Source organism: Triticum aestivum, chromosome 1B, assembly GCF_018294505.1.
Source record: "Triticum aestivum cultivar Chinese Spring chromosome 1B, IWGSC CS RefSeq v2.1, whole genome shotgun sequence".
In the NCBI taxonomy this organism is placed as follows: domain Eukaryota; kingdom Viridiplantae; phylum Streptophyta; class Magnoliopsida; order Poales; family Poaceae; genus Triticum; species Triticum aestivum.
Genome location: NC_057795.1, coordinates 565,215,090 through 565,287,178, shown reverse-complemented (window position 1 = coordinate 565,287,178; position 72,089 = coordinate 565,215,090). Strand labels below are relative to the sequence as shown.

The 72,089-nt window shown below is 47.0% G+C and overlaps 3 protein-coding genes across 3 annotated transcripts; 2 read left to right on the top strand and 1 right to left on the bottom strand.

Annotated features, from left to right (window-relative positions):
* The first annotated feature begins 32,877 nt into the window (after window positions 1-32,877).
* Window positions 32,878-34,797, top strand: LOC123079859 (uncharacterized). Its single transcript, XM_044502685.1, has 3 exons — window positions 32,878-32,922; window positions 33,028-34,254; window positions 34,494-34,797. The coding sequence occupies exons 1-2, from the start codon at window positions 32,878-32,880 to the stop codon at window positions 33,835-33,837; spliced, it is 855 nt and encodes a 284-aa protein (XP_044358620.1). The 3' UTR covers window positions 33,838-34,254; window positions 34,494-34,797.
* Window positions 34,798-42,676: 7,879 nt separating this feature from the next.
* LOC123079850 (translation initiation factor IF-2) lies at window positions 42,677-45,934 on the bottom strand. Its single transcript, XM_044502674.1, has 4 exons — window positions 45,907-45,934; window positions 44,839-45,379; window positions 42,903-44,718; window positions 42,677-42,805 (listed from the first exon to the last, which is right to left on the bottom strand). The coding sequence occupies exons 1-3, from the start codon at window positions 45,932-45,934 to the stop codon at window positions 44,583-44,585; spliced, it is 705 nt and encodes a 234-aa protein (XP_044358609.1). The 3' UTR covers window positions 42,677-42,805; window positions 42,903-44,582.
* Window positions 45,935-54,537: 8,603 nt separating this feature from the next.
* LOC123138580 (probable indole-3-acetic acid-amido synthetase GH3.4) lies at window positions 54,538-57,101 on the top strand. The gene is made up of 2 exons (XM_044558551.1): window positions 54,538-55,024; window positions 55,169-57,101. Exons 1-2 carry the CDS (start codon window positions 54,681-54,683, stop codon window positions 56,685-56,687), a joined length of 1,863 nt encoding a protein of 620 aa, XP_044414486.1. The 5' UTR covers window positions 54,538-54,680; the 3' UTR covers window positions 56,688-57,101.
* The last annotated feature ends 14,988 nt before the right edge of the window (window positions 57,102-72,089 follow it).

The following is a 72,089-nucleotide window of genomic DNA, read 5'->3' as shown; positions in this document are numbered from 1 at the left end:
TAGTGTGCGTGCATGTGGTACTCAGAGTGATTGCAACATAAACTTACTGGGTACCCCATGCAGACGGGGTCTTTGGACCCCCGTAAGACCCCGTGTGCGCAGGGTACTGCGTAATTCTCTAGGTACCCCATGCGCACGGGGTACTGCATAAACTCTCTAAGTACCCCGTGCGCATGGGGTCTTTTGACCCCCCCCCCCCCCCGTGCGCATGGGGTGGTGTGGAAGTCTCTGAGTACCCCATGCGCACGGGGCTGACTTAGCCCGTGCGCACGGGGTTCAATGGGCAGAAACGGCCACCCCATGACAAACACTATAAAAGCTCCCCTTCTTCTTCCTCCATCCCTAACCTTAATGTCTTGTTGAGCTCCACCATTGCTACACCTCATTTTGCTCAATACTCTCAATCCCTCCACCCAAACTTGTTGAAACTTTGGGGATTGGGAGAGCAAGACCCAATCTACAACTTGACCAAACCAAATCGCGTTCCCCACAACATTTCTTACCCATTGACTCGTTACTCTTGGAGCTTGGGCTCCTAGGCGGCTAGAGGTTCCTCCGGAAGCTTCCTTGCTTGTGGTGTGCTCCAGAGAAGTTTGTAAAGGTGTGGTGGTCGCCTTCAAGACCAACCCCAAGTGATTCGAGGCTCATCTGTTGGTGGTGACTCGAAAGAGACTACGGTGAGCCTTTGTGGCGTTCTGCAAGCCTTGGCTCTAGCACAGCTCTAAACAAAGAGTAGCTCTTCCCCAAGGAAGAGTGAACTTCGGGATAAAATCCGCATCCTCACCTCACTTGTGGTTAATCCTTTCGCGCACTTTACTTTGCCTTGTATGCTTGTTGGCTTGCTAATTAGATTGTTGCCTAGCATACTTTGCTTTAAGTTTGCTTGTCATTTAGGTTGTGTTCACCTAGTTGCATATCTAGTGAACCCTATTTATCCACTAAACCTTAAAATTGACAAGAAAGATTAAAATTTGTAGTCTCCTATTAACCCCCCCCCCCTCTAGTCGACCGTATCGATCCTTTCACCTTGTTAAACCTATATCATCAGAGTTGGGGTCCTTTGTGTTGTCAGAATGTGCATATTTAGTGAGAGCACTCATGAGGTCACCCATGTCCTAGCACTTATGCTTCAGCCGCCCGAGCTTCAGCTTAAGGGGTAGGAAGTGACAATTCTTCTCCAGAATCAGAACAGCCTGGGCCGCTGCAATGTTGTCTGATGAGTGGAGACCCGCCAAGCCCATTGATGCGCGGACTCATCCTCACGCTGCACACAGTGATCTAAATTAACAATCGCCAGCGGCTGCTTGCATGTCCCTTGAAAGTTCTTGATAAAACATGCCTTGCTGATAGAATTAGGAGGCATGCCTATTAACCATGTGCGAGCCAGCCCTTCCAACATCATAGTGAAATATTTGGCGCAAACTACATCGCTAACTTCCAACATGTCCATGGCGAACTCATAGCTTTGAACCCAACCTGCCGGCTCAAGATCTTCCATGTAATTGGGCACCTTTCGAGGACCTTTGAAATCCTTAGGCATATGCTCGTTACGCAAAGCCGACACTAAACACGACACTCCAATGGTTCTTGCACTTAACCCGGCTCCTACTGAAGCTGATGGAACCATATGGGGCGGCTCATAAGCCCCCTGGTTTACTGTCTCCCCCTCTCGGCGGGCTCTCACACTATCCACAATTGCTTGATCCTCGGTCCGTGGATTAAGTGTCGGGTTAACTGGGCGGGTTACGGCGTTGCTCGCTGCTAGAGACCGCGGGCGACTCGATGCACCGGCTGTAACTGCGACTCGCGAGGGGAGTTGAGTGCACCCGATCACGACTGTATGAATAGGTGACTTGTTGCGCGATGGTTGTTTGCAGGAGCTCAACTACATTCCAGGTTTCCACTTCGGCTAGTGAGTTGCCAGCAATGAAAATTGCCACAAGCCAGGTTGCCTCCGCTACCATGTTATCTACAGGGTTAGAGAAGTGAACGGGTGGTGTCAGGAAACGCTATGGTGGCATGTAATTAGGGGCGGGTTAGGCGCCGGCTCTTCCCTCCATACCGGCTCAGTGTGACGGGGTTGAGCCGTTGCCCGGTTTCCTGGCATGTCAGGGTTTAATTGGGGGTTAACCTGTGCTCGAACAGTACTCAGCCCTGCTCCAAGTGTGTCAAACAGGTGCCTCGGGTCATACACTGACGGCAAGCGACTCTTGTGCCTTCTCCAGAACACCGCATTAGATGCGTTCTGGTCCAGATTCAGACGCCAAGCCTCCGCCTTCAAGCGCTTTGCCTCTGTATCAACATGTGCTTTCAGCGCAACCATCTGGACATTCTCCACATTGATATCCTCCTGGGCCTTGTTCATCTGATCGTGAATCTTTGCAATCTCTGTGTAGCACTCCGCCTGATTTGTGGCAGTGACTTTCGTTGCTAGCAGGGTTTTTAAGTGCCTAGGAGGTCATGCAGCACCTGAGTTGGTAGTCTAACTGCGCCGCTCGTACCATCTGTCGCGGCTGCCAAGTCATATGTCACGGCCGCAACTATCACACAATTAAGAGCCGGCGTCATTCCAGCCATAAAGATGGCGACTCGGCTCGGCTGCTCGTAGGGGTCGAGAATCATGTCGCCAGCAGAACATCCCCCAAGCCCGTCATCTTGAAGTTGATATATTGACTTCATCTCACTGGTGGAGGACTCATCGCTCGAGTACACGAGAGTCTCCCCTCCAGATGCAGAGTTTTTCACAAGTTCCGTGTCTTGCGTGAAACCAACAAAGGCGCGCTTCCGGCCGACTTGAATCCAGGTAGGTTGCTTGCGTCGAGACGGCATGATAAGGTAGGTGCATGTGTCTGGCTCAGCCTCACAACCGCCGATCTTGCCGAAGAAGACATGAATTCCGCCGAAGGGGACCCAATATCTGTACTTGATTGAGTCGGCCTCGAGACCCCAGCCAGCATTGTTTATGTAGAGCTTGTCGCGACGACTCTTGGTCATCCTGCCAACGGTGTATCCCTCGATCCCTAGAAAAGAGCCCTTCAAGAACTCGAAATCACCATGCGCTGGCCCCATGGTGGGCGCCAACTGCCATGGTTTTGTCACGACAGATGTCCTCGTGAAAGGACTTAGACGTGAGGCCATCGCGACGGTGATTAACTTGTCGGGGTTGAGCGGGACAAGAGACGCGAGTTTACCCAGGTTTGGCCCCTCATGTTAGAGGTAAAAGCCTACTCCTACTCTTGTCGCTTATTGCTTGAATATCGATTACAAGGGAGATGATTCACCTTACCTGGCTATCGATTGATTGTAACATGGCTATCCTATGCCGGGGACTCGTCTATATACAGGTCAAGGTCGCCAGCTTACAAGAGCCCGGTCGGGTTATGATCCGTAACCGAGCCCTACTCTAAGTCGCATTGCCTTACAAGAAGAGTCATCACATGGAGGTTTATACCTCCGAGCCGCCTTCTGACTTTTGGGCCTAAGCCGACCCATCTCGTGAGCCGACCTTCTTGGTCCCACACCTTGGTCACTTAGCCATGTCTGAGGCTTTAACTACATTAGTCCCCAACGGCCTATACTGGCCCCTACTGTGCGGGTCATACCATGGGGTTATATCCCCAATAGCCGGCCCATGGTCATTGTGCGATAAAGAATTCTGCCACGGAAAAAAAATTGATTCTTGCAGTCTCGAACCCTAGACCTGAACCACCATTTAGAAGGTTGCAACCAATTAAGATGGGCTATGTATCAATCTACAAAAATGAAGGCTCGGTACGCGACCGTGATGTGCAACAAAAATAACACAACCGGGAGGTGAGAGGCGCTATGTAAACATCGAGTTGCATGCAAAGAACTAGGGTTCTTTCACTCAGACGCAGACATTTTCTTTATTGATCTTCAAGTGTAGGAAGTGATGGCCTAAAACATGTTTAACAGAACCCTTTAATTGATTTCTTTGGCACGACTTGGTGCAAACATCAAATGTTGCTTCAATTTAAAAATAATGCCTTGGTATGAAAGATTTAAAAATTAGGTTGTTTAATATCATAATTGTCGTACAAAAACCATACCAAAAGTATTGTATGTGTAGCTTGCCTCTTAATGTACTACTTGTATGAATTTCTGTTAGACCTAAGTGTGCGCTTCTCTGCCGTGGCCGGGTGGCACCACACTATAAGAAATATGTCAACTAGTGACCTTCTGTCAGTGACCCTGGAAGAATTGGTCATAGATCTATGACCATTTCAGACCAATTGGCCAAAAGCTATTCGGGGGGCTCCAAACCCTAAACCATTGCGAATATTTTGGTCAGAAAGGTCATAATTTCCTTACACGAAATGGTCATAAAGCAAACAGCACTGGTCCGCTGCCTTATTTCTAGTTGTTAACGACCAATATAGATGGTCATAGCCTTGTAAATTGTGGTGGGTTGTGATGACTAGGCGCCATCTCATCAGTTTTGCCTATGTGTCATGTCCATGTGTCAATTTTTGCCCTAGGTTGTGAAGCAACCTATATTTCTGTTATTTCAAAAATTCCCAAAAAATTCACATAAATTGTTTGGAGCATATCTTCATCCTATATGTCAAAAACCTTCCTTGCCTAGTTCAAAAATAATACAACAATATTCATTTTCCTATTATGTTCAGAGCAGCACTTTGTGAAGGAAGTGTTATTTATATATTCTTGATTTCCCTAAAAATTTGTGAAGACATTCTTCTTAGTATATGATCATCCTCAGCCAAAACTCACGCCCATTGGCCATGTGCAGTTCCCGTACCGCCAATCAAACACTTGGCTGCTAATTCATGTTTGAGCATAGTTCGGTCTCCTCATGAGAATCTTATGTTATAATTTTCTTCCTAGAACCTACCTGGGGAGTGCCCAACCCACTAGACATTCCTAGTCCGCCCGTAACGCATGGCAATACCACAGTCACGCGGTGACCACGCGATGGGCATGCAAGCTTACGCGCTCTACAATTGGATCCCTCGGCCACCGTCCAAACCTCGATGTATTGCCACCAAACCATGTATTTCTGATTAAATAGGTACTTATGTACCTAGAAATGATTTTTGGAAAAAATAAAGAGCAAACTATGAGGCAGCTGCAGTTCAAATTTGACCCGCTTCCTACTAAATCGACGGGAATTTGTCTTTTTCACCAGAGGTGGATCAAAACTTTTGACACCCAACAATTTTGTCAATTGTGCATTAAATATGGCCTAGTATTGTAGAAAATTGATTTGGTCCAATTTTGCAACAAATATATGGTAGGTCCTTCACACAAAAACTCATTTCGAGCACTCGGAAAATGGAAAATGAATTTTCCGTGCAAAGAAAATGAAAACTCCCTTAGGCAACATTGTTTGGAATTCCATGATGCACCCCTATGCACAATATGAGATCATTTGAACAAACTATGCCATGAATGTGGCCATAAGATTGATCATTTGGCTTGAAAGCCATGAATGTTCACGCATGATAGCTCATTTCTGAGAACACTTTTTAAAAATAATGGTTGTATTACTAGTTTATTATTTTTCCTGGAAACTTGGTCACATATAATGACATAATGCGAAGGTTTTCCATTTTTTTGATTTTTTTTGAATTTTTATGCCCGTTTCAAAATGCGGTCAAAACGGCGGGCTTGACAGTTCCTAGCTAGTGGTTGAATCTTGGAAAAAATTTGATGTTTCTATGATTAAATAGATACTTATGTACCTAGAAAAGATTTTTGGAAAAAATAAAGAGCAAACTATGAGGCAGCTGCAGTTCAAATTTAACCTGCTTCCTACTAAATCGGCGGGAATTTGTCTTTTTCACCAGAGGTAGATCAAAACTTTTGACACCCAACCATTTTGTCAATTTTTCATTAAATATGGCCTAGTATTTTAGAAAATTGATTTGGCCCAATTTTGCAACAAATATATAGTAGGTCTTTCACAAAAAAAACTCATTTCGGGCACTTGGAAAATGGAAAATGAATTTTTCGTGCAAATAAAATGAAAAATCCCTTGGGAAAAAATGTTTGGAATTCCTAGATGCACCCATATGCAAAATATAAGATCATTTGAACAAACTATGCCATGAATGTGGCCATAAGATTGATCATTTGGCTTGAAAGCCATGAATCTTCACGCATGATAGCTCATTTCTGATAACACTTTTTCAAATTAATTGTCGTATTACAAGTTTATTATTTTTGCTGGAAACTTGGTCACATATAATGACACAATGTGAAGTTTTTCCAATTTTTTGATTTTTTTTCAATTTTTTATGTCCGTTTCAAAATGCGGTGAAAACGGCGGGAATGGCCGTTCCTAGCTAGTGGTTGAAGCTTGAAATTTTTTTGGTGTTTCTCTGATTAAATAGATACTTATGTACCTAGAAATGATTTTTGGAAAAAATAAAGAGCAAACTACGAGATAGCTACAGTTCAAAGTTGACCTGCTTCCTACTGAATCAGCGGGAATTTGCCTTTTTCACCAGAGGTAGATCAAAACTTTTGACACCCAACCATTTTGTCAATTTTACATTAAATATGGCCTAGTATTTTAGAAAATTGATTTGGTCCAATTTTGCAACAAATATATGGTAGGTCCTTCACAAAAAAACTCATTCCGGGCACCCGGAAAATGGAAAATGAATTTTTCGTGGAAAGAAAATGAAAACACCCTTAGGAAACATTGTTTCGAATTCCAAGATGCACCCATATGCACAATATGAGATCATTTGAACAAACTATGCCATGAATGTGGCCATAAGATTGATCATTTGGCTTGAAAACCATGAATCTTCACGCATGATAGCTCATTTCTGAGAACACTTTTTTAAAATAATTGTCGTATTACAAGTTTATTATTTTTGCTGGAAACTTGATCACATATAATGACACAATGTGAAGTTTTTCCAATTTTTTGATTTTTTTTAATTTTGTATGCCCGTTTCAAGATGCGGTGAAAACGGCGGGAATGACCATTCCTAGCTAGTTGTTGAATCTTTGAATTTTTTGCGATTTCTCTAATTAAATAGATACTTATGTACCTAGAAATGATTTTTGGAAAAAATAAAGAGCAAACTACGAGGTAGCTACAGTTCAAATTTGACACGTTTCCTACTGAATCGACGGGAATTTGTCTTTTTCACCAGAGGTGGATCAAAACTTTTTACACCCAACCATTTGATAAATTGTGCATGAAATATGTCCTAGTATTTTAGAAAATTGATTTGGTACAATTTTGCAACAAATATATGGTAGGTCCTTCACAAAAAAACTCATTTTGGGCACTAGAAAAAATGGAAAATTAATTTTTCGTCCAAAGAAAATGAAAACTTCCTTAGGAAACATTGTTTAACATTCCAATATGCACCCTTGTGCACAATATGAGATAATTTGAACAAACTATGCCATGAATGTGGCCATAAGATTGAGCATTTGGGTTGAAAGCCATGCATCTTCACACTTGATAGCTCGTTTCTGAGAACACTTTTTTAAAATAATTGGCGTATTACAAGTTTATAATTTGTGCTGGTAACTTGGCCACATATAATGACACAATGCGAAGGTTTTGCAATTTTTTGATATTTTTGAATTTTTTATGCCCGTTTCAAAATGCTGTCAAAATGGCAGGAATGAACGTTCCTAGCTATTGATTGAATCTTGGAATTTTTTTGGTGTTTCTGTGATTAAATAGATACTTATGTGCCTAGAAATGATTTTTGGAAAAAACAAAGAGCAAACTACGAGGTAGCTACAGTTCAAATTTGACCCGCTTCCCACTAAATCGGCAGAAATTTGTCTTTTTCACGAGAGGTGGATCAAAACTTTTTACACCCAACCATTTGGTCAATTATGCATTAAATATGTCCTAGTATTTTCGAAAATTGATTTGGTACAATTTTGCAAAAAATATATGGTAGGTCCTTCACAAAAAAAACTCATTTTGGGCACTAGAAAAAATGGAAAATGAATTTTTCGTCCAAAGAAAATGAAAACTTCCTTAGGAAACATTATTTTCCATTCCAATATGCACCCTTGTGCACAATATGAGATAATTTGAACAAACTAGCCATGAATGTGGCCATAAGATTGAGCATTTAGGTTGAAAGCCATGCATCTTCACACTTGATAGCTCGTTTCTGAGAACACTTTTTTAAAATAATTATCGTATTACAAGTTTATACTTTTTGCTGGTAACTTGGCCACATATAATGACACAATGTGAAGGTTTTGCAATTTTTTGATTTTTTTTAATTTTTTATGCCTGTTTCAAAATGCGGTTAAAACGGCGGGAATGACCGTTCCTAGCTAGTGGTTGAAACTTGGAAAACTTTTTGTGTTGATATGATTAAATATATACTTATGTACCTAGAAATGATTTTTGGAAAAAATAAAGAGCAAACTACGAGGCAGCTGCAGTTCAGATTTGACCCGCTTCCAACTGAATCGGCGAAAATTTATATTTTTCACTAGAGGTGGATCAAAACTTTTTACACCCAACCATTTGGTCAATTGTGCATTAAATATGTCCTAGTATTTTAGAAAATTGATTTGGTAAAATTTTGAAACAAATATTTGTAGGTCCTTCACAAAAAAACTCATTTTGGGCACTCAAAAAATAGAAAATGTATTTTTTTTGCCAAAAAACTCATTTCTCATGACATATTTTTAAAGATATTTATCTTATTTCATGTTTGTTACTTTTCCTGAAAACTTATTCACATTTGGTGACACAATGAGAAGATTTTTTATTTTCTTTTTGAATTTTCTCTGGTCATAAAATAGCTGATATGATTTTAACACGCTGTTTTTAGTCAACTGCGACCAATTTAAATGGTCATAACATGGGACTGCATTCTGATTGGTCCATGGACGTCTCACGCGGATCATCCATGGAACACCGTTGGATGCTTGCGGATCCAACGGTAGTCCTCGGCCCATCAAACCAACCCAAGCCCACCTAAGCCGAAACCCTAGCTCTACTCGTGGACGTATTCCATCCACCCCCCGCCTCCTTTCTTTCTCTGCCCCTCGCTCCCTCACGCACCCACAATCCCTCCCTCGAAACCCTTGCCACCTCCACCTACGCCTCTTGTTCCGGCGTGTTCCGGCGGGCCTCGCCGGTGCGCATCCCAGATCCGAGCTCCCCTGCCTCCGCTCTTCCCTCACCTCAGGCCAAATCCGCCTCTCACGGCCCCGGTAGCTCATCCCCAACCCTTTCCCACGGCTAGGGTTTCGAGGATGGTGTTCCCACCAATTCCGGCGTGGCGGCGGCGACTGTGCTCCGCCCTCTTCGACGCCCACCGCAAGTCCTACGGGCGGTTTTGCCTCGTGGATGGTGCTTCTACACCTGATGGCTGCGAGCGGATGCAGCCGGAGCCGGCCCCCTAGGGGGACGCGTCGGCCTCGTCCTCCTCCTCGCTGTCGGTGCCGGCGCAGCGGGCGGAGGTCCTGGCGGCGTCCCACCGATCTCGTGGCCGGCGGGCATCGATCTCCATGGACCCGACCGTCGCCTCCCTAGCCGCGGGCGTCGTCGCCTCACCGATCGCAAGCGACCTCAGGAAGGCTGCATGCTCCATCGGGCCCAGGCTCCCCGCGCTGCCACCGCTGCCCGGCCTCGCGTGTCGCATCTCACGGCCAGCCTCGTGTCGCCTCCTTCTGTGAATCTGCCTTTGGGAACTTCCGCGTGTACTCTGCTTTGAGATTATCTGAAGCAATTAGTTTCTCTTGTGCTACGCTGCAATCTAACCTCGGCCAATTTTGCTCATGACAGAATATGGATCTCGTACCAAGCCCAAGTGTCCACTCGCTTCAGTTGTGGAAAGAGTATCCTGCACATGACTACTACATCTGTTATGCAGCACAACATGTTTAGCTAGCTGTAGTAATTTTTTCTTCCAACGCACACTACTAGATTGGTGTTTGTATGTTGCCTTCCTGAACTCTTGTTAGCTATGAAGAAGTAAAAGCAAAGGGGTTGGAGAATTTCGACAGGGAGCTCAAGGACATGATAGACAGGCTCATCATGGAGTGCGAGCGGAAATCCAGAGGGTGCTCAAACGCCTCACCGATGAGGAAGCCAAGGCTGCTATCACAATATCTGTCTCTGAGGTCACTCAGGTATTTAGACAGTGTGTTATGAATGCTCATCTGTCTGTCAGAGGCTGATATGGCTTCAGCTAAATTGCTTGCGTTCATGTCGATTTTTTCAGTCTGAAGAGGTTGCGGAGCTGTCAAAAGAAATCAAGGAGAAAATGAAAGAAGCTGATATCTTCGGTAATGCCCACCTCATTCATATTATGCCCAGTTGGTTGTAGTGTTCCCGTTCACGGTAGTCGTGCGAATTTGATGTCATGCGATGCTGCTTATAAGTATGAAATTTTGCATGCCCAGAATCTAGGTGTCCCAGTTTAATTTGGCAACACTTATTGTCGTTGTAGCTACACTTCTGGTTGTTGCGAGAAAATGCTCGCTTCTGGGTGCAAGAAAATGGTCTTGTTGTCTTAATTTTTTTGATCCAATCGATTAGGGTCAGATATCATGCCATGTTGTGATGTTTTCTTATTAAGTCTGTGCATTGATCTATTGTTGCTAGATATGCAGCAATGAATTAAGAGATATGATACTGATTCATTTCTTGTTCAATGTAAATTTATTACATAAACATGTGGAGGGCACTGTAACATTGTAAGTCTATGAAGAAACTTGAGCAAAATTAGTCCACAAGTTAGTTGAAGTCACAAGTGCCTTTTATTGACAGAGTCTTCTGCCAGGGCGAATGTTATATTCAAAACCACTTCTGATCACTTTGTGTTTTATTTTTTAATATTTTGTTGTGTCTTGCTTGGTGGGAATTGATCTGGTTAAGTGGCTGACTGGGAATATTATGTTGTCAAGTTTGTGTCTTAGTGCGTCTGAGAATGTTGTTTCTTTCTTTCTTCCTTTTGTTGCAAACCTGAAAAGAAAGTGCAATGTGAACCTGGAAGGTGTGTGAGCTGCTGCTACTTTCATGTGCGAACTGCTATACTAGTTGGTTTGTGATGATCCAAACAAGTCTCACAGCAGTAGTACTGTTGGCAGTTGGTGTTTAATTTCATTCCTGCCATGGTATTTATTCTTTCGGCATGTCATGTATATGCTTGGTTCCCTTATGGGCGCACTTTCTAACACGCACAGGTGCAAGAAAGAGACACACCACCATGCAATGATTCTTCTTCCACTCGCTGGCCTCCCGCTCTAGTAACTCTTTTTCTGCTCCAACATAGCATAGCTGGTAAGCAACCGCTCCTCTCTTTTTCTGCTCTAGCCATGGTGATTTCTATCTAGTGCTTATGATGCTTTGGACTTGTAGTTTAGTGATGCCAAGTGTTGCATCGATAATATTTGATCAAAACCACCCAATTAAGTTGAACAATCAAAGAGAGCCTGCTGCTAACAGACATGTTTTCTTTCCTAATAAAGACTGGGTTGTTGTCCTGGCTCTGAAACATGCAACTTTTTTACCCGTCTATAAGTCTTGATCAAATCCAGCTCGTATCTACTTGTAGATGTAGATTGTTCTATATTTTTTGTCGATTAAAAACCTGCTTGCATGTATCCATTTTTTGTCCTTTACAACCTGATCGATGTACAACCTGTTTTCTTGAAAGTAATTTTAGTCAATTCTTTGTTGAAGCGCTAAGACTATGCGTGGAACATTACTTTTTATTATCTCAAACTACCGCCATGTGATTATGCAGGTGCCTAGTTTGTTTTTATTATATAAAACTACCTCCCTAGAACATTAGTTTGTCACCTTGTTTCCACTTAGTGAATCCACTTATATGCAGGATATTGTTTGTTGCTTGTGCTTTTCTGGTCGACAGTATCAGGCATTAACACATGAATTAGTTTCTTGGTTACTTGAAATCAAATCCATGATTTTGTTATGTACTGTTTGCTCACAGTTAAGTATAAGTTAACCTATCATGTTAAGGCAAACCTGAGAACACTTGCTTATGAGAACCAACTAGACTTCAGATATATCCAAGTGAAGATGTACTGTTACTATGGCAGTGAATTTTATCTATGTGAGATTAGAATTTGAGTGCCATCATTCATCTTATGGTATCTTGTTCTCTGTGATAGTTGTTGACTTGCAAGATACAATGTTGATTTACTATATATGCCTGCACAGCAAGTATATGGTGTTGTCTTATGGTTATGTTGCCTATGTCTCTGATATTTAACTCTGCTATCTCATTTTGTCTTTATTATAAGCTTGGCTAACCTTGTAGATGTTGTCCTTTGTTCATCTACAGGACACCATCATGCATATGTTTTACTGGTTTGAACTTTGCATATGTTTTTTTGGTCTGAACTTTGCATATGTTTATTTAGTTTGAACTCTGCATGACATGAAGTAATTATTTCCAGTGTTTTCTCAACTTTTTTTGCTGTCACTTGATATATACTTAGCTTTTACTTGAAGTTGTGGTTTAATGATGGTGATTTTGTTCTACTTGGATGCATTTGTACCCCCATCATCGAGTGCACAAATGCAACGGTGGCAAGAATATGATGGTTGTGTGCATCATCAAGCACACCATGGTGATCATCTACCTCCTCACAAATGCTAACTCAATCCAGATCGATGGTGTCTCTCTCGGTTCCCTTTATTCTCTCCTGCGTTTGTCATGTTAGTGTATGTGTTTTGACTAGTAATGTTAGATCTTGCCTATTGAATGGATGGTCGTGGTAGTAGAATGGCATTGTTTTTTTAGGTGCAATGTGTTGCAGTGAGGTTATAGGACCTGCACTTCATGCATATTCGTGGTCTCTATTTTCTTTTATGAATAAGAAAGCATGGTACTAGCTGGATTTGCGTTATCAGTCTATATATAGAACTGTCCTTTTTTGAATGGAATGTCGATAATATATTGGGTCCATTTGTTCTGATTCTTCTTAGCTTATTCATGTAACAGGGTGGAGGGCATGTTGTTGTTCTGTTAGCCCAGTCCTGAATATGGTTGTCTAGTGAATTCGGCATATGGTTGCTATCGAAGGAGCTCCATACTGAAGAAGACAACACTTGTTACCTTATAGAGCTTGTAATTGTGATTGCCATACCTGTAGAGCTTGTATAGTTATTCCACTTGTAGAGCTTGTAAAGTTTGTGTTAGAGCTTGTATTACATGTTATTTGGAGAGCAGGAGCTGCATGAATCTGGCTGATATAAGTTGAAGTATTACATGTGTTTTCTGTCAGTGCAATTTGAATACCGGCAATTTAAATACCAGTTATTTATTTACTGTTAAATTGAAATATGAATAATATGACCCTGACAGTTGGGACCCATGTGACAAGTGGACCCCTTTTTCTATAAAAAAGAAAAATAAAAACTGTTGAGAAAAAAAGGCCCAGCCCAAAAATAAAAAGGCTATTGTTGGTGTCAAAACCGGCGGATCTCGGGTAGGGGGTCCCGAACTGTGCGTCTAGGCGGATGGTAACAGGAGACAAGGGACACGATGTTTTACCCAGGTTCGGGCCCTCTTGATGGAGGTAAAACCCTACGTCCTGCTTGATTGATATTGATGATATGGGTATTACAAGAGTAGATCTACCACGAGATCAAGGAGGCTAAACCCTAGAAGCTAGCCTATGGTATGATTGTTTTTCATCCTACGGACTAAAGCCATCCGGTTTATATAGACACCGGAGAGGGCTAGGGTTACACAGAGTCGGTTACAATGGTAGGAGATCTACATATCCGTATTGTCAAGCTTGCCTTCCACGCCAAGGAAAGTCCCATCTGGACACGGGACGAAGTCTTCAATCTTGTATCTTCATAGTCTTGGAGTCCGGCCGATGATGATAGTTCAGCTATCCGAACACCCCCTAATCCAGGACTCCCTCAGTAGCCCCCGAACCAGGCTTCAATGACGACGAGTCCAGCGCATATGTTGTCTTCGGCGTTTGCAAGGCGGGTTCTCCTCCATGCTCCATGTGTTTGCCGAATAGTGTCCGGTTTCTTCATAAATGTCGCGCTCCTTGGCTTCCACGTCCAATAATGGCCCTCTTCCAAGTGTTGTATGAATGCGAAAATCCAGGGTATTTTTATGTTTTACCCTCCTAGCTACGCGAACAAGCCGCCTATAAGAGAGGTGAGGATCCAGATTCGAATCACACCATCCTCCTTCCGCAAGTGCTCATCGAAGCGCATCTGACAAAAATCCATTCCAACATGGATAGTCGACGCGGCTCCTCTGTTCGCGCTCCCAGTCCTCAGCCAGGAGATTGGAGGAGATGCTCAGTCCCGCATAGCGAGTTAGTGACGCTCCAAGCAGAGGGATACCTTCCCCCAGCCTTTATGGTTCCGGTTCGAGCCAGACTGGCCACCTACAAGGGTGGGAAGCAGGCGGAGAACGTCCCCAATCCCTCCAAAGGAGAGCGGGTATGCTTCGTCCCCTACCTAATAAGGGGACTCGGATTTCCTATACATCCGTTTCTCCGGGGGCTCCTGGAGTTTTATGGACTCCAACTTCACCACCTCACACCTGCCTCCGTTTTGCACATCGCGGGCTTTGTAGCTCTTTGCGAGCTGTTCTTGGGCATCGAGCCCCATTTTGCGATGTGGAAGAGATTGTTTTGCCTCGTACCCCGTTCTCACGAGGGGTCGATATATCAAGTGGGCGGAGCCAAAATATGGCGCATCGCCGGGACCGGATATCTATCCGGAACCCCGAAGAAGGTGTCCGAAGACTGGCCTTCGGAGTGGTTCTATAAGGAAGACGCCCCGCTGCCGGATCCAGTTCGGATCGGCCTCCCGGAGTTTAGCAACGCTCCTCTGAAGAAACGCCTGAGTTGGCGCCCGCGGAGCCCTCAACGGGAAGATGATAGGAGCGTCCAATATCTGATGGGCCAGATACGGTTACTGGCCCATTCCGGATTAACCATGATTGGAGTCATGGCCACATGCATTATGTTGGGGAACGTTGCAGAAAATTAAAAATTTTCCTACGGTTTCACCAAGATCCATCTATGAGTTCATCTAAGCAACGAGTCAAGGGGAGAGTTTGCATCTACATACCACTTGTAGATCGACTGCGGAAGCGTTCAAGGGGATGGTGATGATGGAGTCGTACTCGTCGTGATTCGGATCACCGATGACCAAGTGCTGAACGGACAGCACCTCCGCGTTCAACACACGTACGGGACGGTCGACGTCTTCTCCGTCTTGATCCAGCAAGGAGGAAGGAGAGGTTGAGGAAGGCAGCTCCAAGGGCAGCACGACGGCGTGGTGCAGTTGGTGCAGCAGTATTCCGACAGAGCTTCGCCGAGCACGTACGGAGGAGGAGAGGTGTTGGGGAGGGGAGGGGCTGCGCCTTGAGTTGTCGTGTCCAGCAGCCCTCCCCTCACCCCTCTATATATAGGAGGAGAGGGGCAAGGGGGCCGACCCTCTAGGGGAAACCCTAGAGGGGGGCGGCGACCAAAGGGTGGGGGGCTTGCCCCCCAAGCAAGGGGGGTGCGCCCCCTTTAGGGTTTCCCCCCCCCCCCCAACCCTAGGCGCATGGGCCCAAGGGGGGGCGCGCCAAGCCCACTAGGGGCTGGCTGCTATCCCTACGCAGCCCAAGTGGCCCCCCGGGAGGGGTGGTCCCTCCCGGTGGACCCCCGGAACCTTTCCGGTGGTCCCGGTACAATACCGGTATGACCCCGAAACTTTCCGGTGCCCGTTTAACAACTTCCCATATATAAAACTTTACCTCCGGACCATTCCGGGACTCCTCGTGACGTCCGGGATCTCATCCGGGACTCCGAACAACATTCGGTAATGACATACTTGTCTTCCTGATAACCCTAGCGTCACCGAACCTTAAGTGTGTAGACCCTACGGGTTCGGGAGACATGCAGACATGACCGAGACTCTCCGGTCAATAACCAACAGCGGGATCTGGATACCCATGTTGGCTCCCACATGCTCCTCGATGATGTCATCGGATGAACCACGATGTCGAGGATTCGATCCAACCCCGTATACAATTCCCTTTGTCAATCGGTACGTTACTTGCCCGAGACCCGATCGTCGGTATCCCAATACCTTGTTCAGTCTCGTTACCGGCAAGTCACTTTACTCGTACCGTAATGCATGATCCCGTGATCAACCACTTGGTCACTTTGAGCTCATTATGATGATGCATTACCGAGTGGGCCCAGAGATACCTCTCCGTCATACGGAGTGACAAATCCCAGTCTCGATCCGTGTCAACCCAACAGACACTTTCGGAGATACCTGTAGTGCACCTTTATAATCACCCAGTTACGTTGTGACGTTTGGTACACCCAAAGCACTCCTACGGTATCCGGGAGTTACACGATCTCATGGTCGAAGGAAAAGATACTTGACATTGGAAAAGCTCTAGCAAACGAACTAACCGACCTTTGTGCTATGCTTAAGATTGGGTCTTGTCCATCACATCATTCTCCTAATGATGTGATCTCGTTATCAACGACATCCAATGTCCATAGCCAGGAAACCATGACTATCTGTTGATCACAACGAGCTAGTCAACTAGAGGCTCACTAGGGACATATTGTGGTCTATGTATTCACACGTGTATTACGATTTCCGGATAATACAGTTATAGCATGAATAAAAGACTATTATCATGAACAAAGAAATATAATAATAATACTTTTATTATTGCCTCTAGGACATATTTCCAACAGTCTCCCACTTGCACTAGAGTCAATAATCTAGTTACATTGTGATGAATCGAACACCCATAGAGTTCTAGTGTTGATCATGTTTCGCTCGCGAGAGAGGTTTAGTCAACGGATCTGCGACATTCAGATCCGTATGTACTTTGCAAATTTCTATGTCTCCATCTTGAACATTTTCACGGATGGAGTTGAAACGACGCTTGATGTGCCTGGTCTTCTTGTGAAATCTGGGCTCCTTCGCAAGGGCAATAGCTCCAGTATTGTCATAGAAAAGTTTGATCGGCCCCGACGCATTGGGTATGACTCCTAGGTCGGTGATGAACTCCTTCACCCAAATAGCTTCATGCGCTGCCTCCGAGGCTGCCATGTACTCCGCTTCACATGTAGATCCCGCCACGACGCTCTACTTGCAGCTGCACCAGCTTACTGTTCCACCATTCATCATATACACGTATCCGGTTTGTGACTTAGAGTCAACCGGATCTGAGTCGAAGCTAGCGTCGACATAACCCTTTACGACGAGCTCTTCATCTCCTCCATAAACAAGAAACATGTCCTTTGTCCTTTTCAGGTACTTCAGGATATTCTTGACCGATGTCCAGTGTTCCTTGCCGGGATTACCTTGGTATCTTGCTACCAAACTCACGGCAAGGTTTACATCAGGTCTGGTACACAGCATGGCATACATAATAGATCCTATGGCCGAAGCATAGGGGATGAGACTCATCTCTTCTTTATCTTTTGCCGTGGTCGGTGACTGAGCCGAGCTCAATCTCACACCTTGTAACATAGGCAAGAACCCTTTCTTGGACTGATCCATTTTGAACCTTTTCAAAATATTATCAAGGTATGTGCTTTGTGAAAGACCTATGAGGCGTCTCGATCTATCTCTATAGATCTTGATGCCTAATATATAAGCAGCTTCTCCAAGGTCCTTCATAGAAAAACACTTATTCAAGTAGGCCTTAATGCTGTCCAGAAATTCTATATTATTTCCCATCAAGAGTATGTCATCTACATATAATATGAGAAATGCTACAGAGCTCCCACTCACTTTCTTGTAAACGCAGGCTTCTCCATAAGTCTGCATAAACCCAAACACTTTGATCATCTCATCAAAGCGAATATTCCAACTCCGAGATGTTGCACCAGCCCATAAATGGATCGCTGGAGCTTGCATACTTTGTTAGCGTTCTTAGGATCGACAAAACCTTCCGGTTGTATCATATACAGCTCTTCCTTAAGATGCCCGTTAAGGAATGCCGTTTTGACGTCCATCTGCCATATCTCATAATCATAGTATGCGGCAATTGCTAACATGATTCGGACGGACTTAAGCTTCGCTACCGGAGAGAAAGTCTCATCGTAGTCAATCCCTTGAACTTGTCGATAACCCTTAGCGACAAGTCGAGCTTTATAGATGGTGACATTTCCATCCGCGTCCGTCTTCTTCTTAAAAATCCATTTGTTTTCTATCGCTCGCCGATCATCGGGCAAGTCAGTCAAAGTCCATACTTTGTTTTCATACATGGATTCTATCTCGGATTTCATGGCTTCTAGCCATTTGTTGGAATCTGGGCCCGCCATCGCTTCTTCATAGTTCGAAGGTTCATCGTTGTCTAACAACATGATTTCTAGGACAGGGTTGCCGTACCACTCTGGTGCGGAATGTGTCCTTGTGGACCTACGAAGTTCAGTAGCAACTTGATCCGGAGTACCTTGATCATCATCATTATTTTCCTCTTCAGTTGGTGTAGGCATCACAGGAACATCTTCCTGAGCTGCACTACTGTCCCGCTCAAGAGGTAGTACTTCATCGAGTTCTACTTTCCTCCCACTTACTTCTTTCGAGAGAAACTCTTTTTCCAGAAAGGATCCGTTCTTAGCGACAAAGATCTTGCCCTCGGATCTTAAGTAGAAGGTATACCCAATGGTTTCCTTAGGGTATCCTATGAAGACGCATTTTTCCGACTTGGGTTCGAGCTTCTCAGGTTGAAGTTTTTGACATAAGCATCGCATCCCCAAACTTTCAGAAACGACAGCTTAGGTTTCTTCCCAAACCATAATTCATACGGTGTCGTATCAACGGATTTAGACGGTGCCCTATTTAAAGTGAATGTAGCTGTCTCTAGAGCGTATCCCCAAAATGATAGCGGTAAATCGGTAAGAGACATCATAGACCGCACCATATCCAATAGAGTGTGATTACGACGTTCGGACACACCATTACGCTGAGGTGTTCCAGGCGGCGTGAGTTGTGAAACGATTCCACATTTCCTTAGGTGTGTACCAAATTCATGACTTAAGTATTCTCCTCCACGATCTGATCGTAGGAATTTTATCTTTCGGTCACGTTGATTCTCTACCTCATTCTGAAATTCCTTGAACTTTTCAAAGGTCTCAGACTTGTGTTTCATTAAGTAGACATACCCATATCTACTTAAGTCATCAGTGAGAGTGAGAACATAACGATATCCTCTGCGAGCCTCAACGCTTATTGGACCGCACACATCGGTATGTATGATTTCCAACAAGTTGGTTGCTCGCTCCATTGTTCCGGAGAATGGAGTCTTGGTCATCTTGCCCATGAGGCATGGTTCGCATGTGTCAAATGATTCATAATCAAGAGACTCTAAAAGTCCATAAGCATGGAGCTTCTTCATGCGCTTGACACCAATGTGACCAAGGCGGCAGTGCCACAAGTATGTGGGACTATCGTTATCAACTTTACATCTTTTGGTATTCACGCTATGAATATGTGTAACACTACGTTCGAGATTCATTAAGAATAAACCATTGACCATCGGAGCATGACCATAAAACATATCTCTCATATAAATCGAACAACCATTATTCTCAGACTTAAATGAGTAGCCATCTCGTATTAAACGAGATCCAGATACAATGTTCATGCTCAAACTTGGCACCAAATAACAATTATTAAGGTTCAAAACTAATCCCGTAGGTAAATGTAGAGGTAGCGTGCCGACGGCGATCACATCGACTCTGGAACCATTCCCGACGCGCATCGTCACCTCGTCCTTCGCCAGTCTCCGCTTATTCCGTAGCTCCTGCTGTGAGTTACAAATATGAGCAACGGCACCGGTATCAAATACCCAGGAGTTACTACGAGTACTGGTAAGGTACACATCATTTACATGTATATCGAATATACCTTTTGTGTTGCCGGCCTTCTTATCCGCTAAGTATTTGGGGCAGTTCCGCTTCCAGTGACCCTTCCCCTTGCAATAAAAGCACTCAGTCTCAGGCTTGGGTCCATTCTTTGACTTCTTCCCGGCAACTGGCTTACCGGGCGCGGCAACCTCTTTGCCGTCCTTCTCGAAGTTCTTCTTACCCTTGCCCTTCTTGAACTTAGTGGTCTTATTGACCATCAACACTTGATGTTCTTTCTTGATTTCAACCTCTGCTGACTTCAGCATTGAAAATACTTCAGGAATGGTCTTTACCATCCCCTGCATATTGTAGTTCATCACAAAGCTCTTGTAGCTTGGTGGGAGCGACTGAAGGATTCTGTCAATGACTGCCTCATCAAGGAGGTTAATATTCAGCTGGGTCATACGGTTGTGCAACCCAGACATCTTGAGTATGTGCTCACTGACAGAACTATTTTCCTCCATCTTACAACTATAGAACTTGTCGGAGATGTCATATCTCTCGACCCGGGCGTGAGCTTGGAAAACTAGTTTCAGCTCCTCGAACATCTCATATGCTCCGTGATGCTCAAAACGCTTTTGGAGCCCCGGTTCTAAGCTGTAAAGCGTGCCGCACTGAACGAGGGAGTAATCATCAGCACGAGACTGCCAAGCATTCATAATGTCTTGGTTCTCTGGGACGGGGGCGTCACCTAGCGGTCCTTCTAGGACATATTGTTTCCTGGCAGCTATGAGGATGATCCTCAGGTTCCGGACCCAGTCCGTATAGTTGCTGCCATCATCTTTCAGCTTGGTTTTCTCTAGGAACGCGTTGAAGTTCATGTTGACATGAGCGTTGGCCATTTGATCTACAAGACATATTTGCAAAGGTTTTAGACTAAGTTCATGATAATTAAGTTCTAATCAAATTATGAACTCCCACTCAGATTAGACATCCCTCTAGTCATCTAAGTGTTACACGATCCGAGTCGACTAGCCCGTGTCCAATCATCACGTGAGACGGACTAGTCATCATCGGTGAACATTCTCATGTTGATCGTATCTTCCATATGACTCGTGTTCGACCTTTCGGTCTCCGTGTTCCGAGGCCATGTCTGTACATGCTAGGCTCGTCAAGTTAACCCTAAGATTTTTTGCTGTGTAAAACTGTCTTACATCCGTTGTATGTGAACGTAAGAATCCATCACACCCGATCATCACGTGGTGCTTAGAAGCGACGAACTTTAGCAATGGTGCACAGTTAGGGGAGAACACTTCTTGAAATTGTTGTAAGGGATCATCTTATTTACTACCGTCGTCCTAAGTAAACAAGATGCATAAAACATAATAAACATCACATGCAATTATATAAAGTAGTGACATGATATGGCCAATATCATATAGCTCCTTTGATCTTCATCTTCGGGGCTCCATGATCATCTTGTCACCGGCATGACACCATGATCTCCATCATCATGATCTCCATCATCGTGTCTTCATGAAGTTGTCACACCAACGAGTACTTCTACTTCTATGACTAACGCGTTTAGCAATAAAGTAAAGTAGTTTACATGGCGTTCTTCAATGACACGAAGGTCATACAAAAAATAAAGACAACTCCTATGGCTCCTGCCGGTTGTCATACTCATCGACATGCAAGTCGTGAATCCTATTATAAAGAACATGATCTCATACATCACAATTCATCATTCATCACAACTTCTGGCCATATCACATCACATGATCAATCGCTGCAAAAACAAGTTAGACGTCCTCTAATTGTTGTTGCATCTTTTACGTGGCTGCAATTGGGTTCTAGAAAGAACGTTTTCTTACCTACGAATAACCACAACGTGATTTTGTCAACTTCTATTTACCCTTCATAAGGACCCTTTTCATCGAATCCGCTCCAACTAAAGTGGGAGAGACAGACACCCGCCAGCCACCTTATGCAACTAGTGCATGTCAACCGGTGGAACCGGTCTCACGTAAGCGTACGTGTAAGGTTGGTCCGGGCCGCTTCATCCCACAATGCCGTTGGAGCAAGAAAAGACTAGTAGTGGCAAGTAAGTTGACAAGATCCACGCCCACAACAAAATTGTGTTCTACTCGTGCAAAGAGAACTACGCATAGACCTAGCTCAGGATGCCACTGTTGGGGAACGTTGCAGAAAATTAAAATTTTTGCTACGGTTTCACCAAGATCCATCTATGAGTTCATCTAAGAAACGAGTCAAGGGGAGAGTTTGCATCTACATACCACTTGAAGATCGAGTGCGGAAGCGTTCAAGGGGATGGTGATGATGGAGTCGTACTCGTCGTGATTCGGATCACCGATGACCAAGTGCTGAACGGACAGCACCTCCGCGTTCAACACACGTACGGGACGGTCGACGTCTCCTCCGTCTTGATCCAGCAAGGAGGAAGGAGAGGTTGAGGAAGGCAGCTCCAAGGGCAGCACGACGGCGTGGTGCAGTTGGTGCAGCAGTATTCCGACAGAGCTTCGCCGAGCACGTACGGAGGAGGAGAGGTGTTGGGGAGGGGAGGGGCTGCGCCTTGAGTTGTCGTGTCCAGCAGCCCTCCCCTCACCCCTCTATATATAGGAGGAGAGGGGCAAGGGGGCCGACCCTCTAGGGGAAACCCTAGAGGGGGGCGGCGGCCAAAGGGTGGGGGGCTTGCCCCCCAAGCAAGGGGGGTGCGCCCCCTTTAGGGTTTCCCCCCCAACCCTAGGCGCATGGGCCCAGGGGGGGCGCGCCAAGCCCACTAGGGGCTGGCTGCTATCCCTACGCAGCCCAAGTGGCCCCCCGGGAGGGGTGGTCCCTCCCGGTGGACCCCCGGAACCTTTCTGGTGGTCCCGGTACAATACCGGTATGACCCCGAAACTTTCCGGTGCCCGTTTAACAACTTCCCATATATAAAACTTTACCTCCGGACCATTTCGGGACTCCTCGTGACGTCTGGGATTTCATCCGGGACTCCGAACAACATTCGGTAATCACATACTTGTCTTCCTGATAACCCTAGCATCACCGAACCTTAAGTGTGTAGACCCTACGGGTTCGGGAGACATGCAGACATGACCGAGACTCTCCGGTCAATAACCAACAGCGGGATCTGGATACCCATGTTCGCTCCCACATGCTCCTCGATGATGTCATCAGATGAACCACGATGTCGAGGATTCGATCAAACCCCGTATACAATTCCCTTTGTCAATCGGTACGTTACTTGCCCGAGACCCGATCGTCGGTATCCCAATACCTTGTTCAGTCTCGTTACCGGCAAGTCACTTTACTCGTACCGTAATGCATGATCCCGTGATCAACCACTTGGTCACTTTGAGCTCATTATGATGATGCATTACCGAGTGGGCCCAGAGATACCTCTCCGTCATACAGAGTGACAAATCCCAGTCTCGATCCGTGTCAACCCAACAGACACTTTTGGAGATACCTGTAGTGCACCTTTATAATCACCCAGTTACGTTGTGACGTTTGGTACACCCAAAGCACTCCTACGGTATCCGGGAGTTACACGATCTCATGGTCGAAGGAAGAGATACTTGACATTGGAAAAGCTCTAGCAAACGAACTAACCGACCTTTGTGCTATGCTTAAGATTGGGTCTTGTCCATCACATCATTCTCCTAATGATGTGATCCCGTTATCAACGACATCCAATGTCCATAGCCAGGAAACCATGACTATCTGTTGATCACAACGAGCTAGTCAACTAGAGGCTCACTAGGGACATATTGTGGTCTATGTATTCACACGTGTATTACGATTTCCGGATAATACAGTTATAGCATGAATAAAAGACTATTATCATGAACAAAGAAATATAATAATAATACTTTTATTATTGCCTCTAGGGCATATTTCCAACACATTATGCGAGGGATGCAGCCGCTCCAATATAGGGGCCACCCCATGTGGGATTTCAACGGGGAGAATGACGCCACCCGTCATGGCCGCAAGGGGCCGGGATCGGCCGCCGATCTGGCGAAGATCCTGTCCGGCTTGTACAAGGGGGAGAAGGAGGACTTCCTCCGCACGAGTCCATTGAATGGATTCTCCATGAATAACCCTCGGAGCTGGGTAAGCGGACGTTTATATATCTGATCCGTGCTTTCAAAGATAAGTGTCTTACTTTATGATTTCGACGCAGGAACTGCGCCGGGATGTGGAGGGCATAGAAAGCCCGACTCCACAACCCGAGGATCCGGGAAGATCCCTTGATCCGGCCTCGGGAGAAGATCCGGACATAATGGTGGAACTGATTGACGGGGTGTTCCACCAGCTCAGCATAGACAATGCTCTAGTCGCCATTACGGCTGACTACCCCGGTTTATCTCCGGCTTCCCAGGTGAGTACGACCGAAGTCCTGACACCGTTACTTTTTTAATGCTTATTTCTGACCACCGTGTACCAACGGTGCTTCGCAGGAGGTGCCTTTACGGTGGGAAGCCGAGCCCGCGGCGACTGACCAACCAGGGTCAGTGCGGCCCAGCAGGCGGAAGAGGAGTGTGGCGCGAATCGAAACATCGCCGCAAAGGTATGGCGCACCATTTTCTTTCAAGGGAAAGACTCCTGGGAGGTATATTAATGCTCATGATTCTTCCAGGAGAAAGAGCGCTCGCCGGACTGAGTCAGGAGTGGTTGCCAACCAAGCCTTCGCCAGCCAGGCTCCAACGCCTGGTCCGGAGGGGGAGGCGAGCACAAGACGCGAGCCGGATGCTCCTCCAACGGAGGATGTTGACAGGTTGTCCGCCACTAGGTCTGAGGTGGAGAGCGCCATGAATCACAGTCACCGTCGGACAGTTCTTCGTGACGCGTGTTTCTCCCCAGAGGCGTTGAATGCCTTTAATGCGGGAGACGCGCACCTCCGTGCTGCTTGAGATGGTTTAACCAGAGCCACGGAGCAGTATGTAAAAGACATACGGGTGAGGAATTTTAATAGTTATATATGCCAGTAGCCCCCGAGACTTAAAATAGTTAAACTAACGGATTTAAGGATCATTTGTTATGCAGGATCTTACAGAGAAGAATACCCACCTGTCCCAGGAGCTGCAAGAATGCAAGGCCCAACTTGAGGCCGCACTAGCCGCTGCCGGGGGAGCCACAGAGACCCCCTCTGGTAATTCATATTTCGAAAAGAGAGGTAGTTTATGAAGTGCAGCGTGTGTGTATAGTCTGACAATAATATTGCAGAGGGTGCCGGACTAGATCCGGACAAGCAACATCTGCTGCGCCAGCTGAAGGCCGGCGAGAAGGTGCTTATGAGGATGCAGCAGGAGAGGAACAAACTCCAAGATGCCAACACCCAGCGGGGCAAAGAACTAAAAGATGTTCGGGTCCAGCTGTCTAACTCCGTAAAGGAGAATCAGCGGCTTCGCCGCGGCATTTACAGTAAGTGCTTGAGCAAACTCTTTTGAAAAGAAGAGTTCGGCGAGGAAGTCGACTGACAGAAATGTGTCTGTAGGTGTGCTCACGGGTCGTCCGGCGGAGGAGATGCCTGGTTCCACGGGAGACCCTCTTCCCGAGCTGCTGCAACTGCACAAACGTGTTCGGCAGGCGATGAGCGGCGTCGTTCAGCCCTTATGGCCTTCCGTCTCCTACCCGAGGGTCTTGGAGGGCTTGCTGAGAAGCTTCAGGGAGTACGGCAGCGCTTCCGTCTGTGGAAGATATCGGCCTGCCGTCAAGGCGCCAGGGAGGCCTGGGCCATGGTGAAGACGCTGTACACGAAGGCTGGTCCAAACCACATGGCCGAGGTCGGACCTGTGGGGCCCGATGGGAAGGAGATCCCTGTGAGCCTGATGTACGGCCAAGTAGAGTTGGCCGCGAAATATTCCCAACGGGACTGTAAATTAGACAGCCTGTTAGATGGGATTGAAGAGGAGTACAATCAGTCAGTTTGAAGATGTAATTTAAAATGACATGTAAAATGCCTTCTAGCGGGATTGTAGATCGTTTGTCTTTGCGGACCTTTTCGCTTCAACCTCGGGACCCAACAGTCCAGAGTGTGTCCGAATACCCTTACGGTTATAAAAAAACCGGGGCATGCATGGAGACAAGGCGTAGGGGTCATAAGTGCTTTATCAGACAAGTGCCCAACTAGCTATGTTATATTACATGGTTAGTAAGAAACATCTTCCAGGGAGAATAGTTTCGTTAGGGGTTCCTTTCCCTGGGAGGCATGCCCTAAAGTGCATGTCCGGACTGCGAAAAGAGCAGAAAAAGCATCTGGGGGCAGATAAATAAATTAGTAATAAATCATCTTTCAGGTCACTGACCGAATATTCCCTTAAGAACGCTAGCCTTCGGCTTCACCCAGTCTGAGGTACACATCCGGCTGACCCGGCAGTAACAATCGCAGAGGTGCTCCCTTTACCTCCTAGCTGAACAATCGGGAACGTAGGGGTAAGCACAGGAGCCAGGCAACCTAGCTTGGCCAAAACTTAAGTCATATCGATGCATATAATGGTGAGTAAAAGGTACATGCGGAAGTATGACACATGTGTTGGGCATGAAGCCCATATAAATAAGCTTCTATTAAAGAAGCCCCCAGGTATAACGAGTGCGAGTAGCACATCAAGTGAGTGCGAACAAAGCGCAGATCAGCCCTCGAAAGGCTTGTACTGAAAGAGGGAGGAAAAAGGAGGGAAAACAAAGACAGCGAAAAACATATGAAAGGTGGACGGAGGAAGGAGACGAACTCTGAGTCCGGCACTAGGCGTAGAATCTTCGGAGACGGGCTGCGTTCCATGGGTTTGGCTCGAGTCGGTTGTTAGATGCGTTGCTGGCATTGAAGGTGATAGTCGTGTCGCTCCATGGATTTGTTGTTGCTACTTGGTAGACTTCAGCGAGGCTGCGGATTGTTCGTTTCTGCATGTTATTTGATGCGAAAGTCTCGAAGACTGTTAATACCGTACTGGTACTGTTGGGCTGGTTACTCGGGGCTAGAAAGCCTTCGCCACTTTTGGCCACCTGCCGTAGTATCCAACATGCTCGAAGGCTATGTGTTGGAGTGGTGCCCTCTGTACTGTGGATTTTATAGGGTCCATTGAGCCATCCCTCCAGTACGGTTCCGTGCCCTTTAGGGGGTTTTTGCTTTTTGGTTTTTAACCCTGGTGCTTGAGTATGACGCATCCTTTTATTTCGAACTAGGGTTGTATTCAGGGCCGGATTGTCCTAAAACCTGGTTTCGGTTTTCCAGGCACTCTCCATCGCACAGTATTTTTGTACTATGGTCGCCAGGTCGGCGAAGCGTGGAACTTCGCGACGACTTATGGCGTTCATGATTCCCTTGTCTGTGCAATTGTTGCAGAAAATTGAGATTGCGCTTTTCTCACGGCAGTCCTTTATCATGTCCATGACCAGGAGGAATCTAGCCCAGTAATGATGTACTGTTTCATCGGGCTCTTGCCGTATTTGAGATAGATCGCTTATGTTTGGGTGGGCGGGCGGAATTAAATTCAGAACCCCGCCCAATCTGAGGCTCAAAGGCCTAGAAGTTTCCGGATTTGGAAGCTTGGATTGCTGGATGTTATCCAACAAATCTGGTCCGATGCCTGACTTTAGGTTCAGTACTTGATTGACATCCGTCCCTCCGCGGGAATCCGGCATTAAGGGATCGGGAATCCGGACATAACTGGTCTTTAACATAGAAGAAGAGTCGCCGCGTTGTTTCTCTACCACGACAACGTGGTGGGTGGCCTGGGGAGAGTTAATTTCTCTCAGATCGGTTTTAAGCCCAATCTGATCGTAGTCTGTGGCGACTCCCAGGGCGACGATGCGATCCAAGAGCTCATTTACGGAGGAGAGCTCCATCGGATCTAGCTGCTCGGCGAATTTCGAGTTGACGTGAAGATCGCTTTTGATGACCTGAGAGGTCATTGTCGGAGCGGCGGCCGAACAGGCGGTCATAAGAAAACCGCCTAGCCGGATAGTTTGGTCGGTGGCCAAAGCTCCCTTGATGACGGCGCCGTCTTTAAAGACGGGAAAAGGCATCCCTCCTGATTGCGACGACGCAGAGGAGCTCTCAATGAAAGCACCAATGTCGGTGTTAAAACCGGCGGATCTCGGGTAGGGGGTCTCGAACTGTGCGTCTAGGCGGATGGTAACAGGAGACAAGGGACACGATGTTTTACCCAGGTTCGGGCCCTCTTGATGGAGGTAAAACCCTACGTCCTGCTTGATTGATATTGATGATATGGGTATTACAAGAGTAGATCTACCACGAGATCAAGGAGGCTAAACCCTAGAAGCTAGCCTATGGTATGATTGTTGTTCGTCCTACGGACTAAAGCCATCCGGTTTATATAGACACTGGAGAGGGCTAGGGTTACACAGAGTCGGTTACAATGGTAGGAGATCTACATATCCGTATTGTCAAGCTTGCCTTCCACGCCAAGGAAAGTCCCATCCGGACACGGGACGAAGTCTTCAATCTTGTATCTACATAGTCTTGGAGTCCGGCCGATGATGATAGTTCGGCTATCCGGACACCCCCTAATCCAGGACTCCCTCAGCTATAATGTTGGGCCTGGCCCATGAGGCTATCCAGAATTAATAGGAAAAAATATATAAAAGGCTGAATTGTTGGGCTTGGCCCATGTAAAACACCTAATCGAACAAGGCTAAATCTTGTCAGTGACCTTTTGAATTGGTCACAATTTTGCCACGTTGGATCTGACGTGGCCTGGGCAGACAGCCAGTGACCAAAACAAAAGGTCATGGGTTCAATGACCTTCTGTTTTGGTCGTAAACGTCTACGACCTTCTCACAGAAAAGGTCGTTAATTTCAGTTTACGGCCGTCAGCTTTTGACCTTCTATTTTTGGTCACAAAAAGGTCGCAAATGAAAAACAATGACCTTTCAGTGACCAATAGTCAAGGTCACAAGTTGACATATTTCTTGTAGTGCCATTCGGATGTTGTTGAGGCATGTTGATGGATATTTCGCTAGATACATCAATTAACTCTCCCCTTGCAATGCATGGGCATATGTGCTAGTAAGAAAAAACGCTCGGAGAACGCGCTTCGTGCCCTATTGGCCTCCGGCCTAAAGACAGTTTAACGTAATTTGTCGCTTGACGCGTGGAATACGGCTTTCCGTCGGAATACCTATTAGACTATCTACACTAGAAGTAACATAGGTGGTAATATCACACATTTCTAGATAAAATAGATGATGTGACAAGCAATTAATGAAGAAAGAGAGACATGTAGTAACATAGCTAGTTACTAATGCTATGAGTAACATCACATATAACAAGGCAAGATAAGTCTATAACCTAATAAATAAAGTGTTGCATGAAACCACACATATGTTACTCTCCATTGTAGAGGTAGTAACATGAGTGCGGCTAATCTGCACCCGGGCTCAGCTGCACCCACGTTTAGAAAAAAATTCAAAAAATACTAGAAAATTCAAAAAATTCCAATTTTTTTGTGGTGGTAGATAATTTGACGCGTGAGGTGCACCCCAAAATTCACCTCATTTGAGCATCTAAGCAACTCTCGGCAAAAAAGACAAAATCAGGGTCTGTAAAAATGTTTACTGTTCATGCACTGTTTTGACCCGATTTGTCTTTTTTGCCGAGAGCTACTCAGATGTCCAAATAAGTTGAATTTTGAGGCGCACCACACGCGTCAAATTATCTACCACCACAAAAAAAATTGGAATTTTTTGAATTTTTCTAATATTTTTTTTGAAGTTTTTGCTGAAAGGGAGCAGATGAGCCCGGGCTCCAGGATAAATTATCCGTGTAATATAGACTAGTAACATAAGTTACTACCCACGATGGCTAGTCTTAAACGCCCACATCCAATTGTATTTGCCGTGCAACTTGTTGTTTCATAACCTGGCGCGTACTCCACTCCCGCTACACATTTCGGGCCAGCCTAAGTAGTTCCTTCCTGGTTTTGCAAATGTTCTAGAACTCCATGACTGGCTTTTTTGTATTTCTTTTCTTTCAGGATTTTCCAGCTTTATTCATTTTCGTCAATTCCTTGTTATACTTTCTTTTTCACTTTTCTTTTCCTTCTTTCATTATTCATTTAATTTTATTTATCTTTTTTCCATTTTCATTTTTCATTTTACAAACATCTTTTTATAATTCGTGAAGTTATTTTATAATCATGAACATTTTTCTATCTTCCAAAATAAATATAATTGTAAATATATTTTTCAAATTGACAAAAAAAAATTGTGAACTATTCCTAATTGATGAATAACTTTTCCGAAATTGTGAATAAAAAGAAACTCGTGAACATGTTTTTGAATCGGTGAACATTTTTGGAATCGGCAAACATCTGTTGAAATTTGTGAGCCTTTTTTTTATGTACATGAACAAAATTTGAAATGCATGAACAGTTTTGAAAAGTAATGAACATTTTTTGAGTAGCGAACATTTCTTAAATTGATGAACTTTTTTTAATTCACAATCATTTTTTATTTTTGTGAACATTTTCCAAATTTAATGAAGATTTGTGGAGTTCATGAACATTTTGTTCTAATTGATGAACTTTTTGCTTATTATGAGAACATTTTTTTCAAAAATCACAATCCACAAAAAAAATCGCAAACAGTTTTTTATCAATGAACATTTTATCATTTCTTGAACATTTTTTTAAAATTAACATCTAAAAAATTGGATTGTTTTCAAATCCGGAATTATTTTAAAGCAGAAGAAACAAAAATAGAAAAGATAAAACAAAACGCATGAGAAAAAGGAAATAGAAGAAACAGGGCACGTCCCACCCCATTCGATCGCCCGCGCATGGCCTCCAAATAAAAGCTCCCGACTTGTTGGGGCTTCGCACATACTCCCTCCGTCCGGAAATACTTGTCGAATGAATGGATTTATCTAGTCATATTTTAGTTTTAGATGTATCCAGTTTTATTCATTTGTGTGACAAGTATTTCCGGACGGAGGGAGTACTAGGATGGAACCCGAACGCGAGAGAAGGGCCGTGCCACTTTGAGTATATTACACAAAGTGGTAGCCAACGGGTTTTGATTCCTGAACCGGGTTACTTTTTCTTTCTGCTATTTCTCTACTGTTTGCGGTTCTCTTTTTATTATAAATTTTTCTTTGTTCTTTATTCCTTTTAAAAAAAATCTTTTTAGAAAGTATCAATTCTAATAAATTGGTTGTAATTTTTTTAAATGCGTAGGATTTTAAAACATGGGTGTGCTTTAAAAACTTGTGTTTGGCATTTCAAAAAATTGCCCTGATGCAAAAAAACAAAAATTTCAGAAATGTTCGCGTTTTCTTAAAATATTCATAATTTTTCAAAATATTTTCGTGTTTAAAGAAAGAAAATCAGAATGTCAACAAATGTTCGAGAATTTGTAGAAAAAATGATCATATTTTTGAAAATGTTTGTGTTTCAAAAACCTTCGTGTATTCAAAATATTTACGTTTCTCAAAAATTGTTCGCCTTTTCAATAAATACTTTCTTTGATAAAAAAACCATATTTTCACCCAGAAAAAACAAAAAAAACTGACAGAAAACGGGTTGGTATAGTGCATGGGTCACTAGAATGTCCGTTTCGCTAGTGTCCGGGCCATTGCATGACGCTACAGTGGCCGGCTCCCCACTATCGGCATGTACTGCCGCCCTTTTTTAGTGCCATGCACACTGAGGTTTCTGGCATTACTGAATCTTTCGAGAATATCGCTCATTACGTTAATTCCTTCATCTTCATGTACTCAATCCATTCGAATTCCATAGTTGTAATTCTATAGTGCCATTTTTGACTTCCTGTTTTGGACCCTCTTAGCAGCTGGATTCTTCGAGAAGCCGGCCTGTGAAGTTCGGGTCAAGCGCGATGGTGGTCTCCTGTCTGCAGCGGGCACTACGACGTACCGACCGACCATTGCTCATGCCATATAGCCCCGATAGCGGACAATCGATCCCGCCAGCGCGGCGAGGTGTTCTCCATGCGAAAGGGAAAATCCAGGAACCCCGAAACACGTAGCATGGCAGTGTGCACTACGAGAGTCCTAGCCGTCCTTATCGAACTTTTCATGGTTCGGTACTCCACCTTCTGTGATGAATGATCAACAACTTAATTTTGTTCGATCGCGCGGCGTTTCTGTCTCTCTTGTCAACGAGGACAAGTGTGTTCGTACGTTAGTTCTTCACGCGCCGGATCACTAAAGGGAAACAGGTGCGATGTCTGTCCATAGCCACAATGTCAGTTGTTGACCAGCCAGGACGTTGTGCATGTAGAACCGAAGGAAAATAAATAGAAAAGTACAAGCTTTTATACGTGCATGCTGCGGACGCGACATCCTCGCACACGTATGAACACACTTGTCGCAAAGCAATAATCCTTGGTGCACGGATAGTGGTTTTACAGGATCTCTTTTTCTTGATAAGTACTCCCCGTCTCATAATATAAGAATGTCTTTTACGCTAGCGTAGTGTCAAAAATTCTTTTATATTATGAAACAGAGGAAGTATCATATAGGTATGATATTTCTTTTGATGTCTTTTCTCGAAAAACCAAATTACTGCTCCTCTTCTGAATTTCACTGCTCAGTCACTAATCTAACAAAAAAATACCGGTTAACCTCAATCTGCAGAAGCTGTAGAACATATCCCTAAGGCCCTGTTTGGATTGGCATTTCAGCTCGTTTTTGGCCGGTTTTAGAATACGGATCTCCTCCCGTCGTTTTAATTTCAGACTGAAATCAAGAGGCGACCAGTAATTTACACATGTAAGATAAATACAGGTGCAAAAACTTACACCCAATCCAAGCAGGGCCTAACTCTAGCATTACTCGTCGCAAAGAGAAACGCGATTCACACGACACGATAAGCCGTCTGAATGCCGTCCAGAAGGAAATAAGTTCTCGAGCGTGATGAGACTTGCGTGTTGTCTTGCTTTACCTCTCTCTCTTCCTTCAGTCGGGCACTACTGCATGCCCAATGTTGGAACACGTCGTCACGCACGGCTCCAGGAGACTGAGACGGCCACGACCGGTTCCTCAGGCACGCTCAACTGCGCATGCACATCGTGCGCTCTCACGATCCACTTAACCAGCTGATCGTTGTAGCTAACTACTCTCCGCTCTCTTGTATCTCTCTCACCTCATGTAACTGTATAAATACCCCTCAGAGAAATGAATGCAAGTGTGTGCGTGAATTATCTGTCTAGCTTGGTATCAGAGCGGCCGTACTGCGCACCGCGGGTAGCATTCCCGTGCCCCGTCCTGCCGGTGCCTTGATCCCGGCACCCGGCATCGGCGCCGCCGGACCCTCGTCCTCAGCACCCGGGCTGCCTTCCTCCATCGCCCACCTCTTCCATCGGAAGCTCGACCCTGACGCGGGTAATTACTCGAAGTGGCGCCAGCTTTTTTATGTCATATGTTGTCGGCATAACGTGCAGCACCACCTCGACATCGCGGCCAACCCACGTCACCAGAGCGCCGTCTGGCGCAACGACGATCTGACGCTCGTGCTGTGGATGTACGAGGTCATCACCGAGGACCTCCAGGACGTCGTCATGTCCCCCACGAGCACGGCGTACAACGTCTGGGTGCAGCTCCACGTGCTCTTCCGGGACAACGCCTCGGGTCGCGCCATCATCCTCGAAGCGGAGTTCCGCAACCTAGTGCAAGGCGACATGTCCATCGCCGAGTATAGCCGCCGTCTGAAGGCGCGCTCAGCGAGGTCGGCGTCCTCATCACCGACCAGGCGCTCACCCTCCAGCTCATCCGCGGCCTCAGCCGCCGTTTCCAGGTCATGGCGACCCTCCTGCCGATGCAGAACCCCTTTCCTACCTTCGTCCAAGCCCGTTCGCGCCTGCTCATGGAGGAGCTCTCCGCGAACGAACGCGCCCGGCTGGATGGGCAAGGGTCTGGCGCGCCCACCGCTCTCGCCATCGGCCCTGCTTCCGATCGCGGCGCTGATCGTGGCCCCGCTCCCGCCGGTGACATGGGCAAGGGGCCCGTCTCATCTCCAGTAGGCAACAACCGCTCTCGGGGGCGCCGACATGGCCGCGGCCGCGGACGTGGCGCGCCAGCCTCTTCTGGCGCCGGATCCTCCTCCGGGTCCCCCGCTCCTGCTGGGCGCGGCACTCCTCCGACAACTGCCGCCCGCCCCTGGCTGGGGTACTTTGCACCGTGGGACACTTCGTTTCCACCGCAGCCCCCGCAGCTCCGCGCGCCCTGGTCTGCGCCGAACACCGCCGGCGTCCTCGGGCCACGCCCTCCTCCACCACACCAGGCATAGCACGCTGCCGGGCCATCCGCTGCTGCCGGCGGCCCTTCCTGGGAGCAGTACCACCAGCTGAACGCCGCGCTCCGTAACCTGTCGCTGCAGCAGCAAGGCGGTGCCGCGCCCGAGTGGTTCCTCGATACGGGCGCCACTTCCCACGTCGCTGGTAAGACGAGCCACCTCACCTCTTCTCGTTTTCCTTCTTTGCATCACTCTCACGGCATTATTGTTGGGGACGGGTCTCGCATGCCTATTACTATTGTTGGTTCTACCTCCCTCGCCTCATTTAATCTCAACAACATACTCATCACTCCAACTGTCATTCGCAATCTTATTTCTGTACGTCGTTTTACCATCGATAATTCATGCACTATTGAGTTTGACCCTTATGGTTTCACTGTGAAGGACCTCGTGACCCGGCGCATCCTGATGAGGTCCAATAGTCACGGCGACCTATACCCATTCTTCAGCAACATCGACGTCCAACATGCACTCTCCATCGACCACAACCTATGGCACGTTTGCTTAGGCCATCCTAGCAATAAGTCTATTTCCCTTTTAGCCAAAGATTTCTTGCCAACTTGTAATAATGACACGCCCGTGACGAACATTCTATGTTCGGCCTGTCACTTAGGAAAGCAGCCTCGTCTGTCTTTTTCTTCTTCCACATCTTGTACTACAGCACCTTTTCAATTATTACATTGTGATCTCTGGACGTCTCCCGTGTGTAGCTTCTCTAGCTTTCAATACTACCTCGTGATACTTGATGATTTCTCGCATTTTTCCTGGATGTTTCCTCTAGAAACAAATCGGACACCACCGCCACGTTACAACGTTTCCTAACCTACGTCTCCACACAGTTCCACGTTCAGATCCAGTGTGTCCAGTGCGACAACGGTGGCGAGTTCCTCACCACGACCCTCCACGCTTTCTTCTCCGAACACGGCGTGTCTTTTCGTCTCTCTTGCCCCCACACCTTCCCCCAAAACGGAAAGGCTGAGAGACTTCTTCGCACCACCAACGACATCATCCGCACCATGCTCCTCCACGCCACCATGCCACCGGAGTTTTGGGTCGAGGCTTTACATGTCGCCACCCACATCCTCAATCGGCGCCCTTCCTCTTCCGTCCAGTTTCAGACTTCCTACTTCCGTCTTCTCGGGCATCACCCCTCCTACGATCATCTCCGAAGTCTTCGGCTGCCTCTGTTTCCCCAACCTTTACGCCACCACACCCCACAAACTTGCGCCCCAATCGACTCGCTGTGTTTTCCTCGGATATGCCCTCGAGCACAAAGGTTACAGGTGCCTAGACCTCGCGACATGTCGCGTTATCATCTCCCGTCACGTAAAATTTGACGAACACATCTTTCCCTACCAACCTGCGCGACCCCCCCCCCACCCACCCACAGAAAATCCGGCGCAACAGTTCCCCCGCATCCTACCTACCTCGTACCAATCTTCTACGGGATCCGCGCACCTCGGATCAAGCATTGTCCCCTCCCCCGTCGATGCGCGCGTATCCTCCTTGGGATCTCCTTCCCGTTCGCCCGCGCCACCCACCCTGCGCCACGTCCCACCCGGCTCGCCCGGCCCCGCCATCCCATCCCCATGCAGCGCCCCCACTCCACGCCGCACTCCACCCAGCTCACCCGGGCCGGCCGTCCCATCCCCATGCAGCGCCCCCACCACCACCCATGCATGCGGCCCCACGCCATCGCCAGCCAATCCTGCTCATGCAACCCCATGCAGCTGGTCGGGAACGTTGCAGAAAATAAAAAAATTCCTACGGTTTCACCAAGATCAATCTATGAGTTCATCTAGCAACGAGAGAGAGGAGTGCATCTATATACCCTTGTAGATCGAGCGGAAGCGTTCAAGAGAACGGGGTTGAGGGAGTCGTACTCGTCGTGATCCAAATCACCAGAGATCCTAGCGCCGAACGGACGGCACCTCCGCGTTCAACACACGTACGGTCAGGGAGATGTCTCCTCCTTCTTGATCCAGCAAGGGGAAAGGAGAGGTTGATGAAGATCCAGTAGCACGATGGCGTGGTGGTGGATGCAGCAGCGATCTCGGCAGGGCTTCGCCAAGCGTCCGCGAGAGGGAGAGGTGTAGCAGAGGGAGAGGGAGGCGCCAAGAGCATGGACAGAAGCAGGTGTATAGGAGAGTGGATCTACCTCTCCTTATGAATTGTGCTCATTCAGATGATAATGTCATGGGTGGCACGACCACCCCTTGTGGAGAACTGATGATGCATGAGGATGGAGAGACTGATGCTGAGCGGGGACACAAGAAGAAGAAACCTACTCTGAGCAACTCGGAGTCTTCGGCAGCGGCCGCGGAGCAGCCCTGCAAGCGCCAATGAGTTGTTTAAGTTGGAACTGCCGTGGGCTTGGGAACCCAGCGACAGTTCGTGAGCTTCGCAATATTGTGAAGCAGGAAGGGCCTAGTCTCCTCTTTGTGATGGAGACAAAGATTTTGGCTAATCGAGTGGAAAGCCTGCAGAACCAACTAGGGTTCTCATGGTGTTTTGCGGTTAATAGTAATGGTCTAAGTGGTGGGATTGGTATGTTTTGATTAACTGATGTTGAAGTTGAGTTGAAAATCAACAACTCAAGCCATATTGATTTGTTAGTCAGGAAGAATGCCCCAGACTCAAAAGAGTGGAGGGTAACTGGTTTCTATGGGGCTCCGCATGTGGAGGAGAGGCACCATAGCTGGAGATTTCTTCGCACTCTTTTTGCTGTGAAACAGGAAGCCTGGCTTTGTGTTGTTGACTTTAATGAAACTCTGTTTGCTACTGAACATTTCTCGCATGCAATTCAACCGGAATGGCAAATGAGGGCGTTCAGAGAGGCTTTGGATGATTGCTCACTATTAGATCTGGGATGGACAGGAGCGGAGTACACTTGGGATAACGGGCAAGGAGGTGAACAAAATGTTAAAGCCATAATTGATAGGGGTTGTGGAAACCCCCAGCTCCTGCAGTTATTCCCTCATACTTTGGTTCGTCATATTAGTACCACGGAGTCTGACCACTGCTTTGTGTTGGTCGATCTGTGGGAGAATCTGAGGGAACCGCAGCATCGCACTGCACGTCAGTTCAGGTATGAAGGTGTGTGGCAAACCCATTCCGAGTATGACCAGCTAGTTCTGAACGAATGGAGAAAAGACGCTGGTTAGTCTGGCTTGGCGGGTGTGGTTAGTGCGCTGCAAGATATGCAATGTAAACTCGCCACTTGGGGCGCAAAAGAATTTGGGTGCCTGACCTGGAAAGTTCGCAAACTACAAGAGAAACTTGAATCGATTCGGGCCCGTTCAGTGGGGAGGGGGTCGAATGATGAGGAACAAGCTGTTGTTAAACAACTACGGGAGGCACTTAGACAAGAAGAGATCTGGATGAGGCAGTGATCCAGAGTTCCTTATCTCAGAGAGGGCGACCGGAATACGGGGTATTTCCACGCCCAAGATGCCCAACGGAAACGTATGAACAAGATCGAGCACTTGGAAAGGGCAGATGGATACACGTGTCAAAACCAGAGGAAACACATGCAGAAGTCCAAGGGTTCTTTCAGGCTCTGTACACTTCCTAGGGTTTTAATCCGATGGATGATCTCCTAAACCTTGTTCCTCCCAGGGTGACTGACCAAATAAATGAATGATTGGATATGCCATTTACGACTGAGGAGATCAGGGCGGCGCTCTTCCAGATGGCGCCGTCAAAAGCACTGGGGGTGGATGGGTTTACGGCGGGGGTTTTTCAGCGGCACTCGTCGCTTTTGAAAGATGATATAATTCCAGCTGTCTAGGATTTCTTAAATGGTGGAACTCTACCAAGCGGGATGAATGACACATCTATCATGTTGATTCCTAAGGTTCGACATCCACATCGAATATCTTAGTATCAGCCTATATCTCTCTATGTCCTGTATTATACAAAATTGCCTCAAAATGCATCACCAACAGGTTAAGGGGGTTTATGGGTGAGATCATTAGTGAGGAACAAAGTGCGTTCGTTCTTGGACGCCTCATTACTGATAATGTTCCTGTTGCTTATGAAAGTGTACATGCAATGAGAAGAAGAAAGAAGGGGAAGAATAGTGTTTGTGCTGTGAAACTTGACATGATGAAAGCCTACAATAGGGTAGAATGGCATTATCTGAAGGCTATCATGTTAAGGCTGGGTTTTAGCACAAGTTTTGTGAGACTGATCATGAAGTGTGTCACTTCTGTCAGATTTTCGGTTCGTGTTAATGGAGAATTATTGCCATACTTTACGCCTTCGAGAGGCTCTCATCAAGGTGACCCTGCACCGTCGTTCTTGTTCCTTCTATGTGCTGAAGGATTTACTTTGCTGCTGCATCGCTATGGGGGTGTCGTGGTTGACAGAGGCATTCGGGTCAGTTATCGTTCACCTTGGGTAAATCATCTACTTTTTGCGGATGACAGTCTTAATTTTATGAATGCCAAGCTACCTAGTGCACTTAGGTTGAATGAGGTGCTGCAGATATATGGGGACTGCTCGGGCCAGTGTGTTAATAGGGGACAAAAGTTCGGTTTTCTTCAGTCCAAACACGCCCGATCTGGTCCACCAAAATATGAAAGCAGTTCTGAGTATCCAAGTTGAAGCTTTTAACGAGCGTTATCTGGGTCTCCCAACTGCCAGTGGGCGTATAACTAGTGGAACTTTTGAGTATCTGGGAGAGAGGCTGAGAAGCAAACTCCAGGGAGGAGTGGAACGGCTAATCTCATACGCCGGAAGGGAGGTCAGGCTTAAGGTCGTAGCCCAAGCAATACCAACTCATTCCACGAGTTGTTTCAAACTGTCCAAGAAGGTCTATAAAGGGCTCTCTTCGACCATGGCGAGGTATTGGTGGAGTAGCTAGATTGATCGCAAGTCCTTACACTGGATTGATTGGCCCTCCTTAGCCAAACCCAAGATTGCAGGAGGGATGGGTTTTCGTGATCTGGAGCTTTTTAACATAGCTTTACTTGGAAAACATGGCTGGAATTTGGTTATGAAGCCGGACTCTCTCTGTGCTCGAGTCCTGAAGGGGAAGTATTTCCCAAACAACGATTTTATGGAGGTTACCATCCCAAAGTGTGCCTCGTCTACCTGGCGTGCGATCATTGCTGGCCGGCAAGCTCTGTGTGCAGGTTTGATCAAACGAATTGGTGACGGCACTTCGGTGTCGATTTGGAATGACAACTGGGTTCCGGGGCTGTTTTCTTTGTGGCCTACTGTCCACATAGGAGACACTAATGTGACTACAGTTTCTGAACTAATTGATGTGGACCAAGGCTTGTGGAAGATTGATATGGTGAGAGAACATTTTATTGCTCCTGAAGCAGATGCCATTCTTAATATCCCCTTGAGGATCGAAGGTGGACTGGATTCGTGGGCATGGAATGCAGAAAAGTCTGGCATCTACTCTGTTAAATCTGTGTACCGCTCTCTAATGACTCAGAACGAGCACACTGCTCTACAGGAAGGGACGGCTACAGAATCCTCAGAGAAACAAAAATAGTTGTCGACAAGACTTTGGAAGCTTAAAGTTGTGCCAAAGGTGCGAGTATTTTGGTGGCGTGTGCTCCGAGGAATTCTTCCTACTGAGAGCTCCGTGAAGCATAGACACATCGCCAAATTGGCTCGGTGCAAAGTCTGCCTGGATGCGAACGAGGACATGTATCACGCATTGCTAAAATGCTCACATGCTAGCCTATTCTGGAAGGAGGCAAGGGAATGGCTGCGAATAAAAGTTCCTGAACTCCACCCAGATACATGGTCAAGGGACATTTTATGTGATTCAAGGTTTGATGGGGAGGATCAAGCGAAAATCATCACGGACATGTGGGCAATCTGGACTTCCAGGAACAATATAACGCATGACCGGGCGAGTATGGATCCTATCTTCTCAATGAAGATGACTAGGGAGGCCTTGGCATTGCTAGATTTACCACAACAGCATGCAAGGATCCTACCAGGCCATGGGTGGCGACCTCCTGATGTCGGGTGTATCAAGATCAATACGGACGCAGGTCTGTCAATGGAAGCACGATTATGTGGGCTGGAAGGTGTTGCCAGATCAGCTGAAGCATATCTTAGTACCTGGTGTAAAACAGTACAGGGCGTTACTGACCCACTGGTGGCAGAGGCGCTTGCTCTTCGTGAAGGAGTCATCTTTGCCCAGCTACGGGGCTTTGCTCGAGTCGAGCTGGAGACTGACAGCTCGGAGGTCGTCCAACTTTGGAACTCGCGTCGTATGTCGCGCTCTCTTATAGCGCCGGTGCTTCTAGATATTGAGGGTTTAGCTTCAATTTTTTTCTTTTTTTGCTATTCGTCATGTAAAGAGACACGCCAATGTCCCCGTTCGTCTATGTGCAAAACATGCATGCACACTAGAAATGTCGGAGTGTTGGATGGACAGTCCCCCTGGCTTGCTGGTAACCAGCTTGATGGCTGATAGTGCCGGCGCATGTCTGATTGAATAAAAGAGCCCTCAATTGCTCGCAAAAAAAAGGCAGGCACCCATGCAACCGCCAACCGGTACGTTTCTCTAAAACGAAAAAATTCAACCGGTACGTGATCGTCATCCGTACGCGCCCATCGCCAATCGACACGGTCGAAAGGGAGTGCCGGATGCGCCGGAAAAGGGGGCGATAATGTGACGGACCGACGGACGGATGGATGGGCGCGCACGTCGGGAGGCCACGGTCGCAGATGCCCCCGCCCTATCTTCTGGCGCTTTCCGTGGAAAGCGACCGCACGGGTGGATGGATGGGCTTGGACGCGACGAATCGCCTTGCCGCGACGACTGCGATCGATTCGCATTCGCCGTGGTAGTGGTAACTCGCCGCGGCTGCACGAACGCACGCACGTCCTCGTCCAGCCCGTGCGTGCGTGCATGGTGTACCGATCGAGCTAGCAATAGCATACCATGCAGCTGGCTATGGTCGGGAAGACCGGATCTGCAGTGTCGCGTGGGGGCCGGTGCACGGACGGGTTGGTCGATCATCCATCGGCGGCGGGGCCGGAGTGGGAATAAACGGCAGGCTGGGCCGGCTGGCGAGCGTGGGCGTGGCGGCCATGTGCCGGCCGCGGCAGCCGTGCCCGGGGCCAAAAGGAATGTCCCGACATGTCGCCGGGCGCGGACAAGCGACGTGATCGGTCGGGCTTGTACTCTAGCGCGCGCCCGCTGTGTGCATGGCCGTGCGTGGGCACGCACCGGCACCCGCCACTCCTGCCGCCAAACACCATTATCGGCGTGCGCCCTAGCCTAGCTAGACCCAGCCGGCCATAGGCCCTGTTTGGATACTCTAACACAATTAGAGTTAGAGTTATTTTCTAACCCACTCTAAACCAAATAAGCACCTCTTCATCGGGATAGTTGGGTTAGATGGAACTAACCCACTCTAACCCTTCCTGTTTGGATACTTTTGGGCTATTTGAACCCCCAACTAACCCAAACTAGCTTTAACCCCACTAGTAAACGTGTACGTGCAATGCACGTCTATTATTATCACCAGATGCATAGAATAAACATACGCATGCCGACCTCCCTAATGATGTCGCGTTACCGACGTCAGCCTGTGTTGTACTCCCAGCACACCTCTTCCAGCGGGTCAACGGTGATGTACCCGCTGTCGTCCTCGTCAAAGTAGGCGAAGGTAGACAGCAGGCAATGCTTGTTAATGTGCACTTCGACCCGATGAACTCATCGTAGGCAATGATTCTGCTACTCCATCTTTCCTTTCCCTCTGATAATCAGCCATGCTTGACATGAAAATGCAAGTTGGCCCTGAGTTCATAGAAGCTATAGAAATTTCTAGGGGTAGCTCGATATGACTTTGTTCAGAATGTTTCATGTAGGATTGTTGTACATTCCATATATTTTTCTCCCTGTACTGGCCAAAAAGAAACTTATGGACACTACGCACATCCTGATGGAGCTTGCATTGGTCAATAGATGCTACACTTGAACATCCAAAATAAACAGAGTAAGCATTAGTACCAGGGATTGTGCTTGTCATATACTCCCTCCGTCCCAAAATTCTTGTCTTAGATTCGTCTAGATACGGATGTATCTAATACTACTAAAATGTGACTTGATACATCGGTATTTAGACAAATCTAAGACAAGAATTTTGGGACGGAGGGAGTATTTAAAATCTGAAAATATCATCAAAGTATATAGCATACTCCATGTATAATCATACTGAGTTTGGCAATGTACGAGTGGATTAATACCAGAGAATCAGATAAGACCAAATAAAGCTAGCAGTTAGTCAAGAACATCCATTGTGCTGGACTAACATACTATAGACACAGAGAAACAATTAGTTTTAGGCATACTGTTAGGAGGACCTACTATTTAACAAAGTTTAATGAGTACAGATTCACCTTTTGCATAACCAGATAGGAAGATTATAAGTAGTATGCTAGTGCTTCGTAGCCTACAAAAAATGTTGTGCTAGTGGCAAAGAGAAACTAAAAGATAAGATATAAGATACGACCGCAATATTTAGAGATTATGTAATGTCAGACAAACAAATTCAATTTTTTCCTTCTTACTGAAACAAAATAAATGTTATATCTATCAGGGCATCATGAAGTTCAAATGAAAAGGTCTAGGATATACCAATATTAAGTATTTTTTCCTCAAAAGAAAAAACCCAAATGTGAAATCTGAGCCTCAAGTCCTTAACAATGCCTGCCTGCAATTCAATAATTGTTTACTCATGGCATCTATCTATTTGAAAAGGGTACAATGATGTCAGAACAAAAATGACTTGAAAATAAGGATAATCTTACATTGCAAGAGGACGCGACCTGATAGTTCCAACAAAGAAAAGAGGACAGAACCTGAAATCTTTTTGCACTTGCATATAAAGAAGTGTCATCTGCAGATCTCCAACATACTGATCAGTGAAATCTCCAAAAGAAATCTGTTGTGAGGAACTGAAGATCACTTAAAAAAATCAATAGTCCCAACATATATAAACAGCGAAGGGAAACTGTGGTGCAAAATCATAATAGGTAAAGTCATACGTTAAGCACAGTCAAAAGAAAATTAGAAGATAAAAAGAATTATCAAAGGCTTCATCAAAATTTAAAGGTTGCAAAACTATTTTTTCTGAATGCGCAAGAGAACTATGCGGCGTTCCATTAATATAGAAAAGGGTAATCCGCCGTAGATCAAGAATTACATGAGAGCATGCCGGGCTATCTGCGACACAACCAAATCCGTAAATGGTTTCCCTTTGCTCCGTGTTAGATCAGGGACCACTATGCCTGAGTCCAACATTATTCCAAATGATGTCTGTGACCAGTTATCACTTTCTCCCATACACTTCGTAAGAAACGATGAAGATATACTACAAATAGTTCAACTTGTACTCATGCATGAGAGTTTAAAAAAACTGTTACAACACCTCAATTCAACAGTACCTTGTTTGGGTCAGCCAACAGCACAAGATCTCCAATAAATTATAGTGCTTACCATTCTGCAAATTTCAAGTAATGACACTCCTTGCGTCAATCATAACAGAAGGAGGGCATGGTGGTATTACCGTGAAACCACAATGAAAGCACCGGTAGACTGTATTATAAAACTGGGGGTATTATTTACTCAATACTTGATTTATTCTGATGTAGCAATGATCTGTGCCTACATAAATACCTTCAGTTTGTGCTGCCATTGGAATGATTGTAAAGAATTCACCAGCATCAAAAGTTTGTCCTCCCATTGGAATGTATATTATTTACTCATTATACGAACTGTAAAACCATGATATACTGATTAGCTAAATTTCAGTGTAAATTGCAGAAACCACAAACAAAATTCTATAATGGTCGCCAATAATATCAGAATAGATGCCTAGTATTACCAGGAAGCGCCACCAAAATGCCATAGCGATCAGTGCGGCGATGGCCGGTAGGATTGATTTTTTGGAGCAGTATTCATATAGAGTCCACCAACGGTCAAGAAGAACGCATAAAAGCACTGTCAATCGATAGTATGGCAGCAAACCTTCTAAAGGCGGACATAGGAAATATTATGTATGCACTGCAGGCAAAAATGCATGACGATCATAAGGCTCCGAAAATTGCTAGAAACAATCACACAACTGGCATTCATGGGATACCAGCAACATGATCTTTGCAGTACCAATCTGGACATGTAAGCAGCTAACTTTTCACACAACAATCAACTTGAATAGAGACAGCAAAAAGGTTTGAGCAATTAATCTGTTCACAAACACTACCTCAATAAAAATGGTTTTTGAGGTAACATTGGATGATAAGAAAATCAAATCATCAACCCAGCTGTACCTGAACAAAATGATATGGCCATCTGTACCTGAACAGAATTAGATGGCCATCTGTAGGCCCTCTTAAACTACAGCTTGGAGATGAGTTCTTAAATCTGCCTCAAATCACATGATACAAGAAACTGAAAAGGAAACTACGAGGAAATGCAAACACAAACGTTTACCTCTGTGGAGATGAGTTCTTACATCGGTGGCCATCTGTAGTTCCAATTAGCCCGGTCCCTTTTCTCCAATGGAGACATGTAAGCAACAAAACTTCAAAATATGAGTTGCTTGGACTACAAATTTCCGAAATCCTGAATAATTCAATATGTCCTCATAAATTTCAGGAATCCTGATGGTAGCTATTTGTCTCTGAGTATATGCTGGCAGAATATGAAATTGGTTTGCTTGGTCTCTTGAGTATAGAAACTTACTTGCGACTCCGGCGGAGTGGCAGCGTGGCTGCGTGGCGGTGGCGGAGTGGCGGCTTGGCGGAGGCGGCGACCCGCGGCGGGGCGGCTCCGGCGGCTGGGAGGCTCCCGACGACCCGCGGCCGCTTCCCGTGGCTCTGGCGGCGCGAGGCAGCGGTGAAGGGCGCGGGCGGAGGCGGCGACCCGCGGTGGGGCGGGCTCCCACGGCTGGGAGGCTCCCGGCGACCCGCGGCGCAAGGCAGCGGTGAAGGGCGCGGGCGGAGGCGGCGACCCGCGGTGGGGCGGGCTCCCGCAGCTGGGAGGCTCCCGGCGACCCGCGGCGCGAGGCAGCGGTGAAGGGCGCGGGCGGAGGCGGCGACCCGCGGTGGGGCGGGCTCCCGCAGCTGGGAGGCTCCCGGCGACCCGCGGCGCGAGGCAGCGGTGAAGGGCGCGGCTGCGGGAGGCGAACGACGCGGCTGCGGGAGGAGGAGGAGGAGGTCGTGCGGGAGAAGGAGGAGGTCGTGCGGGGGTGGGGGGCGTTTTTTTTGCTGCGGGACGATTTTTACTGCGGGCGATTAGCGATCGATTGTGGCTTGTTGCGTGGTTGGTAGCGTTAAACACAGAATGATTAAGGGCCATTAGATTTTGATGATGGATGGATTTAATTGTTTGGATCTGCCCCTCTCTTTCTTTTATAGTGGTAGTAGATGATCCAAACAGGGCCATAGACCAACAGTGGCATGCGTCCCAGCAGCTCAGTGCAGTGCACGTACCGCCGTGTCTACGCTACGCATGTCCGGGGCCGTCTCGACCTAACGTGTCGATCAGGACGCCATGCACGGGCAAAAATACTCAAGGACGTTCGTTATCCAACTTGGAAACTCTGCTCTCGAGCTGGTACGTACTCCTACCACGCCGGCACTGTACACGCGCGTGCTATTATTCCCTGATCAAAACTCAAAAGTCTCGAGCCGTAAGTCGATAGATCTGCAGTAGGCTGATTATTCTCGCGGGATATTTCAGATCGATGACACGACGCGACGAGGCTAGCTAGCTAGGCTAGGCTAGGCCACTATGATGCGCGCCACTAACCAAGCCCAGCCTCCCGTCGTAGTACCATCAGAGGAAAAAGCTAGCTAGCTTAGCTGCAGGTGACCTGGAGATCGTGGCGCGGAGCCAATGGAGCACCTCCCAGATTTTGCCGGATATCGATTGATCGATCGATCGATGGTGGGTATATGTGCAGACATTCGGAGCAGGCGCGGCACCCTTTTGACCATGCCACTTCAGACCGCGCAGCTCGTACGGGGCCGATGCTTGCCGCTTCGTGCCAGCCCACTTGAGCTTTGCTACACTTGGGCACGGCTTAGCTTGCTAGACATGCACTAGAACGGTAGATTGAGTACTAAAGCGAGGAAAAGCTATGTAAAAAGATGCGAAGCGGCATGATTAACCCAGTGCCTGTTGGAAATATGAGCAATTTACTGAATGATTTTATTAACAGAAATACTAGATAAATCATGACTAGTATAGCAGTGATAAAACAAGTCATGCGATTTGACAAAGAGAAGGTAAATAACATCTGCATATATGAGTTAGAACCGATCACCTCTAGAGCAGACAGTGGTCGGCGGCCCAAAGAACAGCGAGGGACGCCACCTGTGGTGGGGCGCCCCCGGCCGCACCCTTGATGGCGTGTTGACGCACCTCGAGGGCGGCAACAACCCCCCGTTGGCGTACCCCCCGGCAAGGGCGGCCGCCCCGGCGCACCGCCGACGCGACGGGCAATGGGCGCCAAGGAGGTTCGGCGCCTCCTCCTACTCTTCCTCCTCGCGCTCCTCCTCCCACTCCTAGGGCACTCCAACGCTGCCCGGCGTCAAGGCCGAGCCAGCGACGGAGATGCCGCTCGGCCGGCGCACTCGCAGCGCCGGTATCGTCATCAACGAGGGCGGCCAGCGCGCCTCCTCGTCGGCTCCTCCTCCGTGCTTCGTCCATGGCAGTTGGATAGTAGATCAGAGAGGCAGGCCAGTAGAATATGGAGTTGTTTTCGTTCTCTTGTTATTCTTTTCTGGCTATAAGTATTTCTGTCTTGGATTCGTTTGGCCATTAGGTTTGAATTGCCTTCTCTTTCTGTCTTCCATTTGAATTCCGTGATTTATCCTGCTATTTGAAAAGAGTAGTTGATAGCCAAAGACGGAGCAGGGGCTGGCGCCGGTGAAGACGGAGCCGGGGCTGGCGCCGGTGAAGAAGGAGCCGGGGCTGGCGGCAGTGAAGACGGAGCACGGCGAGGAGGTCGAGCTCGACGACGACGCGGCCCTTGAATGGGCACGCCAGGACTCCCTGAAGATGGCGAGGGAGCGCCAGTGCGCCGCCCTGCGGCGCTTCGCGCAGCGCTGCCGAGGCCGCGACGAAGGAGGGGTCGTCATCATCGACGACAGCGACGACGACGACGCGCCGCCACCGCCACCAGCCCGCCATGGCGACGCCGGGGAGGGGTCCAGCAGGGGCGCCCGCGTCAAAGAGGAGAAGGCCGACGACGGTGGCGACGCCGCCGATTACTCGGCGTTCAGCAAGTTTTTTATTATTAGTTTACTATGCATGTAATGAAAATCCGCGAACATGTCTAATATATGCCGAAATTTGTAGTGTTTAAAGCCAAACTTCGCCGAACTTCAGCTAAATTTGCTATGTTTTTAAATTTTTTGAACGCGCCCGGGGGCGGCGGCTAGGGACCAACTCGCCCCCAGGCTCATTTTTTGCGCCGGGTCCCCCCCAAGTGACGATTTTAGGCGCCCCTCGGGGACCAATGGCTGGAGATGCCCTCATGCAGCAGTACTTGCTGCTAGCAAGAAACGACCGCCGGATCGGTCGAGATCGTTAGGGAAAGCAGGATTTGCTAGAAAGATAGCAATCATTTTGCCCCGGATGCCGCAAAGTAGAAATCTTAGAAAATAGTTAATAATAGTCGTACGAACTTTGTTCGCTGATTAAGTAATCATCAGCAAAGAGTCCTTTGACCGGGGCTAACATTCATATCTGGTAATAGCAGTAGTAGTTAATTAGTGAGCGATTTAGCAGTCAAGTGCTTGGAATCCTCTCTCGTTGGACGGCCATGGAATCAGATGGTCCCAGCCAGAAAGTGGAGATCTAGAGATATGAAGAATCAAGCTGGCCGGCCGGGCGAGATCTAGGGAGATAAAGAATCCGCAATCTGATGCTCCGGGAGGTTAAATCTACTGCACTGCACTTGATCGATCTCATCATCAGCAGCAAAGGCTTTATTTAACTTTGCAACAATGTTCGTCGTAGCTAGGCAGCGCCCATCGTGGACTGGTGGAAACTGGTACTAGTAGTGAGATGAGATCGATCTCAATCGAATTCAGAAACCTATCCGTACACCTCAAAAGGCAGTGGACCGGACAATGGCCACCGAGCCCAAGAGAACGCCGACGACCGTGCACGTAGCTTTCATCCTAAAGCGCCCATGCACCCAAAAGTCTGATACGATTTACCGGTGCAGATAATACGCAGGGAGCAGATAAATATGCGATTTCGCATCGCATGCAATTTTACCACTTGACCGGCCACTGCGTCGTGTAGGATCTAGTGGCGACACCGATTGAACCGCCGTCAAATTCCACGTCCGAATTAAACCGAGAATCAATTAGTAGTGGTCGGTCGCTCTCGCCGTCAGGTGCGTGCGTGCGTGCGGCATCGTTGCAAGTCAGAGCTGCGACCTGAAACGATGCCATTTGATTTGCAGCATCGCCGTTCCCACTAGGAAACTGAGAAAGGATTACTCTAGTTCTCTGCGAATTGGGAGATTCCTGGCCTGTGAGACCGATATCTTAACTCCTGGATGTCAGCCAGATATGAAACGGACCGGCCAGGCCAGGAGGACGCGACAAAGGACCAAATCTGCAGGACCTGGTCGACAACAACGATACATATACATGATCGCCTCTGCTACGGCGCCACGCACATGGTTTGACACTTGGAACCGCACAGGCGACGACCTTGTGATTGCGGGGAAATTAATAAGAATGGCCACTAGTTGCGCCCGGACCGCTGATAATCAGTATAATAGGTACATCTATATCTATATGGTACTCCTACGTAGTACGTACGTACCATACGTGAGACACGCAGCTTAAGTCGGATTTGGTAACCACGATTGCTGGCCTAATGGGAGGTTAGGGGTGGGGTTACAGGGGACATCCAAGCCGCGGCCAGGCATTGACTATTAGTGGATGATGAGTAACCTAGTTAATCTAATCCTGCATCAAAAGAAGATCGCATTGCTTCCCGGGCTTGCTTACCTTCTCGCGGCTCCCTGGAGCTCAGCTGGCTACGCGACGTACGACGACACATCTTGCTTACCCTCCTTGTGTTTTCTTTCTTTCTTTCTTTCTTGGGCTCATGTCCCGCCTATGATATGTAGAAAAAAAATTATATGAGACCAGGTCTCATATAAAACAGGCGAGACCCGCTCTGATGGATCAGGTCTATGCTTTGCGCCGTAGAGATCAGGCAAGTTCGGTTTGTTACAAATCCGATCCGATCGCTAGGCGCGCAGACATGCATGCATGATCCTGGAAAACGGACGCCGCGACACTCCGGCTTGTTGCACTTGCACTGGAAACAAACATACCTAGGCAGCAGGTTTCGTCTTTGCTTTCTTCTCTTCTCCGAGTTGTCCAACGCAGAGAGTACGTTTCATGTCGTGTCTGCTCTCTTGTCTGCTTCGTGTCCGCGAGCTTCTTCTCTTGTCTGCTTCGTCTTTCATCAAAAAAGAAAAATACATAGTGCAACCAGCTGCCTCTGAAAAAATCCTTACAAAAAACCATCGCAGGTCGTTGCAGAAAGGACAAAGGAGCACGCGTCATGCTGCTGTTGACGCGCAACCATATTAGCTGGAGGGGCCAGTTGTTTTCGCCGGGAAGTGATACTGTTGCCGGCCGATCGACCGGCATCATCGCGGGCGCGGCTCGCGCACGCAAAGGCCGCGCCCCCCGCCAGCCCGGTGCACCATATGCGCGCGCCCGCATTGGCCGAACCCCGGCATCCATCTCCGGCTCGTGTCGCCCCGCGTGTTTACTGCGGCCACGCGGGCACACGTTTCCTCGGGTTCAGTCCAGCCAACCAACCTTTGGTGAGTGCGCGCCAACTCCAAGTGCACAGTACAACACTGCACGCCGTTCATTAGAGAAAAACACACTCCAGCCATGTACTCGTATTTTTCATATTTGTAAGCATTTGGTTCATTATAGTATTATTTTGTAAAATATGCTAGACTAGAAATTGAATGATACTACCGTTTTGCGGGAAAAAGAAACTGAATATTGTTGTATACCTTTCATACTCCAAATTTTAGACTCATCTCAATGTCCATTTTCCGATGGCCGCCCTGCTTGTATTTAGAAAAATTCAAGCATATGAGAGCTAGTAAAACCGTTCTCGCAAAAAAAAGTAGCAAAACCAGCAGTGGCGGAGCTTGGGCCAAATCTTTGGAGGGGCAATGGGCTAAGCAGGGGCAAAACTACGAGGGTCAGCTAGTTTTTACTGAACATACGGCAGAAAAACTAATGAATAGTAGGTGTTTTTTCTTGAGCTGGGGGGGGGGGGGGGGGGGGCACCGCCCGGTTGGCCTCCATGAAGCTCCGCCACTGAAAACCAGCACAAATTAATATGACACGCGTCCTATAAAAAAGCACATACTCACATCGTTTTATTTACAGAGAACACAAAAACATATGCCTGGACAAAAAAAAAGGAACTCAAAATGATATAACAAGATATATAGTTGTAAGAAAAAAGTTAAAAGTACAGTTTCTTGTTCTTCAGCTATAAGTCTGGTGCAACTTTGGTTTCACAACTTCATACTACACTATTTACCCTCAATTTTGAACCCAAATAATTCGGTCCTTTGCGCAACACAAAGTAGTGTGATGGACCACATGTCATTAGGTATATACCCATGGCAGGACAATCCACAAAAAAAATATGTAGATGATATGCACTTTAAAATTAAAAGATTTATGAAAATGAATGCTATATTTATTTAAGGAGTATTTTGCAAAAGAAAAGAAATATGCTTAAAATGTTCTAGGAACTTTACAAAAAACAGTGTGAGTATACACAATTCCTAAAAAAAATACATAAAGGATAATAATTGTTTTTAGAAAAAGATACTCAGTCCATAGAAAGATGAGTGGATATTAAACATAACTCATGAAATGGTACTATTTCAAGGATGTTACTTACCTTATTATTTTTTACAATTGTTATTTTAAATGTGTCTTGATTTTAAAATTTGTTTGGCTTCAAATTCACTGATAAAGCTTATCATAAAGGTGTCATTTTTCATATTTCCCTTTTTCGTTTACAAGTTTGCTTTTACTATATCTTTTGGATAGTTTGCCACGTACACGAGACCACTTCAGGTCATGCTGAATTTTTCTTTTGATTGAGGTGAAAGATCAAATTTATTGGATTCTCATGGTGAGATACTATGAGCAAACCAACAATGGAAAGGATCATACAAGCAGCTAGTTCTTCGTTGACAAAGATGTGTGTGCATTTTTAAAAAGATAACCATGTCACGAAAGTCACAAGCACAGAGTTGTCCAATCTTCACCTCAACATCATACTTACAAAAGCCAACAATTATCATGTCCCCAATATTAATACATCCTCTCGAATATCTACACGTCCAAAATGTACCAAACATGAGCAATAATTACTAATAGCAAGCAAGGATTTGAGTTGCAACAAAATATGTCACAAGAGGGCAAAAAAATCAAGGGAAGCACAAGTATTTAAGTGGAGTAGGTAAATGCCCGTGCATTGCAACGGAGCATACTTAATTTAGTGATTCAACATCAAATGTGCACGACATAACCGTTAGCAACCTCATGGACATCAGGCGTATTGTCGAAGTTTTTGACGAATTAATCACTCTTCTTGAGTGGTCGTTGTTTCGATGGGAAAGAAGGGTAGACACATGACATCGGGAAGGGGCTTACCAGAGAGAAAAGACATCACAAAGCAGCACCATGACGTTGTTGGTAGCTGCAGGCCTCTATCGTGGCTACCATGATTGCACTACATGTTGTTGTACTTCTATGCTTATATGGAGATGTTGTAAGGCATGAAAGCTAACAAGACAACCCCAAAAAAACTAACAAGAAAATCCAAAGGAAGCCCTCGTTAGTCATTATAATTCAGATTTAGTACAATTTTCCTTTGCTTTGGCATGAGAAAGCAGGATCATTTTCTGGTACATACTGAATATAAAAAATCCTTATTCAACATTACAATGCTTTCAAGCTTTCAACGGCTTTTCTTCGCTATTTCTAACCATCTTCTAGCTCCTCATGTTTACCATGTTCTAGCTCTCTCTCCACTTGATCATCTTGATGCATGCCGCCATCACAGCAAATCTTACCTCCACAGTCATTGTTACTCATGTGTATCAATTTCACATAAGCAAGACATTGATGAGAAGATGGAACATGATTTTATTCAAGTGGGTAGATGAATATCTGATCAAGTGGAAGAAGAATTAAGAACACATATTTATTCCATGAGGTATAAGAGAAATAATAATCAACTCGCCAAGGAGGAGAAACAAAATATCGTCCTAACATTCACAAACAAAAAATATACATTGCTAGAAAAAAAACTAAGCATCATGGGCAACTAAACCTAGACCAAAGATAAATATCAGAGATGTAATAAAGTGGGGCTCGTAATTTAATATAAGTGGAGTTACACACGCCCAACACAAGACTCATTTTAGTTCTTGCTATGCCTACTTTTCTGGGAAGCATTTTGGTCCTCCATACTACACCCTTCGTTTTTTCGAACGAGGGAGTACATTCCTAGTTACATAAGCAGGAATGAAAATATGAATAGTAAATTGATTACTCCCTTTAGTGATCTGGAAATGTAGCAGAAAGTATTCTCACATTCTTCCCCAGAGGTGATCCTAGGTTATCCAACCCACAGGAGGAAGGTCCCCTTTAAGCCAGGATCTCTAGCAAGCTTTTGTTAAAGAAACAATTCCAGCTTTTGACCGGATCGAAATCAAACAACCTGGAGTAAAACACTTATAACAAAATAGGCACGAGTATGAGGTCTTAATGCTTACAACCATTCATTTGCGTTGGGACCAAATATAATTTTAATTTGTGTGCTGGAAGTCACCCATCGAGACGTGCTTGTTACCACCCGATGTGGGGATGTGCCAAAATCACGTCTTGATCGGCACACGTCCTGCATCAAGAGTTAGTTGTCCAACCAAAGGCCCTATCCATCTCGCAGGTTACCTGGATAATTAAGATTAGGATGTTCAGTGACCACACCTCTTGAATCCTCATGGATAAGATCCGTGTTCCCGTACTAAATCCTTTTATCACTGCTTTTCATAATAACAGTTCACGGTCTACTTGCACTTAGCCCGTCCGTGGCTCGCTCTCCATGATCCTGGGTACATGCAGGGATGAAGAACACAGACGAGAAAAGAGACATCTATGGAATAATTTTATTTTACACATACGGGACGTTATTTCAAGCCACTTCCATTGACCCCACAACAAATACAGAAGGTTGCAAGGCTCTTGCCTCAACCCATACCTTACCAAACTACTCTTACATAAAAATCAGATCATAGGAAGACCACATTGGAAAACACATCATGGAGATTGATTGATTGATAATACGTCTTACAATGGATGCCGTGTGCGATGCACAATTGCAAGTATGATCTAGAGGAAAAGGAACTACGGTGCTGATGGCGGCTATGGAGATGGTCAGATGGAAGTGGCGGCGGCTCGGGTTGATGGAGATGATTTAAGATGACTCTGTTCTGCCTTCGCTCGCGGACTGTTAACATTTTGGCTTCGACCCCTTTATAAAAGTTGTTCAAGTGGATGAGAGGCTCGGTTTCTACATGTTGCTTTATTGGTTGTTGAATTTCTTTGTACCAATTGACCCAAATTTAATGGGTTGCCAAATATTGGTCGTTTATTGATTTTGTACCGATTGATCCGAATTTAATTGGTTGCCAAATATAACAAAGATTTATTAGGTTACTACCAAAGATTGATAAAAAATTTATTTGTACCGATTGACCAGAATTTAATGGGTTGCCAAAGATACCATATTGCTAAAGAAGAGATTGGTTACAATACATGAATTACTTTTTTTGAGGGGAACAATACATGAATTACTTGGTTACCAAAGATAGAAGAATGGGTCTTTTCTCTTTTCCTGCAGAAAAAAAGAAGAAAAGAGAAGGGTTCTTTCCTCTCACAAAATTTAAAAAAGAAAAGAAAAAGGAGGAGTGGTGAACTAATCGAGGGGGTCGATGATCATGCAGATGGTATGGCGGAGCGCGGGAGCAAATATGGAGCCAGCCGCTTGCCACTTGCGGCCTCCACATCATTTCTGTGACTCATCATGCATATGAGCCGCGTATGAATTGAACTGAAACCGCGGAGGGAAAAACGACGAAAATCAGGCTAGAATACGACCCCGCGAGCACCAGAAGCCCCCATCATTTGCGCACCGTACGGGATTTTGGTATTCTCCCTTTCATTCGCTCGCAATCGTACCTACGTACGTACGTACGAGACACCAGATGTACTACTCGGGGGCGAAAAGACGAGGCTGCCCTCAACGCCCCCCGCCGTCCTATAAATCTGCCCCGCCGGCACCCACGCCACACACACACAAGCACCCTTCACTTATCGGACGGACACTGGTGATAAGAGCCACGAGCGAGCTAGCCTCCGTCCGCGTCGCACTACACGACACAGCCGCGGTAGAGAGGGCTGTACTTGCCGGGAACCCGGTGCAGTGCCATGCCGGAAGCGCCGATGGCCGTGCCGGGCACGGCGGCGGGTGCGGGGGGCGGGGTCTGCTGGGAGGAGGCGCACCGCCAGGTGCTCGACCTCATCGAGCGCGTGACCCGGTGCGCGGGGGAGATACAGCGGCAGGTGCTGGTGGAGATCCTGGCGCAGAACGCGCCGGCCGAGTACCTGCGCCGCATCGGCGTCCCGGGCGCCGCCCCCGGCGCCGACGACGCATTCCGCCGCCTCGCGCCGCTCACCACCTACGAGGACATCCTCCCCGACGTCATCCGCATCGCCAACGGCGACTCCTCGCCCATCCTCTCCGGCAAGCCCATCAGAGAGTTCCTCACTAGGTACGCACGCACGCACGCATCGATCCGTCCGTCCATCACACCCTAGCCTGCTACGTACGTACGTACTGTACGTACATGTGTCCGTCTTGGCATGACTGGAGCGTTTGTGACGCCGATCTAATGGACGGACGAACCTACATGCAGCTCCGGCACGTCGGGAGGGGAGCGGAAGCTGATGCCCACCATCGAGGAGGAGATGGACCGCCGGTCCATGCTGTACAGCCTGCTCATGCCGGTCATGAGCCAGGCCATGCCGGGGCTCGACAAGGGCAAGGCCATGTACCTCTACTTCGTCAAGGCCGAGTCGCGCACGCCGGGCGGGCTGCCGGCGAGGCCCGTCCTCACCAGCTTCTACCGGAGCCGCCATTTCCTGGAGCGCCCCCACGACCCCTACACCGTGCACACCAGCCCCGACGAGGCCATCCTGTGCGTCGACGCGTACCAGAGCATGTACGCGCAGCTGCTCTGCGGCCTCGTCCACCGCGCGGACGTGCTCCGCGTCGGCGCGGTCTTCGCGTCCGGGTTCCTCCGCGCGATCCACTTCCTCGAGAAGCACTGGGAACGTCTGTGCCGGGACATCCGCACCGGCGAGCTGGACGCGGAGATCACAGACCGTGCCATGCGCGCCGCCGTCGGCCGGGTGCTCCGCCCAGACCCGGCCCTCGCCGACGCGATCGAGGACGCGTGCAAGAGGTCGTCGTGGAAGGGCGTGATCCGGAGGGTGTGGCCCAACACCAAGTACATAGACGTCATCGTCACGGGAGCCATGGCCCAATACATCCCTACCCTCGACTACTACGGCGGCGGCCTGCCTCTGGCGTGCACTATGTACGCCTCCAGTGAGTGCTATTTCGGTCTAAATCTGAACCCGATCTGCAGTCCAGCCGACGTCGCCTACACGCTGATCCCGACAATGTGCTACTTCGAGTTCCTCCCCGTCCAGTCCGGCAGCAGCGCCGCCGCCGGCGAGCCGGACCACCGGGACCTCGTCAACCTCGTCGACGTGAAGCTCGGCAAGGAGTACGAGCTCGTCGTCACCACCTACTCCGGCCTGTACCGCTACCGCGTGGGCGACGTGCTCCGGGTGGCGGGGTTCAAGAACGCGGCGCCCATGTTCAACTTCCTGCGGCGGAAGAACGTGGCGCTGAGCGTCGATGCGGACAAGACGGACGAGGCGGAGCTCCATGCCGCCGTGAGCAGCGCCGTGCAGCACCTGGAGCCGTTCGGCGCGTCGCTCGTGGAGTACACGAGCTACGCCGACGCGAGCACCATCCCGGGCCACTACGTGCTCTTCTGGGAGCTCCGCGCGGGCGGCGGGTCCACGACCCCCGTGCCGGCGTTCGTGTTCGAGGACTGCTGCCTCGCCGTGGAAGAGTCGCTGAACAGCGTGTACCGGCAATGCCGCGCCGCCGACCGCTCCATCGGGCCCCTCGAGATCCGCGTCGTCTCCGAGGGCACGTTCGACAAGCTGATGGACCTCGCGCTGAGCCGCGGCGCCTCGATCAACCAGTACAAGGCGCCGCGGTGTGTGCGTCCGGGCCAGGTGGTGGAGCTGCTCGACGGCAGGGTGGAGGGGAGGTACTTCAGCCCCAAGTGCCCCAAGTGGAGCCCCGGGAACGCGCAGTGGACCGGCGGCCATGGCAAGACGCTGAGCACCAGTTAGTTCATGGGGTATATCGATCGGAGTTCATTAAGCTAATTATAAATTCGGTGGAGCGGCTAGTTAACTAAGAGAGGGAGAAAGGACGTGGTGGCCAAGTCTTGATTGGAGACTGATGGACGGTGGAGTGATCAGGAGCTGAGCCACACTACTAGCAGTACCATATAAGTCTCCAATGTTTGTTTAATTAGCTAGCTAATCATGGAGTGTCAGCTTAGCTAGGACGTATCTATGGGTTTTGTTTCTTTCTCTTTATGCTTTTTGTAATAAAGTAGTTGTAGCAGCGGTTGTTTTTTTGTTTCTTTGTCATTTTTGGGTAATGTAGTAGACGCTCGATTTGTAAATGTAAGTCATCGGTCGTTAGTCTTTATGATTATGGACGCGCAGAAAATGTCATGTGCTCCCCGTTTGTGCTCCTGTATTGTTTAATTTTTGCTTATGGATTGCTAAATCGCAGTCGACTAAGACTTAACAAAGAAAAGAGAAAGGAGCTTCAGAGGTGGAGCGATAGATGGATTAGCAATGTGAAGCTGCAAATACACATTGCAATAGAAGTGATAAATCGTCTGGACATCGCAATGGATGATCGACAACTAATTGAGGCTGAGATGGGGCCCCGTAAGTGCTTGAAAAGGAAGTTGTTGGGCTTGTGCTCTCTTGAAAGATCTATTGCTCGGCAGAGGTCGCGTTTGCTTCAGTTGCGAGAAGGGATGGCAACATTAGGCTCTTCCACCAACAAGCAAGTCATCGGCAGAGGAAAAACACCATCGGAACGGTGCGGCATAGCGGAAATATATACACGGGCCAAGATAGTGTGGCAACTGCGGTGGATGACTATTATGGTGAGGCTTTTGGGTCCTATGAAACAAGGAGGCACGAGCTCAACTTGGAGGCTCTAGGATTGCCACGACTGGACCTAGCACACCATGAGGAGCCTTTTTCCATGGAGGAAGTTTTTTTTTTGAGAGAGTACGCCAAAGGTGTACCTTAGCTTTATAGAAGAGAGAACAAATATTTACAAGAGATTGTATGGTAGATCATCACAAGCCGACGATCCCACCCAACCACTCCCCTATCCTAGGCGGACTACTCGCAAAAACGTAGGACTCCTAGCACTCCCGCTAACTTCCAGAGGTGTAACTCCTGAAAGATTAGGTTCACCGTCGCGAGCTCATCACAAATAGCACCGGAATGAAACACCCTAGCATTGAGAAGGTTATTAAGTCCATGCCTCCGGATAAAGCACCGGGACCGGATGGATTCATGAGCCATTTCAACGCCACATGTTGGCATATCATACGTGAGGATTTCATGACAGCAGTGGCATGCTTCTACAATGGTGATGTGAGAGGTTTGGCGACAATTAATAAATCCCTTGTGTCCCTCTTACCGAAGAAGGAGGGTGCACTGGATGTGGGGGATTTCCGGCCTATAAACCTGGTACATGGGGCGGTCAAGATTTTCGAGAAGGTGCTTGCTTCTTGGCTCGTGGTGGAGTTGCCAAACTTGGTTGGGAATCATCAGATCGAGTGCTTTTGTCAAAGGTCGATCGCTGCATGACAACTTCATGCTAGTTCAGAGCATGGCCAGGCGCTTGCATGCTCTGAAAAACACTACAATGCTCCTGAAGCTGGATATCTCAAAAGCTTTCGACTCTGTCCAATGGCCGTTTCTTCTGGAGGTTATGGAGCAGCTCGGTTTTGGCGCAAGGTGGAGATCCTGGGTGTGTGGAATCTTAGCAACGTCCACAACACGAGTTATGGTGAATGGAGACCCAGGTGAAACTATGTACAACTGCAAGGGCTTGCGGCAAGGTGACCCCGTCTCACCAATGCTCTTCATTCTCACTATGGAGCCACTGCATCGGCTCTTTGAATGGGCTGCCCAGCGTGGGTTTTTGCAGCCGTTGGCGACAACAGGGTTGAAGAAAAGGATCTCAATCTTTGCGGACGATGTTGTCTTGTTTACCAAGCCAGAACCTATGGATCTTGCTATATGCAAATGCATTCTTGACCTATTTGGGGAGGCATCGGGCCTACACATTAACATGAGCAAATCGGTCGCGCTGCCGATACGGTGTTCGGAGCAGAGTATTGCCTTGGCAAGTCAGCATCTAGGATGTCCAGTGGGATCTTTCCCGGTGAAATATCTTGGGTTGCCCCTATCTCTAAGGAAGCAATCAGCGGCTCAGCTTCAATACCTAGTGGATCAGATGGCAAACCGCTTGCCAAGGTGGAAGGCGGCTCTTATGCCGAAAAGTGGTAGGCTCACTTTGGTGCTTTCGATTCTGTGTGCGATGCCCATCCATGCGATGATGGCTCTGGACCTTCCTGTCAAAACACTGATGGCCATGAACAAGATTTGTCATGGTTTTCTATGGTGCCGGAGAGCGGAGGCTAATGCAGGCAATTGTGCGGTTGCGTGGGAGACCGTGTGTGCCCCAAAATGGGCAGGAGGGTTAGGACTGCCTAACTTTAGGTGGATGAACATGGTCATGGTTGCGGAGGACGGACATCAGTAGACCCTGGAGTGAATTCAAAATCAAAGTGCCACCCGAGGCGATGCAAATCTTTCAAGCGGCTGATACGTCTCCAACGTATCTATAATTTTTGATTGTTCCATGCTATTATACTACCCGTTTTGAATGTCTATGGGCTTTATTTTACACATTTATATCATTTTTGGGACTAACCTACTAACCGGAGGCCCAACCCGTATTGTTGTTTTTTTGCCTATTTCAGTATTTCGAAGAAAAGGAATATCAAACGGAGTCCAAACGGAATGAAACCTTCGGGAGCGTGATTTTTGGAATGAACGTGATCCAGAGGACTTGGAGTGCAAGTCAAGAAGTAGCCGAGGCCTCCACGAGAGTGGGGGGCACGCCCCTCTATCTCGTGGGCCCCTCGGGCAGCCACCGACGTACTTCTCCCTCCTATATAAGCCTACATACCCTGAAAACATTCAGGGAGCCACCGAAGAAATATTTCCACCACCGTAACCTCTTGTATCCGCGAGATCCCATCTTGGAGCCGTCGCCGGCGTTCTGCCGGAGGGGGAATCCACCACGGAGGGATTTTACATCAACACCATAGCCCCTCCAATGAGTTGTGAGTAGTTTATCACAGACCTTCGCGTCCATAGTTATTAGCTAGTTGGCTTCTTCTCTCTTTTCGTATCTCAATACAATGTTCTCCCCCTCTCTTGTGGAGATCTATTCGATGTAATCTCTTTTTGCGGTGTGTTTGTCGAGATCCGATGAATTGTGGGTTTATGATCAAGTTTATCTATGAATAATATTTAAATCTTCTCTGAATTCTTTTATGTATGATTGACTTATCTTTGCAAGTCTCTTCGAATTATCGGTTTGGTTTGGCCTACTAGATTGATCTTTCTTGCCATGGGAGAAGTCCTTAGCTTTGGGTTCAATCTTGCCGTGTTCTTACCCAGTGACAGAAAGGGTTGCAAGACACGTATTGTATTGTTGCCATCGAGGATAAAAAGATGGGGTTTATATCATATTGCTTGAGTTTATCCCTCTACATCATGTCATTTTTCTTAATGCGTTACTCTGTTCTTATGAACTTAATACTCTAGATGCATGCTGGATAGCGGTCGATGTGTGGAGTAATAGTAGTAGATGCAGGTAGGAGTCGGTCTACTTGTCACGGAAGTGATGCCTATATACATGATCATGCCTAGATAACGTCATAATTATTCGCTTTTCTATCAATTGCTCGACAGTAATTTGTTCACCCACCGTAATACTTATGCTATCTTGAGAGAAGCCTCTAGTGAAACCTATGGCCCCCGGGTCTATCCTTTATCATATAAGCTTTCAATCTACTCTTATTTGCATCTTTGTTTTCTGCATCTATATTATAAAATACCAAAAATATATTTATCTTGTCATATTATCTCTATCAGATCTCACTTTCGCAAGTGGCCGTGAAGGGATTGATAACCCCTTTATCGCGTTGGTTGCGAGTTCTTTGTTTGTTTGTGTAGGTTCGTGGGACTTGTGAGGAGCCTCCTACTGGATTGATACCTTGGTTCTCAAAAACTAAGGGAAATACTTACGCTACTGTGCTGCATCACCCTTTCCTCTTCAAGGAAAACCAACGCAAGCTCAAGATGTAGCAAGAAGCCACAAGGTGCATGGCAAATAATGGGCTTAATACCTCATTTTGGGAAGACCGGTGGCTGGACGGGATGCGAATTCAGGAGCTTGCACCGGCTGTGTATGACATGGTGCCACGCTGGTTTAGACAGACGTGCACGCTTGGCCAGGTGGGAACAGATGGGTCCTGGGCAGCATGCCTCGGTCCCAACATCAGTATGGTGGCACTGCAGCAGTTCCTATGGCTCTGGCAGAGGGTACAGGCTTGGGAACCAGTGGAAAATGTCTCGGACAGGTTAGTTTGGTCTTGGGAGACGACAGGACAGTTCACTGTGAGTTCTGCGTACGCAACGAAGTTCTGGGGAAGGAAGGTCATTCCCTCCGCGGAGTTAACTTGGAAATCACGAGCTCCGTCACAATGCAAATTCTTCGCGTGGCTGGTGTTGGGTAACGTAGTAATTTCAAAATATTTCCTACGCACACGCAAGATCATGGTGATGCATAGCATCGAGAGGGGAGAGTGTGTCCACGTACCCATCATAGACCGAAAGCGGAAGCGTTAGCACAACGTGGTTGATGTAGTCGTACGTCTTCACGGCCCAACCGATCAAGCACCGAAACTACGGCACCTTCGAGTTCTAGCACACGTTCAGCTCGATGACGTCCCTCGAACTCCGATCCAGCCGAGTTTCGAGGGAGAGTTCCGTCGGCACGACGGTGTGTTGACGATCTTGATGTTCTACCATCGCAGGGCTTCGGCTTAGCACCGCTACGATATTATCGAGGTGGACTATGGTGGAGGGGGGCACCGCACACGGCTAAGAGATCCAAGGGATCAATTGTTGTTGTGTCTATGGGGTGCCCCCTTGCCCCCGTATTTAAAGGAGGAGAGGGGGAGAGGGCCGGCCCCTATGGCGCGCCCTGGAGGAGTCCTACTCCCACCGGGAGTAGGATTCCCCCCCCCCCTTACAAGTAGTAGGAGTAGGAGTCAAGGAAGGGAGAGAGGGAAGGGAAGGAAGGAGGGGGCGCAGCCCTTCCCCCTAGTCCAATTCGGACTAGGCCTTGGGGGGCGTGCGGCCTGCCCTAGGCAGCCCCTCTCTCTTTCCCGTATGACTCAATAAGGCCCAATACTTCTCCCCGGCGAATTCCCGTAACTCTCCGGTACTCCGAAAAATACCCGAATCACTCGGAACCTTTTCGAACTCCGAATATAGTCGTCCAGTATATCGATCTTTATGTCTCGACCATTTCGAGACTCCTCGTCATATCCCCGATCTCATCTGGGACTCCGAACTCCTTCGGTACATCAAAACTCATAAACTCATAATATAACTGTCATCGAAACCTTAAGCGTGCAGACCCTATGGGTTCGAGCACAATGTAGACATGACCGAGACACGTCTCCGGTCAATAACCAATAGCGGAACCTGGATGCTCATATTGGCTCCCACATATTCTACGAAGATCTTTATCGGTCAGACCGCATAACAACATACGTTGTTCCCTTTGTCATCGGTATATTACTTGCCCGAGATTCGATCGTCGGTATCTCAATACCTAGTTCAATCTCGTTACCGGCAAGTCTCTTTACTCGTTCCGTAATACATCATCCCGCAACTAACTCATTAGTTGCAATGCTTGCAAGGCTTAAGTGATGTGTATTACCGAGAGGGCCCAGAGATACCTCTCCGACAATCGGAGTGACAAATCCTAATCTTGAAATACGCCAACCCAACATGTACCTTCGAAGACACCTGTAGAGCACCTTTATAATCACCCAGTTATGTTATGACGTTTGGTAGCACACAAAGTGTTCCTCCGGTAAACGGGGGTTGCATAATCTCATAGTCGTAGGAAATGATTTTTCATTCTGTTTATAGAACCTATGACTGAGGCATAGGGAATGATTTTTCATTCTCTTTCTATTTTCTGCTATGGTCGGGTTTTGAGTCTTACGCAACTTCACACCTTTGCATCACAGGCAAGAACTATTTCTTTGATTGTTCCATTTTGAACTACTTCAAAATCTTGTCAAGGTATGTACTCATTGAAAAATCTTATCAAGCGTCTTGATCTATCTCTATAGATCTTGATGCTCAATGTGTAAGCAGCTTCACCGAGGTCTTTCTTTGAAAAACTCCTTTCAAACACTTCTTTATGCTTTCCAGAAAATTCTACATTATTTCCGATCAACAATATGTCATTCACATATACTTATCAGAAAGGCTGTAGTGCTCCCACTCACTTTCTTGTAAATACATGCCTTTCCAAAAGTTTGTATAAAACCATATGCTTTGATCAACTCATCAAAGCGTATATTCCAACTCCGAGATGCTTGCACCAGTCCATTGATGGATCGCTGGAGCTTGCACATTTTGTTAGCACCTTTTGGATCGACAAAACCTTTTGGTTGCATCATATACAACTCTTCTTCCAGAAATCCATTCAGGAACACAGTTTTATATCCATTTGCCAGATTTCATAAAATGTGGCAATTGCTAACATGATTCGGACAGACTTAAGCATCGTTATGAGTGAGAAAATCTCATCATATTCAACACCTTGAACTTGTCAAAAACCTTTCGCAACAAATCGAGCTTAGTAGATAGTAACACTACTACCAGTGTTCGTCTTCCTCCTGAAGATCCATTTATTTTCTATGGCTTGCCGATCATCAGGCAAGACAACCAAAGTCCACACTTTGTTCTCGTACATGGATCCCATCTCAGATTTCATGGCCTCAAGCCATTTCGCGGAATCTGGGCTCATCATCGCTTCCTCATAGTTCGTAGGTTCATCGTGGTCTAGTAACATGACTTCTAGAACAGGATTACTATACCACTTTGGTCCAGATCTTGCTCTGGAAGACCTACAAGGTTCGGTAGCAACTTGATCTGAAGTTTCATGATCATCATCATTAACTTCCTTACTAATTGGTGTAGGAATCACTGGAACTGATTTCTGTGATGAACTACTTTCCAATAAGGGAGAAGGTGCAATTACCTTATCAAGTTCTACTTTCCTCCCACTCACTTCTTTCGAGAGAAACTCCTTCTCTAGAAAGGATCCATCTTAGCAACGAATATTTTGCCTTCAGATCTGTGATAGAAGGTGTACCCAACAATTTACTTTGGGTATTCTATGAAGACGCACTTCTCCAATTTAGGTTCGAGCTTATCAGGTTGAAACTTTTTCACATAAGCATCGCAGCCCCAAACTTTAAGAAATGACAACTTTGGTTTCTTGCCAAACCACAGTTCATAAGGCGTCGTCTCAACGGATTTTGATGGTGCCCTATTTAACGTGAATGCAGCTGTCTCTAATGCATAACCCCAAAACGATAGTGGTAAATCAGTAAGATATATCATAGATCGCACTATATCCAATAAAGTCCGGTTATGACGTTCGGACACACCATTACGTTGTGGTGTTCCATGTGGCGTGAGCTGTGAAACTATTCCACATTGTTTTATATGAAGGCCAAACTCATAACTCAAATATTCCCCTCCACGATCCAATCGTAGAAACTTTATTTTCTTGTTACGATGATTCTCCACTTCACTCTGAAATTCTTTGAACTTTTCAAATATTTCAGACTTGTGTTTTATTAAGTAGATATACCCATATCTGCTTAAATCATCTGTGAAGGTCAGAAAATATCGATACTTGCCACGAGCATCAATACTCATTGGATCTCATACATCAGTATGTATTATTTCCAACAAATCTGTTGTTCGCTCCGTTGTTTCGGAGAACGGAGTCTTAGTCATCTTGCCCATGAGGCATGGTTCGCAAGCATCAAGTGATTCATAATCAAGTGATTCCAAAAGCCCATCAGCATGGAGTTTCTTCATGCGCTTTTCACCAATATGACCTAAACGGCAGTGCCACAAATAAGTTGCACTATCATTATTAACTTTACATATTTTGGCTTCAATATTATGAATATGTGTATCACACGATCGAGATCTAACAAACCATTTTCATTGGGTGTATGACCATAGAAGGTTTTATTCATGTAAACAGAACAACAATTATTCTCTAACTTACATGAATAACCGTATTGCAATAAACATGATCAAATCACATTCATGCTCAACGCAAACACCAAATAACACTTATTTAGGTTCAACACTAATCCCGAAAGTATAGGGAGTGTGCGATGATGATCATATCAATCTTGGAACTACTTCCAACACACATCGTCACCTCACCCTCAACTAGTTTCTGTTTATTCTGCAACTCCCGTTTCGAGTTACTACTCTTAGCAACTGAACCAGTATCAAATACCAAGGGGTTGCTATAAACACTAGTAAAGTATATCAAATATACCTATGTTCACTTTGCCATTCTTCTTATCCGCCAAATACTTGGGGTAGTTCCACTTCCAGTGCCCAGTCCCTTTGTAGTAGAATCACTTAGTCTTAGGCTTAGGTCCAGACTTGGGCTTCTTCACTTGAGGAGCAACTTGCTTGCTATTCTTCTTGAAGTTCCCCTTCTTCCCTTTGCCCTTTTTCTTGAAACTAGTGATCTTGTCCACCATGAACACTTTGATGTTTTTCTTTGATTTCTACCTTCGTCGATTTCAGCATCACGAAGAGCTCGGGAATCGTTTTCGTCATCCCTTGCATTATAGTTCATCACGAAGTTCCAGTAACTTGGTGATGGTGACTAGAGAACTCTGCCAATCACTATCTTATCTGGAAGATTAACTCCCACTTGATTCAAGCGATTGTAGTACTCAGACAATCTAAGTACTTGCTCACTAGTTGAGCAATTCTCCTCCATCTTTTAGCTATAGAACTTGTTAGAGACTTCATATCTCCCAACTCGGGTATTTGCTTGAAATATTAACTTCAACTCCTGGAACATCTCATATGGTCCATGACGTTCAAAACGTCTTTGAAATCCTGATTCTAAGTCGTTAAGCATGATGCACTTAACTATCAAGTAGTCATCATATTGAGCTAGCCAAACGTTCATAATGTCTGCATCTGCTCCTGCGATAGGTCTGTCACCTAGCGGTGCATCAAGGACATAATTTTCTGTGTAGCAACGAGGATAATCCTCAGTTCACAGATCAAATCCGCATCATTGTTACTAACATCTTTCAACACAATTTTCTCTAGGAACATATCAAAATAAACATTTGAAAGCAACAACGCGAGCTATTGATCTAGAACATAATTTGCAAAATACTACCAGGACTAAGTTCATGATAAATTTAAGTTCAATTAATCATATTACTTAAGAACTCCCACTTAGACAGACATCTCTCTAGTCATCTAAGTGATCACGTGATCCAAATCAACTAAACCATGTCCGATCATCACGTGAGATGGAGTAGTTTTCAATGGTGAACATCACTATGTTGATCATATCTACTATATGATTCACGCATGACCTTTCGGTCTCCGTGTTCCGAGGCCATATCTGTATATGCTAGGCTCGTCAAGTTTAACCTGAGTATTCCGCGTGTGCAACTATTTTGCACCCGTTGTATTCGAACGTAGAGCCTATCACACCCGATCATCACGTGGTGTCTCAACACGAAGAACTTTCGCAACGGTGCATACTCAGGGAGAACACTTCTTGATAATTAGTGAGAGATCATCTTATAATGCTACCGTCAATCAAAGCAAAATAAGATGCATAAAGGATAAACATCACATGCAATCAATATAAGTGATATGATATGGCCATCATCATCTTGTGCTTGTGATCTCCATCTCCGAAGCACCGTCGTGATCACCATCGTCACCGGCGCGACACCTTGATCTCCATCGTAGCATCGTTGTCGTCTCGCCACCTATTGCTTCTAGGACTATCGCTACCGCTTAGTGATGAAGTAAAGCATTACAGGGTGATTGCATTGCATACAATAAAGCGACAACCATATGGCTCCTGCCAGTTGCCGATAACTCAGTTACAAAACATGATCATCTCATACAATAAAATATAGCATCACGTCTTGACCATATCACATCACAACATGCCCTGCAAAAACAAGTTAGACGTCCTCTACTTTGTTGTTGCAAATTTTACGTGGCTGCTACGGGCTTAGCAAGAATCTTTCTTACCTACGCATCAAAACCACAATGATAGTTTGTCAAGTTGGTGCTATTTTAAACTTCGCAAGGACCGGGCGTAGCCACACTCGGTTCAACTAAAGTTGGAGAAACTGACATCCGCCAGCCACCTGTGTGCAAAGCACGTCGGTAGAACCAGTCTCGCGTAAGCGTATGCGTAATGTCGGTACGGGCCGCTTCATCCAACAATACCGCCGAACCAAAGTATGACATGCTGGTAAGCAATATGACTTATATCGCCCACAACTCACTTGTGTTCTACTCGTGCATATAACATCAACGCATAAAACCTGGCTCGGATGCCACTGTTGGGTAACGTAGTAATTTCAAAATATTTCCTACGCACACGCAAGATCATGGTGATGCACAGTAACGAGAGGGGAGAGTGTGTACACGTACCCTCGTAGACCGAAAGCTGAAGCGTTAGCACAACGCGGTTGATGTAGTCGTACGTCTTCATGGCCCGACCGATCAAGCACCGAAACTACGGCACCTCCGAGTTCTAGCACACGTTCAGCTCGATGATGTCCCTCGAACTCCGATCCAGCGAAGTGTCGAGGAAGAGTTCCTTCAGCACGATGGCGTGATGACGATCTTGATGTTCTATCGTCGCAGGGCTTTGCCTAAGCACCGCTACGATATTATCGAGGTGGACTATGGTGGAGGGGGGCACCGCACACGGCTAAGAGATCCAAGGGATCAATTGTTGTTGTGTCTATGGGGTGCCCCCTTGCCCCCGTATATAAAGGAGGAGAGGGGGAGAGGGCCGGCCCCTATGGCGCGCCCTGGAGGAGTCCTACTCCCACCGGGAGTAGGATTCCCCCCCCCTTCCAAGTAGTAGGAGTAGGAGTCAAGGAAGTGGGAGAGGGAAGGGAAGGAAGGAGGGGGCACAACCCTTCCCCCTAGTCCAATTCGGACTAGGCCTTGGGGGGGCGCGCGGCCTGCCCTAGGCAGCCCCTCTCTCTTTCCCGTATGGCCCAATAAGGCCCAATACTTTTCCCCGGCGAATTCCCGTAACTCTCCGGTACTACGAAAAATACCCGAATCACTCGGAACCTTTCCGAACTCCGAATATAGTCGTCCAATATATCGATCTTTACGTATCGACCATATCGAGACTCCTCGTCATATTCCCGATCTCATCCGGGACTCCGAACTCCTTCGGTACATCAAAACTCATAAACTCATAATATAACTGTCATCGAAACCTTAAGCGTGCGGACCCTATGGGTTCAAGAACAATGTAGACATGACCGAGACACGTCTCCGGTCAATAACCAATAGCGGAACCTGGATGCTCATATTGGCTCCCACATTCTACGAAGATCTTTATCGGTCAGACTGCATAACAACATACGTTGTTCCCTTTGTCATCGGTATGTTACTTGCCCGAGATTTGATCGTGGTATCACAATACCTAGTTCAATCTCATTACCAGCAAGTCTCTTTACTCGTTCCGTAATACATCATCCTGCAACTAACTCATTAGTTGCAATGCTTGCAAGGCTTAAGTGATGTGTATTACCGAGAGGGCCCAGAGATACCTCTCTGACAATCAGAGTGACAAATCCTAATCTTGAAATACGCCAACCCAACATGTACCTTCGGAGACACCTGTAGAGCACCTTTATAATCACCCAGTTACGTTGTGACGTTTGGTAGCACACAAAGTGTTCCTCCGGTAAACGGGAGTTGCATAATCTCATAGTCGTAGGAACATGTATAAGTCATGAAGAAAGCAATAGCAACATACTATACGATCAAGTGCTAAGCTAACGGAATGGGTCAAGTCAATCACATCATTCTCCTAATGATGTGATCCCGCTAATCAAAAGACAACTCTTTGTCCATGGCTAGGAAACATAACCATCTTTGATTAATGAGCTAGTCAAGTAGAGGCATACTAGTGACACTCAGTTTTGTCTATGTATTCACACATGTACTAAGTTTCCGGTTAATACAATTCTAGCATGAATAATAAACATTTATCATGATATAAGGAAATAAATAATAACTTTATTATTGCCTCTAGGGCATATTTCCTTCAGCTGGCACTACGAAACAGATGCTGGACGTCGGACCGGCTTGCTAGGAGGGGGCTGCCGCATCAGGATAAATGCCCTCTGTATGACCAAGAGGAGGAAACAGTTGAAATGTGTTACTAACATGCGTCTTTGCTAGAACATTTTGGATGGTGGTATGTACGGCACTTGGGAAGCCTGAGTGGGCACCATCTACGCAGGATGCCCTCATGCTATGGTTATGTGGCAAACAAGCGGTCGGAAATGTGGCAAGGAAGGATTTGCACGCTATACTGCTTCTAACATTGTGGGAGTTGTGGAAGCATAGAAACGCAATTGTGTTCGATGGTGCTTCGCCATCGACAGGTCGACTCATAAAGAGAATTGAGGCAGAAGGTAGGAGCTGGTCAATGTCTGGACTCTTGAAAGAAAATGTAGAGTCTGTGTTTGCAGACTTAGCTAGGTGGATGAGTGGCCAGGAGTAATCTAGTAGCGTGCGTGGGGTGGAGTTGTACATACGGGTGTGAGAAATCACACCTTTTGTAAATTACATGTGGAGGCTTTCTATGCCTTTCCTTCTTTAATATATGATATGCACACTCGTGCATATTCGAGAAAAAGAGAAGGGAGCTCGCACGGCCACCACGTCCCCGATCTGGAGAGCTTGCTATCCTAACCGGGGCTAATGCTGCTCCCAAGGCGACTCTTCGGTGTGAGGGCGTGGCAAGATGAGGCAGCGGCGATGCAGCAGATGCCATGGTCGTGGCCCATGCGCCTAAGAGAATGTGATGGTGACGATGCAGCAGATGCCACGGCCGTCGCGGCCAAGCTGGCTTGTGCGCTGCTATGCACTGTTGGTGCTGATTGGCTCTCCCTTCATCAACGCATCATCGGCTAGACAAAGGTCGCCGAAAGGGCTTGGACCTACAGATTGAACAGTTTTTTTCATGATCTTCATTGCTGGTGGTGATGCAAATGGCGACGTGTCCTCCACCCTGGTGTAATCTTTTGTGACGTGCGATGACGATGGTAGTGCTGGTATGTTGTCATGTTGTCTAATAAGATCAGTCATCTACCTCCACTTGTTAGGATGGTGCGGGTATGCCCAATTGCCCCAAACTCAAATTTGGGTGGTGCATGTGGCCTTCCTCCCTCATCAAAGTATGCATCTTGTTGTGTTAGTGGCTCTCATCACGACTTGACTTCCTGCTCATGCAGGCATGGTCATCTCTTGCGTGGCATCTCACGTCGACCATGCGCGTATGTAGCTGCAAGGATCTGCAAGGATTGTGGAAAGTGGAGGAGATAACATATGATGACTTCGATCGGGTGGTGCTTCTTGAGTTCCCAGACTTGAGCTCTGGGGCGAACATCCTAAGTCTGACATTGGTTGGTTATACCAGGCAATGGCAATGCTTTTGCACTATTAGACTCGTTACCCAGTTGAAGGCATTGCTTGGAGTTTGCTTGGATTTGATTTTCAGGGTGAAAACTCACGATCTGGCCTTTAGTGGTGGATCTGGAGACGACGACGCTTATGCTGTTGGAAATATGCCCTAGAGGCAATAATAAATTAGTTATTATTATATTTCCTTGTTCATGATAATCGTTTATTATCCATGCTATAATTGTATTGATAGGAAACTCAGATACATGTGTGGGTATATAGACAACACCATGTCCCTAGTAAAGCCTCTGTTGACTAGCTCGTTGATCAACAGATGGTTACGGTTTCCTAACCATGGACATTGGATGTCATTGATAACGGGATCACATCATTAGCAGAATGATGTGATGGACAAGACCCAATCCTAAGCCTAGCACAAAGATCGTAGTTCGTATGCTAAAGCTTTTCTAATGTCAAGTATCATTTCCTTAGACCATGAGATTGTGCAACTCCCGGATACCGTAGGAATGCTTTGGGTGTACCAAACATCACAACGTAACTGGGTGGCTATAAAGGTGCACTACAGGTATCTCCGAAAGTGTCTGTTGGGTTGGCACGAATCGAGACTGGAATTTGTCACTCCGGTTAACGGAGAGGTATCTCTGGGCCCACTCGGTAGGACATCATCATAATGTGCACAATGTGACCAAGGAGTTTATCATGGGATGATGTGTTATGGGAACGAGTAAAGAGACTTGCCGGTAACGAGATTGAACAAGGTATCGGCATACCGACGATCGAATCTCGGGCAAGTACAATACCGCTAGACAAAGGGAATTGTATACGAGGTCGATTGAGTCCTTGACATCATGGTTCATCCGATGAGATCATCGTGGAACATGTGGGAGCCAACATGGGTATCCAGATCCCGCTGTTGGTTATTAACCGTAGAACGTCACGGTCATGTCTGCATGGTTCCCGAACCCGTAGGGTCTACACACTTAAGGTTCGATGACGCTAGGGTTATAAAGGAAGTTTGTATGTGGCTACCAAATGTTGTTCGGAGTCCCGGATGAGATCCCGGACGTCATGAGGAGTTCCGGAATGGTCCGGAGGTAAAGATTTATATATGGGAAGTCATGTTTTGGTCACCGGAAAAGTTTCGGGTTTTTCCGGTAACGTACCGGGACCTTCGGGAGGGTCCCGGGGGTCCACCAAGTGGGGCCACCAACCCCGGAGGGCTGCATGGGCCAAGTGTGGGAGGGGACCAGCCCCAGGTGGGTTGGTGCGCCCCCCACAAGGGGCCCAAGGCGCGGGGAAGTGGGGAAGGGGGCAAACCCTAGGGCAGATGGGCCCCAAGGCCCACCCTAGGTGCGCCTCCCCCCTCTCCCCCTTCTGGCTGCCACCAGATGGCATCTGGGGGCTGCCGCCACCCCTGAGGAGGGAACCCTAGAGGGGGCGCAGCCCCCTCCCCTCCCCCTATAAATACTTGAGGTCTGGGGGCTGCCCAACACACGAGAACCTCTCCCTATTGGTGCAGCCCTACCTCTCTTACTCCTCCTCTCCCGCGGTGCTTGGCGAAGCCCTGCAGGATTGCCACGGTCCTCCACCACCACCACGCCGTTGTGCTGCTGCTGGATGGAGTCTTCCTCAACCTCTCCCTCTCTCTTGTCTGGATCAAGGCGTGGGAGACGTCACCGGGCTGTACGTGTGTTGAACGCGGAGGTGCCGTCCGTTCGGCACTAGGATCTTCGATGATTTGGATCACGACGAGTACGACTCCTTCAACCC

Excerpts from the sequence above, each read along its gene's own strand:
- LOC123079859 (XM_044502685.1), top strand. The coding sequence starts at position 32,878 with ATGCACATCGTGCGCTCTCACGATCCACTTAACCAGCTGATCGTT. Across the intron at positions 32,923-33,027 it reads CACTTAACCAGCTGATCGTT|CTTGGTATCAGAGCGGCCGT; the intron begins GTAGCTAACTAC and ends TTATCTGTCTAG.
- LOC123079850 (XM_044502674.1), bottom strand. The coding sequence starts at position 45,934 with ATGGTACTACGACGGGAGGCTGGGCTTG. Across the intron at positions 45,380-45,906 it reads ACGACGGGAGGCTGGGCTTG|TAAAAATCGTCCCGCAGCAA; the intron begins GTTAGTGGCGCG and ends AATCGCCCGCAG. Across the intron at positions 44,719-44,838 it reads CCACTCCGCCGGAGTCGCAA|GATTTCGGAAATTTGTAGTC; the intron begins GTAAGTTTCTAT and ends TGAATTATTCAG.
- LOC123138580 (XM_044558551.1), top strand. The coding sequence starts at position 54,681 with ATGCCGGAAGCGCCGATGGCCGTGCCGGGCACGGCGGCGGGTGCGGGG. Across the intron at positions 55,025-55,168 it reads ATCAGAGAGTTCCTCACTAG|CTCCGGCACGTCGGGAGGGG; the intron begins GTACGCACGCAC and ends ACCTACATGCAG.